The 72,089-nt window shown below is 37.8% G+C and overlaps 1 long non-coding RNA gene across 1 annotated transcript; it reads left to right on the forward strand.

Moving 5' to 3' along the window:
- The first annotated feature begins 15,276 nt into the window (after nucleotides 1–15,276).
- LOC115294422 lies at nucleotides 15,277–44,341 on the forward strand. The gene is made up of 3 exons (XR_003909887.1): nucleotides 15,277–15,295; nucleotides 30,739–30,798; nucleotides 44,320–44,341. It is a non-coding gene; the product is annotated as an uncharacterized LOC115294422 (long non-coding RNA).
- Nucleotides 44,342–72,089: the final 27,748 nt, after the last annotated feature.

Here is a 72,089-nt window from a genome sequence, read left to right on the forward strand (position 1 = left end):
CATTTGGTAAAAACATACTGAACTGTACATTTATGACTTTTATACATCAATAAAATAATTGATACAGAGATGAGGAAAAAAGTGAAGAGAGAAGTAAACATATAAGCCTATGCAAGCCCGATGGGACATTGAGAGAGCATCCTAGGTTCCTACTAACTCTCCTGTTCATGCTTTGGTTGCTCTGAAGCCTAGTGTTTTCTCTACTTTTGGTTTTATGAGATTCTTTTCCCACAATTTCCCTCTCCTCCACCCCAGCTTTTTTTTTTTTTTGTAATAAGCTTCCTAAACAATCTTGAAAATATTCCCTTAACATGGGAACTTTTTGAAGGAAAAATAGTAAAAAAAAAAATTTGCTAAGAAAAACTAAACTCACACACTACAAAATAGAGCTATATATATTTTAATTCCATCTCTTTAGTAACAAGAAGCTATAAACTCTTTGAGTAAGATTCTGGCCTACAAGTCCAGAATAACACAATTTGCAAGAAAATTTAGGGAAACAAGCATCAAAATGAAATTTTTGTAGAGCAATTTAATTGCTTTTTAAGAGAAGACTAACTAAAGTAAATTTAGTAAAAATTAATACATAATCAGAGCCTTTTCCATTCAGAGAATATTTTATAATGCAAAATAAGCAACTGGTCTATTGCCCAACCTCTAGAAAGAACCTCTGGAAATTAATTTCCAAAATAACATGATGGTGATTGGAAAAGAGATCAATTAGGTAGAGATGAAAGTGCATTAATATGAACACAGATTACTGTGTTCATGGAACAAGGTGATTAGCAATGACCATAAATGGTCCATAGTTCCTAAGAATGTTCAGAATCAAATAATCAACAATATTTGACTCTATTTGGTCCACATGTCTTTTTGAAATACTTTAATTCCAAAGAAGCTTACAATTGATCACGTTTGTCCAAGGAAGTTTAATTTCTATAGCTTCATACAGGTGACTAGTTGGAAGCCCCAGCTGATTCGCTTGGATGAGATAATTACAGCAATGAAATAACTCCAGCAAGAAACAAAGGCACGTGGAAAACACTGTGAGCTTGAAATTCTTGAACATCAGGGCTTTTACTTTGTAAAGGGATTAGACTGCTGAGTTGTAAGAGGCTTATTGCTGCTTGTTATTAATTTAACATTTCAAATTTAACATTCCAAAGCAACTATTCACAAGATTCTATTTAATTGAATATTAATGTGCAAATGTTTAAGGCACATTAAACAATAAAATATCTCCATTAACCCTTAAAAATTGCTGTAAAAAAAAAAGAATAAATATCATGCTTATTTTTTTTCAAATTCAAGTTTGAGAGACTAACTTTTAATGTCCACTCGGCATGATCACCATCGTAAGACCGAGCCGTGCCTCAGACGCTGTGCTGAGCACGGAGCCTGCTTGGGATTCTCTCTCCACCTCCCTCTCTGCTCCTCCTCCACTCATGTGTGCTCCTTCTTCCTCTTTCTCTCTCCCTCTCAAAACATTTTTAAAAAATTAAAGTTTGGGTCCTTTCTCTAAGGACATGGTGTTTGTAATGGACTGAACAGGAACGAGACCACAGGGTTCTTCCCCTCTAATGAAGTGTTCTTGTCAGAACTTTGTGTTGATAGGTATCAGCTAGATAGTGTACATTCCACTGAGATCCATTCTCTTTATAAGATGGTTTTTTCTCTGGGTATCCCACATACGTTACCACCAGTGAAGAAACAAAAAGCAAGTAAACTATTTATATTAACACATTTATTACTAGAATTTTTAACTTCATGTCAGTAAACTTATCTCATATATCTTTCCATCCAGAAGTAGGACAGATTACAGATTTTCTGTTCGATTTATTTTGGTCCCAACTGTGAAATCTCTGTGGAGATGCAGAATGACAGGACTCTAGGGCAACCTTACCCTGAGGATCATGGAGTGAGGGATATTGATTAGAAAGTGAGATATGGGTCATTTTCTTCGGTTTTGTAAACCACTAGGTCTCTACACTAAGCTTCCCATTTCTTTGTTTTTTAATGTTTATTTATTTATTTATTTATTTTGAGACACAGAGTATGAGCAGGGGAGGGGCAGAGAGAGAGAGAGAGAGAGAGAGAGAGGGAGGGAGGGAGGGAATCCCATGCAGGCTCTGTGCAGTCAGCACAGAGCTCCACATGGGGCTTGAACTCGTGAACTGTGAGATCATGACCTGAGCCAAAATTAAGAGTTGGACACTTAACTACTGAGCCACCCAGGTGTCCCTAAGCTTCCATTTTCAACTGTTACTTTGTCACTCATCTTGTGAGTTTCTCCTCTCCCTGCTTCTCACTGAGCACTTCCTTCCCTGGTCTGCAGTAGGTACACAAGGGCCGGGCACAAGGAAAAAGCTGTTAACTAACATCAGTAGCAAACTGAAACCCTCTCTTTAATGCAATTTTGAAACCAATGTCTTGCTAAAACTGACTACTGGGTGGACTTTGCCCCTCTCCCAAGGAGCTTCCCCAACACAAACAGTTCCATGTTCTCTTGGCGAAACATGGTCAACCTTATATTTCAGTTATTTATATCTGTCCCATCTCATTTACTTGATGGCACAGCCACTGATAGCAGAGTTTGGTTTTTGCTCGTTTTTATATCTAGCAGAGGGCCTAAGAGAGGGGCTTTAACACAAACCCAGCTTTAAGCCTACAGCTCAAGGTCTGATGAGGTAGACTGTGCCATGTCCAAACATTTATTTGCCATCACTGGTCACTTTTTCTCATCTCTTTTTCTGGCATCTGGCTCAGTATTTTTTACTGGTCAATCAAAGTGGCTTGAACTCTTACTATTTAATCCTTCCCAAGCGAAGAAGAGTCTTCTGGGAATTGGAGGTGGGGCTGGGGGCAGGGTGATTATTGGCCAGACGTAAAGCACGCATCCAGAAAATTTTAAAGGATCGGGGTGACCAGGAAATTGTAGGTATGCCATATTCAAGTGGATTTTCTAACCTCCTAAAATGTGTTTCTCTTGTTCCTAATCACAAAAGCCAGTGTAAACTATTTAATTCTGTAATTACAGGATGAAGAACTGAAAACAGCGTAGCCCTAGGCAAGAAGTGAGCATCCTCACACTGTAACCTCATTAGTGAGGATAAATGTGCCATCTCTGGGCAACCCATTATGTACCCTTTATTTACGTATTAATTAAAAAGAAGGCTTGGTGGTATAGCATGAATCTATATGACAGGAAAGCATACAATTCTCTAACTCCAAAAAATAGTGTTAAAAAAACGGCTTTAAGGTCTAATTAAAAAGGCCTATATTTTCGTACTACTCCACGCTGCACATATGTTCAAGGCTCCCAGGCTCCCAGGCTGCCTGTGAAACATGTTTTGTTTCATTCCAGGAAGATTACTGCTGTTAAAACACGGGTTTTGGATGGCGTTTGGAGAGCAGAGAGAGGAAGGGAGGTTTCTCGAGAAGAGAAGGGATTTCCATTGTTTCCAGAAAATTGCTAAAATATGTATACATACGTGTGTGTTTTCTGCACATTTCTCACACGTTTTCAAAGCTCTGCTTCCCACCTCTGATATTTCCCCCCAGTTTCTGCCTCGCCTGCTCACTGCTAACATAAACAGATGGGATCCCCCGAATGCAAGGAATGTGATCAGACAGTGACTCCACAGGAAAAATGGAGGGCTTCTTTGCAAATGGCAGATAAAAGTGTCTCTCAAACTCAGTTCAGAATGCAAAGGCAAAGCTTTTTATTCTGTGTGTGTGTGTGTGTGTGTGTGTGTGTGTGTGATATGACGGAAGCTGACTTAAAATGTAAAACTTGGCAATGTCTGGTTCCTATAATGATGCATAAAAGATTATGATTTTGGGATGCCCGGGTGGCTCAGTCAGTTAAGTCTCCGGCTTTCGTTCAGGTCATGATCTCACAGTTCATGGGTTCGAGCCCCACGTCGGGCTCTGTGCTGACAGCTTGGAGCCTGGAGCCTGCTTCAGATTCTGTGTCTCCCTCTCTCTCTGACCCTCCCCTGCTTGCGCTGTCTCTTTCTGTCTCTCAAAAATAAATAAAAAACATTAAAAAAAAAAGGTTATGACTTCAAGAGTTATATGCTTGAAGGAGGCTTTGATACTGTTTTCTACAGGACAATTTGAAAGAGATGGAAAGACAGTGTGTCTGAAACAGTATATACTGCGGTTACAGTGACACAGAGAGGACCCCCATGATACTGCCTGTTGCCCATGGATTCTCCTTGCACACTTTCAGCTCCTCATCATGAATCTGAAAAGGCTTTTACTTTCATATGGTGGCTTTGCAATGTGCATGATTTGAGAGATCAAGGAGAAGGGGTCTTCTCTCTTCCAATTTTTGTGAAAGAAACATTTCAAAATTAGATAAAGGGTGAAGTATTATCTCCTTATTCTTCCCAGACCCATTACTGCCTTCCGTCAACACAGGCAATTCTGACTGTGTCAGGATATGAACCATTTTGGCAAAAGAGACCTAAGTGCTTTTTAGGTTTAAATATTTAAATAAATGAATGGAAATCAGGAAGGCGTATTTTCCAAGTGGAGAAGATCGTTTCTAAGAAATGTTGATCTACTCAGAGCTACAGCCTCATCCGTTCAATTTAAGCATTCTCAAGTTTATGGTGTCCTTTGAGCAAAAACATGTTGCCTTAATGTGCGACTTGTGTAGGTAATGAGAAACTTAGCAGTGCAGAAAGGCTGGTTTGCATCCGTGACCTCATATTTAGGGATGGCATGGCCCACTCTCCCCATACTGATTCCATCTACCCTTGGGGAGAAGTAAAACCGGCATGGCCGGCCATCTTTGAGGTCCACATTTTCTGTGAACGAGCTTAGCTTTCCAGTTTACACATGCCCCAAAATGTTAGCTCGTAAGAAAAGCATGGATAATTATGTGTTGCAATTTCTGAAGGCCATTCTTCATGACATTTAATCTATCTTCTTGGTTTCCTCAGTACAATACTGCTTTCAGACCAGTTACATGCGAGATTAGCAAACAGAGATCATTCAGGAGCAGGAATTTTTGGTTCAAAAATAAATATATGGCTCGAAAGAAAGAGATTCTGTACTGCCCAGACCCCCACCCCCAGCCACACAGAAAATTACAGCTATTAGTGATCCTTAGCCAGGCTCAGCTCCAGCTCCTGTGCCCAACCTCCACTCCACTTCTGCCTAAGGTGCTTTAATTTGATCTTTGTTGTACATGCTGCTTGAAAGATGAAGCCCTCTGGTGATAGCAATAATCAAGATAAAAGAGAGAGAAAACCTGAAACCAGAGTGGGCTCTTATTGTCCCTGCACCTGTGCAAAGAAAAGAACCACGGTTCAAAGTGCACTATTAATCTTCCATATTTCCCTTCCTTTAAAATCCTCCCTCCTTCCCTCTCTGGAATTTCTTTGTAAGGAAAACACTCATGTCTTCTCAGGTACTGTTTTTAGGTAAACGAATTTTAATCGTAGTTGTTCCCAGAGAAATGATACGCTGCATCTGAGTAGTCATCACGCTGGGACCATTTAAACAGCCTTCTTGGGATCCAAGACATACATTGTTCTTTAAAAATATTAAAATTACTTGCTACAGATTTGATGTTATAACATAGAAGGCATAACCATAATCCCCTTCATTTCTAAGGTATGTGTTGCAATTCTGGAAATAAGAACTCTTAGTAAAAAGTAAGACATTGCCACACTGAAAGGCATGAGGACTACTATTGCCTTGTTACCATTTCTTTTCACTCCTGAAGACTCTGAAGCAACAGGCGGGCCTGATTTGCTTCTGTATCTATTACCACATAACTACGGGGAAGGACTCAACTCAGCCACACAGTCTGTTCTTTTCCTTATGTAAGCTGTTTTATTGCCATCATAATCACAGAGAGTGACCCTCTCTTCCATCTGTTGATTTTTTTCCTTTGCTGAAACAGTGCTTAGGTTTCAAAAATACTGATCTCAAAATCATTAACCTAGAAAGAACCTGGCCTTCATCCACTCCATTTGTGGGATGTTAAAGCAGTCTCAAGGGTTTGCTAAAATAAACTAACAGGCTGTAGAGGAGAGGAACACACCATCTGGCCAAGCCAGTGAGGCTGAGAATATACGGTCTAGGTAATTACTTTAGGTGAATCTATTACAACACACGGAAATGACAAAAAGTTTGGATATTTCTTTTTCTTCACCCTGTGAATCTTCGTACAGTCTGAATGATGGGCTAATCAGCTGGAAGAAAGAGGAATCCAGAGCTAATGTAAAGAAATATGTGAGCAGTGGGACCTTGGTGACTTATAATTCCTACAGACCTCTACCGTTCAGCGAAGATGGAAATTCTCATGGTTTGCGGACAGACTTGCTGGAGGGACTGCGCGGATGTACAGTTTCGAACACTGAATCATTCAGTGAGCTAAGGAGTCGAGGAGCGTGAAAGCAAACCTGTGCGGAAATCTATTTATGCTCCATTCATTTACATCTTGTAAGCATGGATGGCTTACTCTGTCTCCTATTTAAGAAAAAAGTTGCCCTGAGACTTAGATTTTGTCAATTAAGAAATCCTCCTTGAGAGAAAACAGCTGACAAACAGCCACCTTATTTCCATCTTTCAGAATGATGCCTCCATTTTCTCATCTCCCAACTACTTGTCGAGCCAAATTGCTGAGGGTCTGCGCCTGTCATTCAATTGCAACAGTAGCTTCTTTTTGCCAAAAGCAAATTCACACAATTTCACATCAAACTATTTGACTTCTCAGGACCATCTAACGTCCCCTCTTTCCCATGAAATTATCTTATCCTTGATTTTAGGGCACCACATCTGCTTGCTCCTTTCTGCCAGGGTTGTTGTTGTTGTTGTTGTTGTTGCTGCTGCTGTTGTTTTTTACAATCCCCTAAATATCTATTTTCACAGGACTCAGGTTATGGATCTTTCCAGAAGTTAATTACTTTCTTTTTTTTTGATAACATTAGAAATCAGCACTATGCAAGACAGAAGACGTTAAGTAAAAGTCTGGTTATTAATCTATCTTCCTCTTTTCCTTCTTCCTCCTTCCTCCTCCTCACTTCCCTTCCCTGCAATCTCCTCCCATCCTTTCTTCTTTCTTTCCATTTCTTTCATTTTTTCTTCCTTTTCTTTCTATCTATCCCCTTCCTTCCTTCCTTCCTTCCTTCTCTGTCTCTCTCTCTTTCTGTTTCCCTTTCTTTCTCTCATTCATTCATTGTTTGTTTCTGAGTATGCTTGACACACAATGTTACATTCAGGTGTAAAACACAGTGATTGAACTATATGTTATGTTATATTTGCCAGAAGAGTAGCTACCATCTAAAAGTAAAAATCCAGGCATCCTGAATTTAAAGCGACAGTATCAGTATGAATGTGTGATGGCTGTAACCACAGTCACCAACCCAACAACAATGAGTACCCAACGTGTGTTCTCTAAAAACCAAAATTTTCAACTAAAAAGGATTGGGTCTTCTAAGAGAAGTTGTTGATTTCAGGTCTAAAGCATGAAATGTGTCCAAATTACCCAGAAACCAAACTGAAGAGGCTTTTTGCAATATTAAATGAAATAATGGATCTAAGTGGTAATCATCTGTGATTGCTAAAATCGGAAAAACAAGACAACCAGACATTTTGTGTCTCTTCATGGAAATATGTACCTCTCTGGGTGAAATATTCTGGTTTCCTCCCTTCCCCAAGTCAAATCCGAGTCTGGTAAAAACCTATAGATCCAATTCCTAATTTACGGGCAACATTGAGGAAAGAGAAAGTAATGGGGCAAATGACACCATCGGGATGCAATCAGAAAAATACAGATTGGGAGACTCTCCCTACAGCCATCATTTAGTTTATCTACAAATAAATTTCAAGGGGCAAAAAGGAGAGGAAAGAGAAAGAAACATAAGAGAAAAATCAACAAATTATAATGTGTGGACATTATTCAGAACTTGATTTGTAAATAATTTATAGATAGGCAAAGAAATTGAAACACTGACTCAAATTTTAGAAATTTAAGAAATTTCTATTGTTTTAGTTGCGATAATGGCATTGTGGTTATATTTTTTCTCTCAACTTTTAAAACACCATACTGAAAAATTAATGATGGAAATTATATGTGATCTAGGATTTGCTTCAAAATAATCCAGTAGTGTTAGTGGCGGTGGTAGGGAGGAGGGAAGCAGGGAACGGTTGGATATTGTGGAAACAAGACTGGTGAGGGATTAATGTTTGTTGGAACTGGGTTAAGAATACATGGGAAGCACTGTATTAATGTCTACCTCTGTGAACATTTTAAACCCTAATAAAAAAAAAAGTTAAAAAAAACCCATACGCTGATGTTGACAGCATCTGCCTAGTCCCGCCTCTCATCTGCTCACAGGAGGTATATAACACTAGCCCTTAACATTTAAGGGCTTATAGGAAACTCAGAGTTAATGTATATAAAATACAACTCAAATGCCACAAGTCCCACTAAAATAATAAAATGACAAGAACAATAAAGGCTGTTTTCTACTAGTGTTTCCCATCTCAGTAATTTCTGCAGCTTACACCCAATAGCTCAACCTGGGTGGAAGTTTTGATTCTTTCCTCTTCCAAACCTCTTTATCCAGACTATTACCATGACTCCTTAGTTCTAACTCCAGGAATTATTAGAATAAATTCAAATTAATCTCCTCTGCCCCATTTACAATCTAGGCTACCATCATCTTTTTAAAAATTTTTATTTATTTTTGAAAGGGAGAGAGAGAGCAGGAGAGGAGCAGAGAGAGGGAGACAGAGGATCTGAAGTGGCCTCTGCACTGGGAGAAGAGAGCCTGACGCGGGGCTCGAACTCACGAGCTATGAGATCATGACCTCAGCCCAAGTCAGACACTTAACCAACTGAGCCACCCAGGCACCCCATAGGGTATCATCATCCTTCACACAGACTATTGCCACCTATATATTTATTGTGGTGAAAGCGAAGTAGAATAATAAAAATAACAAAAAAATGCTCTCATTCTTCATCCCTGGCTCTAAGACAGGACAAGCTCATTGTCTTGGCATTCTCCACGTGGGAGGTAGCAGGTGTTAGAGTCTACACTGTGATCTTTGTTAGCCTCTAATTTGTCCAGTGCGGGACCCATATCACGAACTGCTTGCTTTTCATAAGAGATGACCAAGACACTGAATCGAACGTCAAATGTAATCCTAGCAATCGAGATGGACACGTCTGTGGTTCCACAATTTGTCTAGGGTCTAGGGTTCCTACAGTGTCTCGTCCTCATTTTCATTAGAACAGACCCTCACCAGTACCTTCCCCTAAGGCCTTATATTCTGAGAAGCAAAAATTCTAATATTATTGTTCCAACTGTTTTGTCTCACTTAAAGAAAACTTCATTTAATTAACACTGGATGTGAATGTGGAAAATATTTATAGCCTGATTTTGTGAACCAGCAAAAAAGCATATTTAATTTCTTTGTTCAAAAAAAGCATAGTGAAAACCCAAGCCCATCTGACATGTTGGCATTTACAATCAGTATGATGATAATTTTGCCTTTTTTCAAGAAAAATAATCATAACTATTCATTAGGAAATTTCTTGTATAAAGAATTTAGTAAAATTATGAGCCATGAATCCATAAAGGGTCATCATGGAATAGTGAGAAGTCTTACAATTCTTAGAACACAGGATTGAAATCTGACTTGAACATCACTAGTTCCATGCACGTAGACAACTTATAGAAATATGCTCTGTCTCTATTACCTCATTTTGGAAAATGAAAATAATAATAAAACCAATCCACAGGTTTATAGTGGGGATTAAATTCATTAGTAAAAGTAGAACGGTTACAGCAGTGCCTGTCATCGAGTGAGCACTCAATAAGAACGAGCCATTATTAGTCACAGTACAACCCTAAAAGTATTTAAGAAATTTATTAGAGAGCAAACATGACAGTCCATAAACCATCTGTGTTATTGTCAAGGAGAAAATAATTGATTGGACCCAAGGTTTGATCCAGTACAGCAACTCATGTGTTACTAAGTTTCCAGACTGGAGGTTTTACATAATCGGAGGGGTCTGTGCTTCTTGTCAAAGCAGAACTTGGTATTGTCTACCTATCCCAACAGCAGATACAAAGGACCCCCTACCAGGAAGACATGACTTGGAGATCTCAGATAAAGATATCATAGTTTATATCCCTACAGGGACATGAATTCCCCTTTTAGGTCACTCTCATGATAGAGTGATACTTGCAGAAGCTTCTGATATACGGCAGGGGTAGAATACAATGGGGCATCTTTATTTTCCCATCCAGTTACATTTCTCAAAGCACAAATGCATAAGGAGCCTGAATAGCCATTTGCCAAGAGTTTTCAAAATACGTTCTGTACATTCTGTAGATCTACTGCCTCAACCTCCTCTTCAAACCTTACCCCTGCCAACAAAGATTTCCAAGTTTACTTAGCTTGGGAAAAATTGTGCCTTAGTGTGCAGGAAAGAGTCTGCAGCGCTCAAAAGCATATTAAATGAAGCAGGGACGGAAGTTGCTTCCATTTTAAGTTATCTGTTTATCTCTTGGCTCCCAGCTTCGTTTTGCAGTGCGGGGAACCACATTTATGAGGCTTTCTTGCCTAAGGGAAGAGCTGTTAGAAATTGGAGGATACTGAGAGGGGAGAATCCAGTCTGTTCTCACTTCCCCTCAGTGAGGTCTCCTTCCGGGGCTGTACTTACACAGTGATATCAGGCCCATTGGGGAAAAAAAATCCTTCCCTTCATGGTCTCAGCTAATAAACACAGCCCCGGAATGGGTCCGGCTCCTTCTGAGTGTCCTCGGATGTGGAAGTGCCACTGTGGTGATGGCACTTTCTGTTGTTCCTCATCTCTGTGATACTCCACAATCCGGGTATGTTTCTTCAGCTACAACAGTCTATAAATTCCTGTATTACAGTCCTGTTTTTTCTATTTTCCTATTACAACACTGGTAATACTATGAGTATTATTAGATGTATATGACTATGAAAAAGTTTTGTGTTGTAAAAGCTGTTTCCATCCTTAATGGGGAGAGTCTGAGCTGTTGGGAAGTGTCCAAGTCACTCAAAAGGCAAAGCAGATTTGGATAGGTCAGACATTTTGAAAAAAATATATACGTTTCAGTCATGCACACACACTTGCACACACATATACATATAAATATCTTCTGATTCTCTCCCTTGATGAAATTAAGAAGTGCTCAGTAGAGTACACCCCACTTTGTCCTATGTAGTCAGGACCTTTATCTCATTTCAAATAATGGCTTTTCCCAAAGGAAATGTCTCCTTTCAGGATATCATAATAAGCTAATGGACTGAGTGATCAATGTTGTGTGCGGTGGAACATTAGAAATGTGCCATAAAATATGGAAAACAATTTAGCTACTCTCTAATGCAGGCAATTCTTGTAAAAACTATACATGAAAAACATGTACTCGACCATTTTTTTCATGCCTTACGACAAGATTAGATGCAATAAAAACCTTGTCTTAGCAAATCAGCACGTTAGAGGATGCTGTCAGCAATAACTTTGCAGAGACATGTCCATTACCAAAGAGGGGCATTATCCTAAATTTACTCTCATTGAAGATTGATGTCTGCTATGAGCCACCATCTGTCTCTAGGTTCTGTGGTAGTACAATGCTGTCACTCCACACAGTGGGAGCAGTTTGCGGCTTCTTGTTTCCTTTCTACTTTTTATCGTTTCAAATTGGAAGATAGACAGGCAATTGTCAGAACAAAACAACAAAGTATGACTGACCGTGTGAAGTGTAGGGATCAAGTCCAAAGTACTTTTTTTTTTTTCACAAGATGAACAACGCATAACATGAATTGATTGAATGTGATTACCTTACAGTGATTTATCCTAGTGATCATCAGCTATTTTGTGACAAGAAACTATACTTCAGCACATTTGGTCAATTTCACAAATTCCTCAAACTAAATGCCTCAGTGACATTTTTACCGAGAAAATAAGAATGTTCCTGATTTGAGTGGTATTGGGTTTGTTTTGTTTTGTTTTAGGGGTGAAAGAATAGATGTTGTTTCTCCCAGGGCTGCTTATCCACTGAATAGCACAGCTCTCTCCAACTTTTTGATTCCTCACCAGGAATAAATGTTTGACCGCTGAGTTCCAATTAACATTTATTTATAAGCTATAAATAAATGACATACATAGATATGCTACTATACCACTACAGCATATATACACTGTAAAATTATATAATATAAATATAAAATGATGGAAAAGAATAAATGTACATAGGACTTTGATTATTTTGACCCACATTCCTTGAATCATTTCCCTGGACCACTGGATGAGAGCTCACAGCAGTCAGGCTATATTGAGAATTCAGTTTTGATGCAGAAGTTCCGCTTCGGGCTTGTGGACATAGGCTTGCCAGATAAAATACTGAAAAGCCAGTTAAATATTGATGGGATAGACATATACTAAACAATTATTCATTATGTTTTGCAATGCAAATTTAATTGGGCACCCAGAGTTGTTTACTAAATCCACTGATTCATTCAATTGTCTGAAGACCTGCCTAATACTTTCCCTGCCTCATCTTGTCTACCTCTCTCCCCAACTTCTTCACCAGGTCTGTGGTTACTGTCTATTAGCAAGGAACTGACAGGTATAAAGCCATGGACTCTGCTACGACTTCTTTAAATGATATGCAGTCCGTTCTGTGTTTTCAGGGTTATTCTAGATGGTACCTGTCTAAATAGGACACCACAAAGTCAGTCTTTGTATATCATTTAATTGGTTGTATGCACGTACATGTAGCGTTGACTGAGTAGGTTTGTTCATCAATCATTTATTCAATGCCTAGCATGTTTTAGGCACTGGGCCCAGTACTTGTGATATTAAGGAGCAAAAGACACGCTTCTATTTCCCTCACAGTAAATGCCAACACCCTGAAAATGATCTATGTGGCTTTACACTCTGGCCCTGTGGCAGCCATGAAAATGCACCTCCCAGCTCTCAGGATATAACATTCTTCTCCAAATATCTCCACGGCCCATCTCCTCACTTCTTCCAGGTCTTATTTGCAAATGCCTTTTGTGTGTGTGTATGGCATAGCAGGTGGGAGAGCTTTCAAATGACCAACAGTTATAATTATACCTCTTCCTTATTATCCCTCTTTGTTACTTTATTTTTCTCCTTAGCATTTACCATTAGCATACTCAATGGGTCACTCATACTCTATATCTTTCTACTCTATGGATACACAAATTCCAGGACGGTAAGATTTTTGTTTTGTTTTGTTTTGTTTGTTCCAGTGCCTGGAACAGAGTGAATGTGCAATAAAAACTTGTTGAATAAATGAATCTCTGCTCTCGGGGAGTCTGGGTGGCTCAGTCAGTTAAGTGTCCGACTTCAGCTCAGGTCGTGATCTCACGGTTCAGGAGTTGGAGCCTCATGTGGGGCTCTGTGCTGACAGCATTGAGCCTGGAGTCTACTTCAGATTCTATGTCACCCTCTCTCTCTGCCCCTCCCTCACTTGCAGTCTGTCTGTCTGTCTCTCTAAAAAATAAATAAACATTGCAAAATTCATGGGGGAGACATAAACCAGGGAGATAGCTTACTGTAACCTTTTAGAGATGGGAGGGTAGAAATATATGGTAAGGAAATGCTTGTGTGAATTGTGATGGTTCTTGGCTCAGGTAGCCCTATGCAGGCAGAACTGGGTGTCACGGTCAGCAAATGGTCACAAGGTAGCCAAAAGCAGACAGGAAGTGTCAAAAGCAGGAGAAAAATGAAAGGGGGAGGTGCAAGAACTAGAGGAGAGTTTTTCAAAAGAGGAAACAAGAACAAATTGCCTACTAAACAAATTAATGTAGAACTAGTCTTGGTTTCATGACTGCTGCAAGTATTAACAGCTAAAATAATAATGACACCTATTATCATTTACTTAATTTCTATGTTCCAGGTTTACTGCTTTATACACTTACCATATAAGATAAAAAAAATCATACAGATAAATCCAAATTTATAGGTGAGGAAATTGCAGCTTGGACAATCTCAAGAGCAAATCAGTGGTAAGGGACAGAAGTAGGATTCAGATCCTGAAACAGCCTGAGTAGTTTCCGTTACACTAAGCCTTTTTGGTAGATTCCTATAGCCATCTTATACGTACCTTGTTCATAGTACTCAGCACACTGTGTAACCTCTTTCTGGTTTGTTCTCTGGGTAAAAAATGATGAAGGCTTGAATTTAGTTCTATAAAAAGGCAGTTGGTATGATTCACCACAGGTCGCCAACCTTGATAAGAATAGCAAAGCATACCTCTGGAGCTCAACTTCCTGGCTTAACTCTAAAAACCAAATGAGCTTCCAGGATCTGTAGTCAGCAGTGTTTGGGCCACTTGCCTAAGATCCTTCCCTAAAACCATGAGCTCTAGATTAAAAAAAAAAAAAAGGTTGTGGGGGCGCCTGGATGGCTCAGTCAGTTAAGTATCTGACTTTAGCCTAGGTCATGATCTCACAGTTTGTTAGTTTGAGCCCTGCGTTGGGCTCTGTGCTGACAGCTCAGAGTCTGGAGCCTGCTTCCGATTCTGTGTCTTCCTGTCTCTGCCGCTCCTCCACTTATATTCTATCTCTCTCTCAGAAATAAATAAACAATTTTTTTAAAGTTGTGGACCTTAGAAAGCTTTTCTACATGTTCTTTTCTTAATCCTTTCTTCTTCACCTCATCCTTTACCTTGAAACTTGGAAGCCAAAGATATGTAGTATGTCTGACTGGCTATGATGGTGTTTCAGAAGGTCATATCTAATATCTAAGAGTTTTTCAATCTCCAGGCAATGTTCACTCCTTTGGAGGTGATAGAGCCCCTGTTGACAATACATGGTCAAGGGAAATACATGTTTCTCATAGCTGGTTTTATATACCTAAAGACATCTTAGGAATACATAGTTGTCTTAGCAACTAATTACTGGTATAGTGGACTAGACTGAAATCAGGAATTCTGAGCTCTTGTCCTGACTGTGCCTCTAATAAGCTGTGTAACCTCAAATAGTTTATATTTTCTGCTTCAGTCACCTTAATTCTAAAACAAGAGGCTATACTGAATTAATTCCAAAATCCTTTCCACAGTTGAGAAACTTCATAAACGTTTGTAATGAATCCTGCTTGTTGGCTATTTTTCCCATTTGCTTTTGGAAACTATATAATTCATGGTGTTAAGACATTATTAATGGCTTCATTTGCTGGTGAGAGATATATCGTGCTTTTCTCTTTTGTGTAACCTGCACTTTCATTGTAGGACAGCAACAGTGGACTTCTGTGGATGTCTTGGTGAGTATCATGAACTTTTATTTCCTTGCGGGCTTCTGCACTCTCACTGATGGAGGCTGAATGATATGGCAACATTGGAGAGATGGAATTTCTTCCCAGTTCTGGGTCAGAGGTACAAATATTCATGGGATCTGAGCCGTGCCACTACATGAATTAAAGTGAAGTAATGAATTTGCACTGTGTTCCATGGCTTTAAGTTAGACATGACCTTCGAATCACATTTAACAGAGCTCAATCAGAGGTCACAAATCACAAAGGTTTAAGTAATGTTCTTTCATCAAGGAAAACTGATGGAATCAAATTTAGTTTTATGTGGTGCTCCGAATTTAGAGAACTCCAGAATGTCACTGTGAGTTACATAAATCCATTAAACTATGAGAATGTTAGAGTTTGGAGTATCTCACAAAATTTTAATGTGCAAATATACACGGGAGTTTTATCTGTGTATGTTAAATAACACACAGCTATATTTAGATATAGCTCATCTTAGGACCTTTAAATTGCAAGAATTAAGTGATCAGACAGTGAATCACTGTGAAAGCACCAGGGAACTATTTTATTCAAGAGAACTGTAAGGAATTCCATTTAATGATGAATTACTTTCACATTACGAATAATTCCCTTTACTCCGTTTATTTTTTCCAAAAATGTGTGTTCTATGGCATGTTTATGAAGAGTGGGATTCATCTTCATATTTTTCTAGTTCTTTCTAACTCTTGCATTCTCTTCTTCATTCTCTGCTTCAACAGTAAGGGCCAGCAGCTCTTCCCACTATTCCTTGGAGTGTGTTTTGGTCTGTGGGACTTCTCAGAGCAAGATATCCACCCAACAAAGAAACCTTTATTTAAATACTGATTATTTAAAAAAAATACTATTACATAGTTTCATGGTAACAGCCTCTCTCTTTTTCTTGTCCCTTACCAAAGACCCCCCATCTCATCAAGAGTGAGAGGGGAGGGCCTACGAGTGCAAAAGGCATCAGATCCTTCACTTTGCAACAGGAGTACAGAGCGATACTCACAGTAAGACTGTAGTATTTGGGATTAAAAAATAGTGTATTATTAATATGTCCTGCTCATCACAGAAAACTTAATAGATTACAACATTTTAAATACTAGTATAGTATTCCACTCCCAGTCTGCATAGTTGAATTTGGGAAGGAGGGTTATTAGTTATTTAAATGTGACATAGGATAAAAATTTCCCTAGAAGATTCTTCCTAATGCAAAGAGATTAGACCAGATACATGCATTCATCCATTAGACAATATCAACTTTTTGTTCTAATTTTATGTATTAGTGTCTATCAAATCTTAACCTTTGCCTATTTTTGGAAATCTGTTAACTACTAGGCTTATTTCTAATTGATAAAACACTATGCTAACTAGTACCTTTGTAGCTTATAAAAAAAACTAATGCAAAACACAGATCAATTATAGAAATCTAGTAAAGTAACGACAGAAAAAAGATGGCAAAAGATTATGTGTTTGTTTGGAAAACAGCAGGGCTAAGAGGAAGCTTTATTTATTTTAATTTATGTGGTGTAAGGTAGACCTAAGAAAATTCATAACGGAATTGGTAGAGTAGAGGGAAGGCAATTAGAAATTCAAGTGAGAAAACAACAGCTGAATCAAGCCTCTTTACTAACTGGGATGGAGATGAAAGCACGGATCAAGTTTGACGGCTGGTATTGGGAAGAAGATCCAGAGGGCTAAGGCTAGATAGTGAAGAGAGGCATTTTGAGCTAATACTTGGGTTAAAGTCTCGTATTCTCCATCATAACCTAAGTGCTTAAGTAGGACCCATTGGCAGCAGCTACAGGACACAGATTTTAATGCATCCCAATAAAGCTCTCCCTAGCAATAGGATCTGTCCATGATAAAGAATGATCTCAGGAGGTACTGGATTCCAATTCTTGCCACACGTCTAGGAAACCTACCTGGCAGATGACTGCAGAGAAGATACAAGAATGGAATGAGGAAGGGACATGCCAAGCTGCATGAATAGAAGCTTGCAACTACCAGCAGAGACCCTAAGAAGGCCCAGTTAAGGGGGCCCATCTTCTCGGGATGACTTACCAACCGTTTGGAGAAAGGAGCCAGAAAGTAAGTAGAATGAGGTATTTTAGCTAGAGGAATGACAAAGTGGGGACAGTGGCAATTGTTAGGGAAAACTCTAAAACTAGAAGGAAAATGATGGCCTAGAAGGACCAGTTGGAAGGGTTAGAAGACCAGACAACTCAAGGATGTCAAGATCAATAAAAATTATCTCTCTGAAGGATCTTTCTCCTCCCTGAAACTTGCGAGTCCTACTCCCAACCAGTTACTTTCTAACCTATTTAACCAGGTGTTATCTGAGAACTTTAGGTGGTAAATTTATCCCAAACTAGCCTGAAATGGCTCTCTGGTCATAAACCGAGTCAGTTACATTTTACTTTTAGGAACAAGGCTTTAGGAGCAATGATCTCATAGTAATATTATTAATAGTGTCGATTAGTTAAAAAATTACTATTCCTTCCCATCAACAAAAAGCTTTGCTACATTTTTTCATAGGTTCTTCAATGAGAGTTTCTCATACTCTGTGAGTCAAAAATTTCAAAAAAAGAAAAGAAAACTCACCAATCTAAAGTTATTGCTAAAATAAGGGGACTGTTATATAACACCTAAGTTGTAAATACATTTTAAACCACTTCTGAGTGTAAGCTCCTTCCCAACTGCCCTGCTACCTAATTTTTCCCCGTAAGACAAACGTATTAAGTTGGAATTAGAAGAAATGGGTAGAAATGAACTTGTATTGATTGGTTCTTTCATCGTTGAAAACCATTAAAAAAATATTTTGCATTTCAACCGAAGGCAACCATGAAACAATTAAGTGTGTTCAGGAGGCAGTTCCAAGAACGCTTCACCAAAGCAAAAAGTACATCAAAGATTTTCACCAGGAGACTGTACTCCTGAAAACAGTTGCCTGCTGAGTTTGAGGTGGTTTGTGAAAAAAAACCTCAAGATAAAAGACTCTTGTCCCCTTACATCCATCATTAGTAAGTATTTACGTAGATATCCACCTAAGTGAGCTAGACTTTTACTCCTACGGAGATAAAATGTGGTATTATAAAGAACCCAATCGGTCTGATTTTGCAAATAAAAGCCATGGTCCATAAGACCCAAAGCTGTAGATAAATCATGGGCCCTATAATAAATGACCCTCGCATTCATAGGCTTATAGATACAATTGTCACTTTTAAAACAAATGGTTTAGTGGCTGAATGAGATAAGAGGAAACCCAATTTCTGTAATAGCAATGTACTAGTGTGTCAGCACAACTCAACCCACGATTTATAAAAAATGAAAGTAGGGAGGGGGGAAGGTGCTAATACGTTTTGAAGAGCTGCAGAGATAAGCATACATTTGAATCACAAGGTGCCAGGATCTTACCAAGACTACAACATCATGGTCTTTCCCCCAGAAAATATTCTGCTTGAATAAGAAGATGAACATTTTATAGAAAAAATGGACAGTTGACTCAGGGGCACTTAGTTGTCACCCTGTTGAGCATCTTTGTTTCTTCTTTTCAAAGCCATTAATCCAGTAAAAATAAGAGCTTACTACTTACCTGATCAACTCAATAACAGGAAACTTTCTCTCTCCCATTAATGGGGGATTTGGAGGGAAGATGAAGACACAGAAAGGGAAGGGGTGGTGAATCTAGGTAGCTTTTGTTCTGACCACATTTATTAGATGTCACCAAGGGTCCACCTTGGTAAATATTATTTATACCCAATCCCTGCCACAGTTATTTAAAAGAAGGCACTTCCTACAGTAAGAGTTGACTCTAATATTCTGTCCAGGGGAAGCACACTTTACTTCTTCAGCTGGATTATAAATGCTTCAAGGTTCAACACCTAATTATGCATTTCCCCTCATGGTCTAATAGAGTCATGTTCATAAAAATAAAATTGCTTGAAAAACTCTTGTAAACAAGATTGGGAAGCCTGCCAAGCAAAACTCATCCTCCAGATCACTGCTATTTCTTAGGTGTCATGTTTTAGCGAAAGTAAAAGCAAACAGTCAGCCTTTTATTTTTGAATAATTCAGATGAATTCTTCAGTGTCTCAGAAGGGATGCTTTACTAAACCCACACGTAACCTAGGAACCAGATTTTTAAATGCTCGATATCTTGCTAATATAGTCCCTTGTCTACTGGACAGAGTCACAAGGGAAAAACACCATACGGATCATTATCTCTGACAGGGTAGAACTGCACACTTCCTACTGAGAAGATTCTTTCTAGCCTCTCTTTATGCTATACTTTCAAAGCCAGCTCTTTGCGGTCCATTAGGAAATGTGGCTTCAGAAATCTTGGTGTTTACCCTGAGGGTACAAGACCTTGCAGGTAGGCCCAGGGAGCCCAGAGCACAGGGAAATCAGACTGGTGTTTAGTACTGAGGAAGTGTCTCCTCATCGGCACTTAGCACAGAAGGCACAGTTCTTTCTAATATGTGAGGTACTTTTGTGCACATATAGACTTAATCTTCTCCAGAATAGTTATTTTTACAAGTCTCTCGGAATTTTTTCTGTATAAAGGACAGGATACACTGCAATCTTATTCCTGGATTGAATCAACCACATTATCCAGATTCAGCATGCATGAGAGCACTTCCCTACGCTGTTTTCAGATGTGTAAGTTTTGTGTACGTTCTTCCTATAGTATGTACAGAATATCATTCTATGATTAACTTAGTTTGAGATAATTCACATAAAACAATCTTGACTACCTCTTTGAGACCAGGTTTTTTTGGGGTAATGATATTGTTCTGAACTTGAAATCTGATGAAGTCTAAACAATTTTTTAAAACTTTACTAATCACTGACTTACACAATTTAAATGGTTAATTTATTAGTATATAGAGTATATCTCAGTAAAATTGTTTTTTAAAAAAATCATCTGGCATTATTTCTTCTTTGAGTTTGACATGAATGAGGTTTTCCAAAATTTTATGCTGGGCTAAAATCCATGCCTGTTTGTAGATGTTCAGGAAGCACTTCCTATAAATGAGTTTCCTTTCACATACTCCAACCCATCCCATTTGGGGAATTCCACTGAACAACCCCCAGAAAAACCGAGAAGTTTAGGAGCTATCTGCAGCAACTCAGATACCATGGAGAATAAATTACAAGTTTTCAGATGAACCTGATATAGCTTTAGCGGTGAGCAGTCTTTCTCTATCTTAACTGAGAGCCCCACAAAAGAAAATGAGGGAAAAAATTAGGATTTTAAAGGAAAGACTATGTATCACGCTGGATCCTAAGATATACAATTACTTATACAAGAGCGAACCTAGATTTCAGGGAGACTGCACTGAGTTGGTAGGCCCAGCGATGGTCCACAAAGAGACATCTGAACATGGTCATGAGTGTATTCTGCCATAGGCAATAAGTGATTAATGATAGGTCCCAAATTTGGGCTCAAAGCAGTAGTCTGGGCATTCCGGAGAGAAACTCAAAGACTAACAAGATAGGCTACTGACATAGAGATAAGAGCTCAAGAATAAAAAATGGGAAGCCATGCCAAATGGATTAAATACCACTTAGAGGCTGACTACAAGGCACACTGACCAGCTTCTAATACTGACACAGAAGGTTAAACTGAGCTAAGTCACAGGCTGACCTGAAGTTGATTTGCCTGAGAGACTTACCTAGACTCCTTAAATTTTCCCTGATTTGTTCCAGAATCCTGGCTGGGGATTCAGGTGAGGGGCTAAGTGGCCCCAGCTGTAGGGAATAGAGAGACAGAGCCCTGGGGCCCACCACATCATTACAGGGTCTGTGGCTGCGATGTGCAAGCACTCATTCACAGACTCGTAAAAATATTTAGGCTGATTGAGACCTGCTTGCTTCCCCACCCTCCTTGCAACTTGACTCTTGTCTGCCCTCCCTTCTCACACATGCAACGTGGAGTTTGGAGCCAACACTTTCTAAGGTTGATTTGTCTACAGTCAAATTTGGGTTGGGTAACCCTTGTTTGTAACATCCACATGAATATGATCACTATGTTCAGATCACTGAACGTATTTATATCTAAAACCCAAACTTAAAAATTAACAAAGCTAAAATGGGGAGCAAATAGTTTGTCAATTTATAGACTAAATTTTAAAAGATCATCAATCTCTCTCACTCTCTCTCCCCACAAACGTAAGCAAAATGCTGATAATGAACTTCAACCCAGTACTACTTTTTTGTTGTTGTTTGTTTATTTTTGAGAGACAGAGACAGAGCATGAGTGGGGGAGGGACAGAGGGAGGGAGATAGGAATCTGAAGCAGACTCCAGGCTCTGAGCTGTTAGCACAGGGACTCAAACCCATGAACCCTGAGATCATGAACTAAGCCGAAGTCGGTTGCTTAGCCGACTGAGCCACCCCCACACCCTGACCCACTACTACTTTTAAATCAGCCCTCTCCATGCATATAAACCCACAAAATCTCAGGCTTGCAAATAGTCACATTAATAAGATGAATTCAAAAGTTTCCCATCTCACCAAAATAAGAAAAACACAGAGAAAACAAAAATCACCACAGATTGAAAATGCGACTTATTTATAACCTGTGAGTCCCCAAAACCAGAATGAAAATATGTAGGATGAGCGTCCAAAAACAATTCTGCAAGTCAATACAATAAATCAGGCCCAGATGTCACAGACACAATAAATCAATGGAAACTGCCAAACCACTTTTCTCAGCCTACTGGATTTAATTAAAACCACCACTCAGTGCATGAGAGGCCTTCTTATACAGAAGATACTATCGCTCAGGCTCAACCATCTACCCAAGCCCGATTAGGAGATGCAGTTTGTTAAATTTTCATCTACAGGCCTGTTGAACATGGCCTTAGCTAAACATGGGTTAGGCCACATATGCAGCAATGCACAGAGTCCCTTTATGTTTTCTTTATTTTTAAGATAGAGACAGAGCACGAGAGGGGGAAGGGGAGAGAGCGAAGGAGACACAGAGTCTGAAGCAGGATCAAGGCTCTGTGCTGACAGCACGCGCGGGCTCAAACCCACGAACGTGAGATCATGACCTGATGCAATCAGATGCTTAACAGACTGAGCCACCCAGCGCCCCTGCAGCCCCCTTTAGATACTTTTTCTCAGCCTCCCTCCCAACGTGCTCATTAAGAATGCCATCAATCAGCTTTTGCCACTGGAACAAAGTAAGGCCAGATAAACGCTGCAGAAATATTGACTCTCTGGTCCTTGTTTTTGTGTTAAAAATACACCACAGTCACTGAAAACAGAAAAGCATATTTAATCAAGTGTAGACGACAAGGGGTGACTTAGTGCTTGGTTTTTCAGATTCTTCAGTGACTCTTCTGAAAACAACCTAACTGTAGCTCATTGTCTACAAAGATCTGTTCCCAAACCACCAGTAAATGCCACTCAGGAGGAGGAAAGAATGAGGGTGGGGGTTGAGGGGTGGGGGGAATGAAGCACTCACAAGTGATTATGAATTCACGAGGCTGATAAAGGGCACCGGTTTCCAGGCATCTTCGAGGACTGGAGGTTAGGAATCTCATTGGCCCTTAAATAAAAAAGATCCCTTGAGTTTAGCACAGAAAAGACACAGAGACACCCAACCAAGAGGTTGGTTTAACTTGAAGGATCACATTATTTATCATGAACAATCTCTAAACTCAGCAGAAGCCTTCCTGGCACTTTCCTTGTGTATACTTGGCTCTATTTTATAAAGACAGAACAGACTATGTTTGGCAGGTTTGCCTTGAGTTATTGACATGTTTTAAATTATGCTGTTTTATGTCCATTCTTAATAGAACAGAAATCTGCTACAAACGATCTTTATTAACAGACCGCCTCAGGTGCTGCGACTCTGATTTAACAATGTCTCCAAACAGACACGCAGGGAGCTTTTGCTAATAGGCTTTTCCAGCCCTTTGGCTTCTGTGAGACGTAAGTGGATTACGGAAGTTTGTTTGTCAGGCCATCTTTTTACATCACTGTCTGGATAATTGCCACAAAGGCTTGTTGCTTTGGCCTAATTAACAAAATGTACAAAATCCTGAACACAGAACTTTTATTGATTACCCATCTCCATGGGAAGCTTTTGAACCCCCATGACTTCTGGCCCGAGACAGATGCTACTCATGATGTTACACACTGGACCGGAGCCTTTTAAAATAACAAGAAGTCATCTTGCCACTTTGGGCTATTCAAAAAGTGCCACAAGAAACCACAAATAGTGGTTATAGTTTAAAAGTCAGTATCCTCATGATGAGATAAATTTTTAAATTTGTAAATTTCACCATTTACTATAAAACAATACTATCTGTACCTTTTTTTTTCATCGAAACTAATTCTTGAAGAGGTAGTTTCAATTATAAAAACTATGTGGTTAAGAAGCAAAGTTTTATCTGAATGAGGAAAAATATGTGGATAAAATATAATTTGAAGGGAAAGACAGAAACATGGAGTAGACCTGAGTTAATTTACTGTTCAATCAGTTTTCATTAATTTATTAATTATTTCAACAAATACTCCAGGCCTTATGTTCCAGAGGACAGTTCTAGGCACTTGGACCAAACTGGAGGCAAGAAGACAGTATCTTTCTTCTTATGGAGCTTTTAGTATCAGGGCTACAGATTTTTTAAAAGCCCAGGTATAGAGGCTCAACAACTATTTGCACCTTAGATTACACTTAACTTTTCTTTTAAAAAAGTAAAATGCCCATGAGATTAAAAAAAAAATTCTGTTTAATGACATGGGAAGCAAAATTGGCACTGGGAAATTAAGCCATGTACATTATTTTATGTAATATTCAGTAGGCACATATTGAGTAAGAAGCTACAAACATTTTTGGGAGTTTGAAAAGACAAATCACCCGGTCTTAAGGAAGTTTAATTTAATTTTTTTTACCGTCTATTTTTTTGGGAGAGAGAGAATGAGTGGGAGAGGGGAAGAGAGAGAGGGAGACACAGAATCCAAAGCAGGCTCCAAGCTCTGAGCTGTCAGCACAGAGTCCGATGTGGGGCTTGAACCCATGAACCGTGAGATCATGCCCTGAGCCGAAGTCGGATGTTCAAATGACTGAGCCACCCAGGTGCTTCAAGGAAGTTCAATTTAAAATGGAAAGCAGGACAAATAAAAATTTCTTAATGAAGTTATACATAAAGATAGGTTAGAAAGGTTTGACTAAATTTATGGTTTTGTTTTTGAAATCAGCCAAGTAACTAGGTAATGACTGTGAAGCAACCAACAGATTAAATTCAAACATTTGAATGAGCTTTGGCTGGGAACTCAGCTAGAAAAACATACATAAGGTTGAATTAATTTAGAAAGCTTCAAGACCCTGCGAGTCAATTACATTTTTTTTTTCTTTTTGTATTCCCAGTACGACAGGGGCAGCATTGCCCTTTATTATTTTTTTTAATCTGTAGATGATGTCTTGTCTGATCTTGGGGATGCATGCTGAATTTTGGAGAAAAATTTACCATTGGACAAGTTTACATGTGAAATTATAAGCATACACACGAGGGCATTTGTCAACATGAAAGTGAATTTAACAAAAATGAGATAGATGAGCACTTGTCATACCTCAGCCTCTCTGCTCAATGCTAAGTATTAAGATGTGTGTCATAGAAGCTATCTTCAAATATATGTGTATATATCTGTGTATATATGTATACATACATGTATGTATGTACACACACACACACACATAAATATATATAAATGAAACCAAAACATCACAGTATAGCAGGACCAAAAGGTTAGGTAGGTCAAGATCAATGTGCTAAATACAATATGATAGCCTGAACATTCTTCAGGTGAGGCTAGATAATGCCAGGAGAAGGCAACCTCCACCGTAGCAGCAGCTCCTTCCAGAAGCCACTGGGAAATTGAAATAAAGCAGAGATTGTCTTTTAGATCAACAGCAGTAATAATAGTGACATCGATAATTAATAGAAACCATAATTTATTAAAATCTTACCTTGCTCCCCATTTACTTTGTTCGTGGGTTACATTCATGAATGTCATTAATCTTAACACTACAAAAGCGGGTATTACTGTCATCTCTATTTCACACGTGAGGATACAGAGAGCAGCGAACGGCTACGGATCACAACGCGAAGAAGAGGCAGTGTACTATTTAAACCTAGCACCCACTCTGGAGCCCCTTCCCTCATCGGCTGCACTAGCCTTGCCAGGGCTTTGACTGACACACAGGCGTTTCTGGTGACGGGGGCGTGGGGGGAGGCCACGGCGCACCGCTCTGCCCGGCCAGTTGTTTTCCCTGTGTCTCACAAGAGATCATGTTTAAGGTAAACTGGCTATCACGTGCCTAGACACCAGTGATTTACAATTACTTCTTTATTAAGAAAATGTTCAGTGTGTGAGTGGTCTCTCTCTGAAAAAATGCCAACCAAGAGGCCTTGTCAGTTTTTTGGCAGAGGCACATCTAAACACATAAAAACAAGTTTAAACACTATCATTTATGCATAATTTTTTCTTGGCATCATCTCTCACTTGCCACAATTTGCAGCCAGAAAACACTTATTTCTACTTTTCTTACTCTAGAAATAATCCAGCCTTAAGTGGATCTAATTCCTCCCCAGAAAAGAAACAGCCCTGTCAGGACTCGGTTGTGTGTGCTGTGTTTGAGACGTCAAGGTTCCCATTTACGGCACAGCTGCCCGGACTCTGAAAGCTGGTGCTAAGCCAGAGCCCTGCACCCACTGAGGTCTGTAGTCTCGGATGATGAACACACAGCTGCCTGCGGCGAGGGCCACAGGCGCAAGAGATGGCCACGTCTCAACCAGAGCCAGGCAGCGCCAACACAAATCATTCATCCAGCCGCTTACATGTTAAATATCACCAAACGGGTCCAAAATGGGGGGCTGCCTCAATGGAAGGCAGTGATAGGTGGAGGAAGAGGTAGAAGCAATTGAAGGGAACAGGAGAGAGCAAGTGGCTCTAAGTCCTTCATAAAGTCCAGGTACAGAGCTGATTTACTGCCACGCAGCCCTCTTCCTGCAAATAGTGCATAAAGCCTATGACCTGAGCACTTGCCCACGGGACCACAATAACATTTATCTAGCATAAATTAATGTGTTTCAACCACTAATTCAATTTGGCCGTCTCATTCTTTGGGTTTTGGCAAAGCTTCGCCTTGCGATAAAGTCATTGGTGACTCACACGAATGGCAGTGTTTGCTAAGGAGTCACACACCACTAGGAACAAAGCGTGCTATTAGTCGAGCAGTCATAAAAATATACCTCCAGAGCACATTTGGAGCTGTGCTAATTGAAACTTCCTCTTTAGAGGAGCCTGATCAAAACCAGCTGTAGGAGTCAAGCAGGAGCAGATTTCAACATTGCATTAAAAGCCCAGAGGATTCAGAAAGAGCTGCGGGTCTCAAAAAAGACGGCATTCCGGCCTGAACACGCGCTCTAATTGGCTCCCTACACGACAGGCTGCAGAGCGAGCTTGTGACCAGAACCTGGCGAGCGCTGGAAAGAAACTTCTCCGCGAGCAAGTCTTGGAAAAAGAAACCCGTCGTGCAGTTCTCATAAAATCCCAGATCTGCCAACCTTCTCAAGGAACATGTGGGAAAACCCACAAAAGCCTAGTAAATTTAAGAAAGTGAAGTGGGATATTGTTCTGAAAAGGGAAAAACAAGGGCTTACGTATCTTCATTAGCAGGATAGCCTTTTTAAAGAACATCCCATTGGTATTAAAAGCAAAACATCCAACGCACAGAGGAGCAAATGAACAAAATCCAAATAAAAAGCAAAAACCTGGATGAAACACAAAAACACAGACTCTACTGAAAGATGAAAATGAGAGCTATCTCGTCCTCTCTGGCTCTATGTGAGTTTCTCATTTCAAGACATAAGGAGGGCATGCTACCAATGTGTGTAGAAGCAAAATCCGTCCAGAGGCTGGCAGAAGACGTGGAATAATCACGCATTTTCAATTTGCTTTACTTGAGGACAGGTGAGCCGTTTGTAAAGGAAGCAGTCACTGATGCATAAATATAAATAGTATATTCCACCCATCAAATATGTGAATTTTATTCAATTTAGATGAGTGGAGTACCCGGAAATATTAAAAGCAAGTTTTATTTTATAACACCTTTAAGTAGCATATAAATTAGAAAGGACGGCTGGTCTTTTTAATTTATTTACTCATCAATTTAATGGAGTGTCTAGTTTGGGAGCTATGTCACAGTGATTTGTAAGGATAAAGGGTGGGGAGGTTTATTTATGTAGATGTGGGAAGGATCATTATGTTTTATGCCACAAAAGGATGAGAGTTAACTATATGTAATACATGAAATATAATGATTTTTCTAGGCGACATAATTACCCCACCATTATTAACTATGAAAGTTGAAAATTTGCTTATTTTCACCCTCTTTTTGGAATGCATTAAGTGGCTAAGCTCTTATTTCTTTTTATCACATATAAAACATATTACACTGACTCACTGGGTATAAAAACAAAATAAAAACCTTACCAAAGTAGAAATCAGTTATCTAAGTATGTCCCTGTTCCTTTTTTGTGCATAAAAATTTGTATCCAGAGTTTAACACTCACTGATATAAAATGTGCCCTCCAGTATATATGATATGGTTTTTTGAGTTTGTGTAGATATGAGCAGAAGGTAGTTCTAATGCTTTTTTATTATTCATATGACTTGTCAGATACTGAATCATTCCCATTGCATAACGCAATTCACAGTTGGAATGCTGTGCCCTTGATTTTATTTATCTTGTTTGTCCAAGTACTATAGACATTAGGGAAGCTTCAATTTAGTGCTCTTAAAACTGATGAAGGAGGCTGAAGAACTTGGAAATTTTTCTAAAGAGAAATTAAGGTTAAGTGATGAAAGAAAAAAATAACCTGTAAAGAAGCCGAACACAACATTCTGATTTAAAATGGGATCTGGAAAGAGTTATTGACCCAGCTTATCCCAACTTTCTCATTAAAATATTTTCTTTAAAAGTCAGAAAGGATAAATCTTCGTATGTTGTCACCACCAGTGAACTTGGAGTTAACTAATACCAGAATCAAGGAGTTTCCAATTACCTAAGAATTAAGACAACACAATATAAAATGATTTACAGGTTCCATACAATTAGAAACGGTGGAAATCAGTCCCTCAAAAGTAATTCAAAGCCACTCATTTTTTTTCCTCTTTCTGCGCCCATGGCTCAGAAAAAATTGTCTGCAGTAACACCAAACCAGGCAACTGTTCTTGGAACCGAAGGCACTACATTCTGAGGCAGCACCATGCCATCCCTTGCTCCCTGCACACTAGTCATGACTTACGACCGCAAACAGAAAGAGAAGATCCCCTGAAACTTGCAGAAATGCAGGCAGAAAAGTGGGGGGTGGGGGTTGTGGTGTGGGTTCAGGAATTCAAACACGTGAAGGCCGGGTCAGGACCAAGCATAGAATTCATCTCAGATCAGTGGGACTACAGTAGACAAAAGGTTGCTAACGTCTGGGAATTAGGCTAGGGGTTGAACAGGCTCTTCTCTCTGTGTGGAGGAAGAGACCAGGAGCCACGAGAATGTGCACAGAGAAATCTCTCTTCACTCTTTTAAATTTTAAAAATTCATGATGAAGCATATCAAAAATCTTACATTCTGTAAGAAAAAATTACCATTCTGAACATTCAAAAGAAGAGCAGATCTCAGAGATGATTAGCTGCAAGTATTAAAATGTTAATTTAGACTATTATTTGGTAGCCTCAGGTGACAAAGGTCATGAGTCCATCATTCTTCCTGGACTGCACATCTACAGCTATATTTCTCAGATTCCCTTGGAGATGTGTGATCAAGACTAAGGTTTCCTCACTGAAAGGTGAGCAGACATCTCACACACACCCCTCTTTTCCCCCTAGTGATTAGAAATAGTCATAAATAAGAAAGACAGAAATAAAGGTCCAGGGAGGGACCACCTAGGGTTAGGAGACCCAAGTATCTGTGCTAGGACTCTGAAAGCTAGACTCCAGGAGTAAGACTGATTTGGATACAGACAAGCTGTTGCAGAGACAGACACCAGCTTCAAGTCACTTTAATGCAATTTCAGTGATTGAAATGATCCCGGATCTCTAGTACCAGTAATTGTCTACTAAAACCAGATGTAAAAATTACATCATATTCATCCTTAATTGGCTGATTTTTCTCAAGTGAAGTTCATTGAGGAAAGTGTACATTCCGTTAAATTCTCTCTTTTTAGTATATAGTTCTATAGTTTCTGATAAACACACTTGAGTAACCGCCTCCATGATAAGGATATAAAAGTTCCCTCATGTCTCTTTGTGATCGATTCTCTCCACCAACCCCTTGACCACAGCAACCAATTTGATTTTTGTCACTGTGGTTTTGTCTTTTCTGCAATGTTGTGTAAATGGAATCATGCTGCCTTTGACCTTGGGTGTTTTCACGTAGTATAATGCAGTTGAAATTTATCTCTGTATTTACAGAAATCAACTACCTTTTTTTCAACTTATTGCTAAGTAGAACTCCATTGTGTGAATGGAATCATAGTTTTTCATTCATCAGTTCACCGGCATTTTAATGGTTTCCAATTTCTGGCATTTCAAAATAAAGCTAATATATGTATCTTATATACCCATTTATACATAAAAATATCTCAAAATTTTGTGTGGATATATATTTTTATTTCTCCTGGATAAATTCCCAGAAGTGGAATTCTATATGGTAGGTATATATTTACTTTTAAAAATGTATTGTTTTAAGTTTATTTACTTATTTTGAGAGAGAGAGAAAAAGTGTGAGCAGGGAAGGGGTAGAAAGAGGAGAGAGTGAGAATACCAGGCAGGCTCCACACTGCCAGCATAGAGCCCACCAAGGCTCAGACCCATAAACCATGAGATCATGACCTGAGCCAAGGCTGGGCACCCAACTGACTGAGCCACCCAGGTGACACTATATTTACTTTTTAAAGAAGCTACTCATTAGTCTCCCAAAGTGCCTATAACCATTCTTTCCCTCCAACAATGTATGAGAAATCCAGTTACTTCATGTACTCACTGCAGTTGGTGTAATCAAATTTTTCTGTTTTATTGTTTTTTAATTTAAAAAATTACTCTAAATATACATTGATATATATTTGGTTTTAATTGTTGACTTCCTCATGACTAATGAGGTTGAATTTCTCTTCATAAGCTTATTTCCCATTACTTTATCTTCTTTGGTGTTCAAATCTTTTGTCCATATTTTTAATAGACATTTTCCGGTTGAGCTGTGAGAATTCCTCATAAATTCTGGATACAGGTTCTTTATTAGATACACATTTTGTAATTATTTTACCTTATTCCATGGCTTGCCTTTTCAGCACATTTCAAAGAGTAGAAATGTTTAATTTTGATCAAGACCAATCTATCACTTTTCTCTTATACAGTTTGTGCTTTTTGTGCCCTACGACATCTTCACCTAACTCAAGGACACTAAGACTTCCACTGTGAGTTTGTTTTTTTAAGTGATATAGTCTTAGGTTTTATATTCAGGTCTATTCAACTGAAGTCAGCTTTTGTTTATGGTGTGAGGTATGGGTTGATATTCATTTATTTGCATATGTCTGTCTCAGTTGTTCTAATAATTATTGAAAGGAGTCCTTTCTCCATCAAATTGCCTTGAAAACTTTATTAAAAATCAAGTGAACATACGTGTGTGAGCTATCTGTTTCATTCATCTGTATGTCTGTCCCTTCCCCTTACCTCGCTGGCATGAGTGCTAAGGTCTACAGTTAGGTACTTCGAGTCTCCCACCTGATTTTTTTTTTTCCAATTTGGAGGCAGCTCTTCTAGCTTCCTTACTTTTTCCATATAAATTTGATAATCAGCTCTTTTAGTTTCACACACACATAGTTTCTTGGTATTATTATAATTGGGATTCCACCAAATGTGAAGAACATTTTTGGGGAGAATTAACTACCTACCAGCTTGACTTCCCTTATCTATGAACACAATTTTGTACTTCCCAACATAGAAATCTTACACACATTTGTTTGATTTGCCACAAAGTATTCATATTTTTGGTGTTATTGTAAAAGCACTATTTGATTTAAATTCAGTTTCTAATTTTTCATTGCTGGTATACTGATAATTGATTTTGTATATTGGTTTTGTCCCCAATGATCTTGCTAAATTCACCCATTAGTTCTAGTAGCTGTATTAACAGAGGTTTTGTGATCATGTTATTTGTGACTAGATGACTTTTATTTCTTTTTCTTGTTTATTGTGCTAGCTACAACCTCCTGTGAACAGAAATGCTAAGAGTAGACATTCATGTCCTGTTACCAATCTTAAGGGAAAAGAATTCAGCCTTTCACCATTAAGTGTGATGTCATCTGTGTTCTCTTTAGCATTGTTTGTTTTAATCAATGTCCTTTATCTTATTGAAGACAGTTCTGTCCATTTCCAGATTACTGGAAGATTTTTTAAAAAAATAATTAATGAATGTCAAATTTTTATCCAATACTTTTTGTGCATCTCATGAGAAGATCATGTAATTTTTTTCTTTTTCAGTCTGTTGATAGCGCAAAATTCACAGATTATATTTTAATGTTGAGCCAACTTTGCATTTCTGGGATAAATCCCTCTTGGTTACGATGTATTTTCCCATATTGCCAGGTTTGATTTGCCAATATTTTGTTGAGAAATAAATGTTTAAAAATAATTGCTCCTATGCAACATCTGATATTTGGTAAAAAGTAACTATGCCCACAAAGGGTAATTCAACTTGAATGAAGACGAAGAAAAATGACAGACAGTGTAAACAGACTCAAAAGGACTGGCCTAGTTTTAAATATCTATCCATAATGTATTCAATGTAAATGAAAAAATTCAGAAGTAAGGAGAGAGCTGAAAGTGGTGAATCCAGAACATTTCCTCCCACCAGCTCCTTACCTAGTAGGCCTTTCATGCTATCCTGTTAATATCCCGCCAGAGCAGACAGGGCTAGCCTATTTACACGTGGATGTGATGGCCAAAGACCATTCCAAGGCAATGTCGAAAAGAGGCAATGCATCTCTGACAAATCTTGGACTTGTGGTTGACTTCTACCCCAGGCTGCTCACTCTATCACACCCTGTCTCCATTATCATAACCAACACATACAAACCAGTTAACAAATAGATGTCAGCCACCCCAAGAGAGGGTCTCAAGACTCTCAGGTTGGGGATATCACTCAGTTTCTGTTTTCGTTCCATTCTGAACTGGTGTTGGTGGAGGTAGACAGCTGTCCCTTTTAGCACATACTTTGTTAGCACCGGTACTTTCTACACATAGGGACTGGAATACTTTTTGTGTACTTTCTCTGAAAGACAGTGGAAGATACTAGATGTTTTATTATAATGATTCCTCTTCTCCACCACTCCCAAATCACTATCTTTTACACTTGCAAATTAATCGCTGAGAGTTACTTTTCCTTTTAGTGAGATTCAAATTAAATATGCTTGATTGTAACAGCTCTATTTGAATGTTTATTTTTTTATTCATTTTTACATCTTGGAAAATTAAAAAAAGGTCTAATACTTAGTCGTGACAGAGGGAATAGGTGCTGCATTTATAAAATTCCAAAAGATGTATAATAAATAAGGCACATTATTATCTATTAATAATAGATAAAATAAAAGTAAAAACAGAAAGAAATAATAAGAAAAATAGTGTACATTAATAACCACATGACCATTCACTAATTGAGCAGTCTGGATAATCAATAACCTACCAACCAAAAAATTAGTAGCGGTGTGAAGAGCAGTTATAATACCAAGTATGATATCAGATATAGCACATAACAGCATCCTAGGTGTTTACAGATGTGCCAGTACCGATATCAGACAAAATGGAATTTAGGGTCGGTGACAGTGAAGAAACTGTGCCTCCCAGATTTCCTTTTAAGGAGACGTGCTGCCAGGGCAAAGAGGCAGATAAGCGAATGACATCCTGCAGCCGCTGCGTCTTCAGATGGCTCCCAGCAGCCTGAGTGTGATGAAGGTAGTAGACGAAGCCTATTTCTGCCCAGGTGGGACTTGTGGAGACCACGCAGGATGTCACATTGAGCTGTTTCATCAATGGCACTATGCATATCAGGGAGGATGAGCACAAGGCGGCGGGCAGACTCGAGGCCGATGCACACGCAGAAGCTACAGTCCTCCTACTACGGCTCTGAATTTCTCATCCTTTTACAATTCTATTTTTACCTCATACTTTGAGGCCCTGTGGCTTTATTACTAATTATCTAGATGATCTTCTAAGTGGATTATTTCTTTGCTTAGTTGGCAGTGCCTCCCTTTTGCATTTTTAATGTCTTGACTCTGTTAGTACAGGCTCTCTGAGAAGTATGTAGCAAAACAAAATGAAACATGCAAGGCAGTTACTGAGGGAAATCTTGTGAAAGAATAAAAGAGGGAAAAGAAGAATAAGCATGGATGTCTTTAGAATATGATACTGGTCTGTCTCCTGGGAAAGGGGATAGAGAAGGAAGGAGGCTTAACTAGAAAGAGATTCCGACAAAGTAATGTTCTGAGCAAGTCTCAACCAAGTCTAAAGGGAGTCCTTGACAAAAGGTTGACAGTTAGGATAATTCCATGCTGAACAGGAATAACTTGTCTCTAGCACTCCCATTGTGCGACATCATTGGCTGGTCGTAGTTTAAGTGGATCCAAATGTGGCATCTGAAGGCTGCCAGGCAACCATGTTTTCCGTGCCAGCTTCTTTTGAAAGAAGATATGAGCCATATACTTCCTTGAGTGCCATAGCCTGCCCTACCCCTCAGAGCCCTATGGCTCTGCTTCATGAATGCTGAAAGGACAGCAACTGCATGTCTACCTGGACCATCCTTTTCTGAGACGGAAACTCAGAAGGGGAAGTTAGTGAGACAAACTATGAACTTAGGCCCAGAGGATTTACACAATGATGTTAACAAACCATTTAAAGGATATATAATTTTTTTATTATTTAAAATTTTTTTTGTCTTTGTTATTTTGAGAAACAGAAACAGAGAGCGAGTGGGGGAGGAGCAGAGAGAGAGAGGAAGACACAGAATCTGAAGCAGCCTCCAGGCACAGAGCCCGCGGGGCTCGAAACCACAGACTGTGAGATCATGACCTGAGCCCAAGTGAGACGCTTAACAGACTGAGCCACCCAGGCGCCCCATAAAGGACATATAATTTTTATCCGACACAGATTATTTCAGTGACCAGAATAAAAAGAGAAAAAATACCACTAGTACTAATAAGCATTAAGTTCAGGTGTGTATGACTAAAAAAATTTAAATAATAGAAGATTATAAAAGATAAAACTTTATCACACACGCACACACACACACACACACACACACACACACTTTTTATGGCTGATGTGCTAAGACAACTTTATAGCATCTTCAAGAATCCAGGTTCTAATCTTTCTCACCCACCATCTTTAGTAAGCGAGTTTCCATTTTCAAGTTCATGTTATGATTCAGTACAGCTGACAGAGCTCTAACGATCATGTCTGGTGTGCCAAATGGAAGAAAAGTAAAACAACAATAGTTCCTTTTCTTTTAAGAACACTTCTTGAAAATTTTGTGGCAACACTCTGTTTAGATCTCCCTACCTAGAACCAGAGCAATCATATACATATGTACACATAATTCCAAGAGGAGTGTTTTCACGCAGTAATGTGGCAGCCCTACCAGAATTTATTACATGGTCATATCTACAGAAAAGTGAAAAAGAGATATGCTAGAGTATCATCAGACATCTCTTATCAAGAAAAAAAAGGAAAATAAAATTGGAAGAGAGAGAGGTAGGTAATTAAGTCTCTGCAGAACTAATAAAATCCTTTTCTGAAACCAGTATCTTTGATACAAAATCAAAACTGAACACAACGGTGTAAGAAACGAAAATTACAGGCACATTATCCTAATGAAAATGCATATGGGGTGCCTATGTAGCTCAGTCAGTTAAGCATCTGACTCTTAATGTCAGCTCAGGTTAGATGTCGTGGTTTTGAGATCTAGCCCCGTGTTAGCAGCAGAGAACCTGCCTGAGATTCTCTTTCTCTCCCTCTCTCTGTACCCCTCCCCTGCTTGTACGTTCTCTCTCTCTCTCTCTCTCTCTTTCTCAAAACAGATAAACATTAAAAAAAGAACATGCATATAAATATTAGAAAAATAAATCTGTCATAGCATAAAAAGTTTTATTATTTTTTTTAAGAGAGACTTTTTTTTTAATGCTTTTTATTTATTTTTGAGAGACAGAGAGGGACAGCTGGAACAGGGGAGGGTCAGAGAGAGAGGGAGATACAGAATCTGAAACAGGCTCCAGGCTCTGAGCTAGCTGTCAGCACAGAGCCCGACGCAGGGCTCGAACCCACGAACCCTGAGATCATGACCTGAGCCGAAGCCGGACGCTTAACCGACCGAGCCACCCAGGTGCCCCTAAAAAGTTTTAAATAATACAGTTTAACCAATCAAGATTTGTCCCAGTGATTCAAGTAAAATTCATGAAACTCATCATAGTAAATGACTAAATGAGATGAAGTGATAATTTCAATAGGCTCAGATTTTTTTTGTAAAAATAAAAACTGATTAATCTTCATAAAATATTCACAAACTGTAAGTACAGAATTATCAAAGAGTATCTACTAAAAACCTGCAAAACACATCATACTTAATGGTTAAACTTGAAAAGCATTCTCATTAAAAGACAGACAAATAGTATATATCAATTGACACTATTCAACATTTTTGTGAAGTCCCTAGCCAATGCAAAAATATTTTTAAAAAGTATGAGACTTTGTAAGAGAAAAAGTCTGATCAATTATCGTTAATATGATTATTTTATTGGGGTGCCTGGACATCTCAGTTTGTTAAGTGTCTCACTTTGGGTCAAGTCATGATATTGAGGTTTGTTAAGTTTGAGCCCCATGTCAGGCTCTGTGATGACACCTCAGAGCCTGAAGCCTGGTTTGAATTCTATGTCTCCCTCTCTCTCTCTGCCCCTCCCCCAATCACACCATTTCTCTCTCTCTCTCAAAAATAAATGAAAACATTAAAAAAAATGATTACATATAAAACCCAAGAAAAAGATGCTCTAGAGATAAACTGTCAGAACTAAAATGAGATTTTGGTAATTCTGCTGGAATCTAAGACCAACATTCAAAAATCATAATCATCCCTTTAGGGGTGCCTGGATGGCTCAGTTGGTTAAGCGTCTTGATTTTGGCTCAGGTCATGATCTCACAGGTTCATGAGTTTGAGCCCTGCTTTGGGCCCTGTGCTGATAGCACGGAGCTGGCTTGGGATTCGGTCTCCTCTCTCTGCCCCTCCCCCACTTTCTCTCTCTCCCTCTCAAAGTAAATAAAAATAAACTTTAAAAAACTCATCCCTTGGGGCGCCTGGGTGGCTCAGTCGGTTAAGCATCCGGCTTTGGCTCAGGTCATGATCTCACGGTTAGTGGGTTCGAGCCCCGTGTCGGGCTCTGTGCTGACAGCTCAGAGCCTGGAGCCTGCTTCAGATTCTGTGTCTCCCTCTCTCTCTCTGACCCTCCTCTGCTCATGCTATCTCTGTCTCTCAAAAATAAATTAAAAACACTAAAAAAAAATCATCCCTTTATAATCCATTAATACCTAATCTAATAATGTAACAAAGACACGATGCCCTTTATAATAGCAATAAATATATAAACATAAAATAAATAAATCTAATTAAAGATGAATAATTGTAAGGAAAAATATAATACAGTACTAAAGAAATAATTTTTTGAAAGCCTGAATTAATGATATACAACATGTTCATGATAGGAGTCCAATATTTAAAGATGAATACTTTTCCCAAAATTCATCTCTAAGTTTAAAAAACATTTTCATTTTTAAAAATTTATTTAGTTTGAGAAAGAGAGAGTATGAGTAGGAGAGGGGGAGGAACAGAGAGAGAAGGAGAGAGAACCCCAAGCAGGCTCTGCACTGTCAGCTTAGAGCCCCATATGGGGCTTAAAGCCATGAACCTTGAGATCCTGACCTGAGCTGAAATCAAGAGTAGGACACTTAACCAACTGAGCCACCCAGTCACTCCAAAAGCATTTTCAAAGAAAACCCTATATATTTCTTTTTTAGTAACATGGAAAGCCAATTTCAAAAATTTAGGTGGAAAAGGAAAAAGCCAAGAAAACTAAGGCCATTTTGTAGAACATTAAGAAACATTAATTTCCCTAGGAGATATTAAGACTTATCGAAAAATCATAGCAGTTATAATGATTTTTTGATAAGTTCCCATGTAAGTCAGCTAGCCTGGGGTACTGTGGTATGGAAGCTCTACAAAACAAATGTATTGTGATAGAAAGTAAGCTTCCCTCATTTCCGATTGCTCCTGTGATGGGCGTCACACCCATCGAGAACGTCGGCTATAAAGGATTCCTGCCCCAGCACATGCACACGAGGAAGCACGGACACGATTTTTACTACAGGCATTAAAATGAACAAAGAACATGTATCACAATGGAAAAGTCATCTAAACCTAATGTTGAGTAAAAATTTAAGCTGCAGCGCATGAGATATATACTATGTTATCATTTATATGAGATTTCAACATGGAGAAATACTGTTATCTGTTGTAAATTTACAAACATTGGGCAGAAGTATAAACACCCACAGGGAGAGCGCCTATACCAACTGCAGAATGTCGGTCACCTCTGCAGAGAAAGAGACAGGAGAATGGGGGAGAGGGTTGGGAGGGCTCCAAAGGTGCTTCATAACGCTTCTTCGGAGTTGTATTGCTTTTAGAAAATTTTACAGCAAATATGGCAAAATGGTGATGTTTGTTCCATTTGAGTGGGAGATCATCAAGTATGTCAAATTATTTTATGTTTTAAGTTCCCACTCCCCACCAAAAAAAGAGGATGGGGGAGAGTAAGGCAATCCTATATTTTACTATTATATTCTAGAGCAAGACGAATATAGGAGCACAGTTTCCTTCCCACCAAGGAATTCACTTTTTAATTATAGGCAATAGCTGGCAAAATCAGGGAGCTATTTGGAGGATACAATTTGTTGCATCTCCCTCCTTTACTCCTTTGTACGGACTCCAGCAAATCCACAATTCATGTGCTTGCATTCTCTGCAGCTGTGTGCTAATTCTAGACTAAACCCCTCAAATTAGCAATGGATAATAATACACTAATTCAAACTGGAACACAAAGCAATTTTTCCAGAAGCAATGTGAAAAAAACCTCACTGATTATTATCTGTGTATACTATAACAATTTTAGAGGTTCGTTACTGAGGCTTAAAAGAAAATACACTAAGATAAACATACTCACAGTTGCTTCTGGAGTAGGGCTGATTTTACTTCTCAGCTTTGGACTATGTACGGTCTCACTATTTCTAGATCTTCCTCTTCTTCTTCCCAAGAAGTTCCATAACAAATATATCAAATACAATAATCACCACCAAAGCCAAATAAAATATCTAACATATTTAGAAAGAACTTCGTTACATTTGTACTACAAAATTACCTTCTCTGGCTACTTTCTCTTTGTAAAGCTACTTGAAAATTGCATAATCCCAGGTAGATGAAATAATATTGCCTTCTTTTTAAAATCAAGTAACTCTAAATTGTATTATTCCTCAATTAGGGAACAATTAATAAAGATAAGTGAGAGGACACTGTTTTTCTTAGTCTTCCCATCCAAGTACTAACCAGGCCTGACCCTGCTTAGCTTCCGAGATCAGACAAGATCGGGCACGTTCAGGGTGGTATGGCTGTAGACTGTTTTTCTTAGTCTTGACTGGTTGTATAACTCTGGAAGTCCTTCAATATTTAGAACTATTTAGGGCTTATAACTTCATTAAACCAAAATAAAATGATAGGAAAATTAGCAATATAAATGTTATAATTAACTGCCTAATCATTATGACACATCAGACTTAAAAGAATTAGAGATAACAGAGTTTATGCCAGAGATTATGTTTCATAGAATGGTTTTGAGGTCCACTCAACTGCACATCAAGAAACCTACTGACTGGTGTGTTCCCTAACAGCACTTAAATGATGAGTACGCGAGGCACCTTTTTATTTTCCAAGCTTGCATAATCTGCAAGATAAAAAATGTTACTATGCCATTTCCACTCTTCTCTTTTCCTGTTTAAAAGCCGTTTAGGAAATTCTGACATTGTTCATTATAAACTGATATTCAGAAACTATTCTAGAAAGAAAGGAGAGGAGAAGGGAGGGGAAGGAGAAAAGGTAGGTGGGACCACACACGAAGCTACTAAAAAAGTCCGGGTTAAAAAAGACTATAGTTAGCACCACCGAGTCAGCAGTGGAGACCAGAGAAGGGAAAACTGTGGGAGAGGATGAAGATAGCCAACAAGTGTACTTTATGAACATGGCTGTGTGTGTTGGGAGAGCATGAGGGGAGGAAAAAGACAAGTATACAATTATTGCCAGATTTATTTATTTATTTATTTATTTATTTATTTATTTATTTTGCCTACAGTGAGTGGGTAGTTATTTACCAAATGGAAATGATGAGAAAGAAAAGTCTGGGTAAATTGTAGAGAGTACGATTTTGGCTACGTTCATTCTTTTAAGCAGTCAGGAAGGAATGACAACAAAGCAGTTGGATATTTATATTTGGAGTCACAGGGAAAGGTAAGACTGGAACTCTAGATTTGGGCATCATGAGTATAAGGTGGTATTTAAAGATGTGTTGTTTATTAGGTGAGTCCGAGAGACCCTGTAGATGGTCAAAAGCTCAATACCTTTGAGGACCATTATGTGGCTCATGTATTGTCGACAAGAGAATTGCTAAACTGGAAAGGAATACGACGCTTATTGGTGTGGCTTACCCCTTTAGCAAGAGTCAGTGTCTAAATATTCTACCCTATTGCGGATGGTTAGAAAAGCATGACTTTTTGATACAATAATATATATGGCTTCTCAATACAGATAGATTTTTTTTCCAGTGGATTTTAAATTTTCCTGAATCCCATAAGACCAAAGATTGGTAGTCTCTATTTTCAAATCAATTTTCAGCAATAATTTAGACAGATTTTGTACTATTCCTTTTTTTCTTTTTTCTTTTTTTTTTTTTTAGCTTGCAGCAGACTCTGTTCCTTTTGAAACTAGAAGGTTATTCTTCTCTTGTCAAGTGTGCAATAGGTACCGCCACGCATTAGTGAACCACTAAACCTAACCCATTGTATCTTTTTGTCATATTGGCATTAATGGCAAATGTGAGCAAGAACCATGAGGAGGACAGGCTTTGGGGACAATTTGGATTAATATGCTGAATTGTCTAAAATAAAGAGAGACTCCATGTGTACTTCTCATTTCCTGAGCTGTGCAACAATTATAGTTATTCCACTCAAATGTCTGTAGCAATGAGATCAGTGACAAAAATAGTGCTTGAAAAACAAGAGAAGAAATGGCAAACATGTTATTTATTTGCTTAAATCTATTATAATGGGGCTGACAGTGTTAGTCTCATTAACAGAGGGACCTTTCTTTCCACAAGCCAGCTGGAATAATAAAGGCGGCCATGTGACATTTAAAATGCAATTGCTCTGCTATCTGTAGATTCTGTTTCTGAGGCTTACTGATCACAGAGGAAAGTGATCTGAGTAGAATGCAAACCATCTTGTTCATCATCTGCATTCTCAACAAAGATAGCATTAGGGTTAAACGCTGTAATATGGCAACAAGGATATGCTGAAAAATTATTCACGTCGAAGTGCTTGAACATTTATTTGAAGCATTTATTCAATTGTTCTTTTGCCGTGTGACAGTCCAAGAGTTGGTAGAAATACATCTGTTGCGTTTTTCTTAAATAGGCAAAAGGAAATTATAATTAGGGGGATACTGCCTTATGCATATAAATATACGGCATCTTTTGAAACAAGTTGCTCCAAACAAGTGAGAAGCATGCAGATTTCTCCCTTTGAATGGTTAGTAAATGCAAGCTTGTTTTGGTGCCTTTGTTTTAATGACAAAATAATAATCTTGACTAGAAGCATGTCTTTAGAGTTTAGGCATTGCATGGACAAAGGGAGTTTGAAGATAAGTGCAAGAATCTGAGCTATGCAAAATTCTTTGCATTAAGCATTTGTTTGAAACCTCAGACAGGCAAATACTACTCAGTGATTTTCAATCTCCCCTTAAATGTTCAAACATGGATTCCAAAATGAAAGGTTTCAGGAGACGATCCTCAAGCCTTCCATTTTCGTGGTCAGATGAAAAATAGGAAATTCAGAAGCAAATAATGGGCTATATAATATATCACTTGGGTGGCCAAGCTTCTCTATACCTCAAAGGTTCAGGCTGGAATTTTAATGGGTTCCAATTTTACTTGACCCAATTCATCCATTTCTACTAGATATGCTTATCCTTTACATGCTAAAACCATAGAATGAACTGTAAATCATCAGATTATAAAATTTTATTCTGACATTTTTAGGAACTACATTTATTCCACTTTCTGCCTATGTAATGAGGTCTTGCTACTTCCTTTTTTATTGTAGAGGTGAAGAGCTATGCAATTTTGGTTCATTTGCATAGCACCTAAGTGAGATTATAAGTCTAGTTTTTTATTTGACAATATTCAAGTCTAATACTATCTGATGGTGGGGACTATATGGTTTTTCAGTCTCTCTCTCTCTCTCTCTCTCTCTCTCTCTCTCTCTCTCACACACACACACACACACACAATAATTACAGTCAGTATTGCTGAAACACAGAGTTAGATAAAATATCTCAAAGGTAGGGGAAAAAAGAAACAAAAATTATTAAGAAATGAGCAGAAAAAGACTACCTAAAAATATAAAAGGTGAGGCATTTAGGTGGCTCAGTCAGTTAAGCATCCAACTACAGCGCAAGTCATGATCGCATGGTTTGTGGGTTTGAGCCCCATGTCGGGCTCTGTGCTGACAGCTCAGAGCTCAGATCCTGCTGCTTCAGATTCTGTGTTTTCCTCTCTCTCTGCCTCTCCCCAACTTGTATTTTCTCTCTCTCTCTCTCCCTCTAAGTCAGATAAATAGCCTTTAAAAAAATAAAAGGGAATATTTAAAAACACGTGTCTCTCTTATCCTATTTCCATGTCAACAGTAAGTGTAACTACCAGAGATCTTTAGGAAGTCTGGCACATCTCATCACCTCCTATGGACCAATTTCATTAGTCCTAGTCCAGCAAAAGATACACATTTGACATTCATAATAAAAAGCAGGAAATCAACGGTGTCTGTTGGATGGCATGATGAAGGAAGTCTTTATGATAGAGGTGACAGAGAACTGGGCTTGATTTTACCAGACTTTGCTAAGGAAGAGTGTCTTCTAGTCTTAGGGTTGTTGGGGAGTACAGTGTGTACTGGGCAGCGGGGTATACTGCTCAGGGCTCATTTAGAATAATAGTAGATGTGAAAGAAGTCTAGAAAAAGAATTTGACGGCAGGCAGATTGTGGAGAGGCCATAATGGTCTCAGGAGTATTAGCTAGACAGTGTGGATTTGGTGGGAGATGAGATTTTAGGTCTCCATTGAGATCAATTTGAATACTGAATTTAAATACAGAGATTTATGAGAACTCTGAAGAGCATTCTGAATATAAAGGAGATGGTTATACTATGTGTTAGCACATAGTGCTGTTCTTGCTGATTTTAAAGAACAAGCTGAGGAAAAGTTAGAATACTATTATTTTTCTATTCAGATTTAAATTGTAAGGCTGTGGATTAAATAACCTCTTGAGAATCTTTCCATCTCAATGATCTATGAATAGCTATTTTTCTGATCTGGCTCTTGAGTATGTGAAATGTGTCTGATACAGCAGAGATTAAATGTCCTATGAACATTTCTCTATTAAAAATCTGCACGTATAAAGAAAGGATACAATATAGAACTGCTACTACAACAAATGACCAGCTAAGATTCAAGAGCTTTAGTTTTAAGAGCAATGAAGGGTTATGTTATATTCTATTTTGTTTTAACTTTAGCAGTGGATTCTTAATGCACTGAATTCTTCCATTGCCTGAGTATAAAATTCAATGATGTCCATGATATTCTGAATGTAAGGCAAAGATACAGGGGAAATCCAAAATATAACAAAACTTGGAAAGAAAACAGAAACAAGGCCATTTTCATGAGTGAAGACACAGAGCAGTAGGTCACCAAATATAAAGTATAATAACTAATTTAGCTGAGCGTATCAAAACAGAGGGTTGATTAGACTAAATCATTACAAAATACACTGATATTTTTGTAAATAGGACATAAAAGTTATAAAATCACAGATTCATTTCTCAGATTTTAGCACACATACATCTTAGAAAGCAAAAATTTTAAAAAAAGCAGTTTGTGTCCTTCCAAATGAATTTGGAACAAAGTTATTAAAGTAATACCTCTCAGTACAGGTCTAACTAAACGGCTAAGAGTTTTTAGATATTATGCAGCTTACTGCTGAGAAGTTGATTAGGTAATTGCTGAGTAGATCTAATTCTATTGTTGATTGAAATAATAAAACTGTTTCCTGAGCTGGTCATTGCGATCATCCTTAACCTAAATTGATTGCAGGATACATTAATTACAGAGTGGTTTGCATTCCAAATCTCCAGCACGGCCACATACACATTATAGAAACAGGTGATTGTAGAGATAGGTTTCTATGATTCATAGAAAACTTGCTTTACCTTGAAATAAATGTTGGCATAATATTTGGGAATATGGGTGGGCTTTGGAGTCCTGCACAACAGCCATGGATGTGAAACTAAGTGAGTTAGTGAACATTACACATTTAGCTCAGCACCCACTACAGATTAAGAGTAAGTATTATCAGTTATTAGTCCTCATATTTTCCTTAAGGAAAGTTATGTGACAAACAAATGCTTTGTAAACAGAACTACTAGTTTAATTATAGAAAATAGGATTTTAAGAAAGATTATGGTTAGTGGCCAAACTCTGGGAAACCTGGTTAACTCCTTGACATTTACTTTCCTTCCAACCCTTCTGTAGGATACAAATATGCAAATCAACACAGGTGAAGATCAAAGAATTTAGCGGACATAGCTAACCAGTTCAAGTACCCACCATCAGCAAACATTTCTCCTCCCTCTTCATGCAGTGAGCACTTGGTTAGCTATTGTTGCTTTATTCACAGTGAGGTACTAGTAAATAATGGGTTACGGTATGGACCCTGGAATTAGTTTACTTGGACATGAACGTTGTCTTTTTTGTTTACCAGAAAATCACCTGATGCTTCTGGGCTTTAATTTCTGTTTCTTTAAAATAGAGATAACAATGTCCTGCCCATTCCCGCATTCCCGCTGAAGCTGCAGTCCCGGTGGTCGAGCGCCAGCCTTGTTGCTCACCGCTACCTCCTCCCCGCACCTGTGGCAGGTGTCCTGGCGTCCAGAGACATGGTGGCCTGAGCGCAGCCACCATCAGTGACCCTGGCCATGGACCTGCTGCAGCCTGGCCACCCCGCAGCAACCTCAAAAAACAAGCCAAAGTACACATGGTGGAGAGTCCCAAAGATCACTATGAATAGGGAAATAAATAACCAAAGGCACATCAAGAGAGGCCAAGGGACACCATTAAAAGAACACTTCCTGAACGGATAGGCCCTGGACAATCAATGAGCCTCCTTTAATAGAGCAATACTCACAGGTACAGAGTGCATAACAAGCTTTTAAATCTGACAAGAGACAGAAAGCTAGCCAAAATGATGAAATGGAAGAACTCACCTCTAAAGAAATTCCAGAAAGAAGTCACAGCTACAGAATTGCTCAAAACAGATACAAGCAACATAACTGAGCAAGAATGTAGAACAATTGCCACAAAATTAATTGCTGGGCTTGAAAAAGATATGGAAGACATCAGAGAAGCTTTTGCTACAAAGATACAAACCTTAAAAATAGTTGTGATGAATTAAAAAATGCTATAAATGAGGTGCGTAATAAAATGGAGGCGGCCACTGCATGGATTGAAGAAGTAGAGAGGAGAACAGGTGAATTTGAAGACACAATTATAGAAATTATAGAAAAAGAGAAAGCCGAGAAAAAGAGAGATAAATTGATCCAGGAGCATGAAAGGAGCATTTGAGAACTGAGTGATACAATCAAACAGAACAATACCCATATCATAGGAATTCCTGAAGAAGAAGAAAGAGAGAAAGGTGCTGAAGGTGCACATGAACAAATTATAACCAAGAACTTCCTCAATCTCAGGAAGAAAATAGACATTGAAATCCAAGAGGCACAAAGAACTCCCAACAGACGTACCTTGAATCGATCTTCTGCATGACAAATCATAGTGAAACTGGCAAAATATAAGGATAAAGAGAGAAGTCTGAAAGCAGCTAGGGATAAAAGGGCTCTAACATACAAAGGGAAACCTATCAGAGTAGTTACAAACCTATCTACTAGACCTTGGGAGGCCAAAAAGGAATGGCAGGAAATCTTCAATGTGATGAACAGAAAAAAATATCCAGCCAAGAATCCTTTATCCAGCAAGCCTGTCATTTGGAATAGAAGGAGAGATAAAAGTTTTCCCAAATAAGCAAAAATTGAAAGAATTCATCACCACCAAACCAGCCCTACAAGAAATCCTAACAGGGACTCTAGGAAGGAAATGTTACAAGGAACACAAGGTACTAGCAACACCACTAGACGCATGAACCCTACAGAGAACACAATGAGTCTAAACCCATATTTTTCAACAACACTGAATGTAAATGGACTAAATGCTCCAAACAAAAGACATAGGGTAGCAGAATGGATAAGAAACAAAATTCATCTATTTCCTGTCTACAAGAGACTAATTTTAGACCTGAAGATACTTTCAGATTGAAAGTAAGGGGATGGAGAAATATTTATCATGCGAATGGAAGTCAAAAGAAAGCTGGAGTAGCCATACTTATATAAGACAAACTGGACTTTAAAGTAAAGGCAGTCACAAGAGATGAAGAAGGGCATTATATAATAATTAGAGGGTCTCTCCATCAGGAAGAGCTAACAATTACAAACATCTATGCACTGAATTTGGAAGCACCCAAATACATAAAACAGTTCATCACAAACAGAAACAATCTTACTGATAAGAATGTGCTAACTACAGGGGACTTTAATACTCCACTTACAGCATGGATAGATCAACTAGACAGAAAATCACTAAGGAAAAAATGGACCTGAACAACACATTGGAACAAATGGATTTGACAGATTTATTTAGAACTCTACATCCTGAGGTATGAAATTCACTTTCTTCTCAAGCGCACATGGTACAGTTTCCAAGATAGACCACATAGTGCGTTATAAATCAGCCCTCACTGAATATAAAAGAATTGAGATTATATCATGCACACTTTCAGATCACAATGCTATGAAACTTGAAATCAATCACAGGAAAAAGTGGAAAATCTCCAAAAATGTGGAGGTTAAAGACCACCCTACTAAAGAATGATTGGGCCAATCAGGCAATTACAGAAGAAATTTAAAAATATATGGAAACAAAGGAAAATGAAAATACAACCATCCAAACTCTCTGAGATGCAGCAAAGACAGTACTAAGAGGAAAGTATATTGCAATCCAGGCCTATTTTCAGAAACTAAAAAAAGTGCAAATACAAAATCTAACAGTGCACCTAAAAGAACTAGAAGGAGAGCAGCAAGAGCACCCCAAACCTAGCAGAAGAAAGAAATAATAAAGATAAGGGCAGAAATAAACAATATAGAGTCCAAAAAAAAAAAAAAACAAAAAACAACCAGTTGAACAGATCAATGAAACCAACAGTTGGTTTTTTGAAAAAATAAACAAAATTGATAAACCTCTAGCCAGACTTCTCAAAAAGAAAAGAGAGAACACCCAAACAGACAAAATCATGAATGAAAAATGGATCTATTAAAACCAATCCCTAAAAAATACAAGAAATCATCAAGGAATACTATTAAATATTATATGCCAACAAACTGGACAACCTAGAAGAAATGGACACATTTCTAACCACACATGCACTACCAAAATTCAAATGGGAAAAGATAGAAAATTTGAACAGACCCATAACCAGCAAAGAAATTGAATCAGTTATCAAAAATCTCCCAATGAATAAGAGCCCTGGGCCAGATGGATTTCCAGGGGAATTCTACCAGACATTTAAAACAGAGTTAATACCCATGCTTCTCAAGGTATTCCAAAAAATAGAAATAGAAGGAAAACTTCCAGACTCATTCTATGAAATCAGCATCACTTTGATTCCCAAACTGGACAGGGACCCAACAAAAAAAGAGAACTCTGGGCCAATATTCTCGATGAATACAGGTGCAAAATACTCAACAAAATATTAGCAAATCAAATTCAACAGCATATAAAAAGAATTATCCACCATGATCAAGTAGGATTCATTCTTGGGTTACAGGGCTGGTTCAGTATTCACAAATTAGTCAATGTGATATATCACATTAACAAAAGAAAAGATAAAAACCTTATGATCCTGTTGATAGATGCAGAAATAGCATTTGACATCCTTTCTTAATAAAGAGCCTTGAGAAAGTCGGATAGAAGGAACTTACTTAAACATCACAAAAGCCATTATGAAAAGCCCACAGCTAATGTTATCATCAAGGGGGAAAAACTGAGAGCTTTCCCCCTGAGATCAGGAACACAACAGGGTTTTTCCACTCTCACCAGCGTTGTTTAACATCGTGCTGGAAGTCCTGACAACAAAAGGAAATAAAAGGCATCAGGATCGGCAAAGACAAAGTCAAACTTTCACTTTTCGCAGATGACATGATGCTGTACATGGAAAACCAAACAGACTCTACTAGAAGCCCACTAGAACTGATCAATGAATTCAGTAAAGTTGCAGAAATTGGTTGCATTTTTATATACCAATAATGAAGCAACAGAAAGAGAAATCAAGAAACAGATCCCATTCACAATTACATGAAAAAACCCTAAAATACCTAAGAATAAACCTACCCAAAGATGTAAAAGATCTATATGATGAAGACTACAGAAAACTTATGAAAGAAATTGAAGAATACACAAAGAAATGGAAAAATATTCCATGTTCATGGACTGGAATAATAAACATTGTTAAAATGTCATTATTACCCAAAGCAATCTACACATTCAATGCAATCCCAATCAAAATGCACCAGCATTCTTCTCAAAGCTAGAAAAAACTATCCTAAAATTTGTATGGAACCACAAAATACCCTGAATAGCCAATATAATATTGAAGAAGAAAACAAAAACAGGAGGCATCACAATCCCAGACTTTAGCCTCTACTACAAAGCTGTCATCATCAAGACAATATGATATTGGCACAAAGACAGACACATAAACCAATGGAATGGAATAGAGAGCCCAGAATAGGACCCACAAATTTGTGGCCAATTAATCTTTGACAAAGCAGGAAAGAGTATCCAATGGAAAAAAAAACAGCCTCTTTAACAGGTTTTGCTGGGAGAACTGGACAGCAACATGCAGAAGAATGAAACTAGACCACTTTCTTACACCATACACAAAAATAAACTCAAAATGGATGAAGGACCTGAATGTGAGACAGGAAACCATCAAAACCCTCGAGGAGAAAGCAGGAAACAACCTCCTTGACCTCAACCGCAGCAATTTCCTACTTGACACAGCCCCCAAAACAAGGGAATCAAGGTTAAAAATGAACTAATGAGACCTCATCAAGATAAAAAGCTTCTTCAATGCAAAGGAAACAATCAAGAAAACTAATGGGCAACTGAAAGAATGAAAAAAGTTTGTTGCAAATGACATATCAGATAAATTGCTAGTATCCAAAATCTATAAGAAACTCACCAAACTCCACACCTGAAAGACAAATAATCCAGTGAAGAAATGGGCAGAAGACATGAATAGACATTTCTCCAAAGAGGACATCAAGATGGCCAGCAGACACATAAAACAATGCTCAGCGTCACTCATCATCTGGGAAATACAAATCAAAACCACACTTAGTACCACCTCACACCAGTCAGAGTGGCTAAAATGAACAAATCAGAAGACTATAGATGCTGGCGAGGATGTAGAGAAATGGGCACCCTCCTACACTGTTGGTGGGAATGTAAACTGGTACAACCACTCTGGAAAACAGTGTGGAGTTTCCTCAAAAAATTAACAATAGAGCTCCCCTATGACTCAGCAATAGCACTGCTAGGGATTTACCTAAAGGATACAGAAGTGCTGATGCATAGGGGCACATGTACCCCAATGTTCATAGCAGCACTTCCAACAATAGCCAAATCATGGAAAGAATGTAAGTGTCCATCAACTGATGAACAGATCAGGAAGCTGTGGTTTATATATACAATGGAGTACTACATGGCAATGAGAAAGAATGAAATCTGGCCCATAGCAATATGGACGGAACTTGAGGGTGTCATGCTAAGTGAAGTAAGTCAGGCAGAGAAGGACAGATACCAATGTTTTCACTCATAGGTATAACAGGAGAAACTTAGCAGAGAACCATGGGGGAGGGGGAGAGGAAAACATAGTTGGGGAGAGGGAGGGAGGCAAACCATGAGAGACTTGAATACTGAAAACAACCATGAGAGACTTGAATACTGAAAACAAACTGAGAGCTGAAGAGGGAGGGAGAAAGAGGAAGGGGGTTGATGGTCATGGCGGGGGGCACCAGTGAGGAAGAGCATTGGGTGTTATACGAAAACCAACTAGACAATAAACTATAAGAGAAAATAAATAAATAAATAAATAAAATAGAGATACCAAGAGTGCCTAAAGGGTACATTATTGATAAAATAATGCAACTAGAAGAATCACAATAGCACCTTTCTCATAATAATCACTGATAAAATGTTAAGCAATTTTTACTATTACTATAATTTGTCTTCAGAAAATATATATTTGGGACACCTGGGTCACTCAGTCAGCTAAGTGTCCGACCTCAGTTCACGTCATGATCTTATAGTTTGTGAGTTTGAGCCCTGCATCAAGTTCTGGGCTGACATCTCAGAGCCTGGAGCCTGCTTTAGATTCTGTGTCCCTCTCTCTCTCTGTCCCTCCCCTCCTTGTGTGCTCCCCCTCTCTCAAAAGCAAATAAGTAAACATTAAAAATTTGAAAAAATATGTTTGCTTGGATGTGATGAGATTATGAGTCCATTCATATTCATGAATATGAGTATTTCTCACTCCACCAACTAGATTGTTATTAAGGCAAAAGACAGCTAGGAGACAAGCAAAATCTGTCCAATTTTCATTCCTGTAACTCTTTAGAAGTGCTCATGTCAAAAGAATGTTTAAAAATTGAAGCATGAAATACAAGTATCTTGAGAGGTGTGGTATTTATGGAAGTCTCATGAAGGCCAGAAATAAATGACCAAACAAAAGATGTGAAATATGTGACCAAATATCCATAATTGAAAGAAAACAAAGCAGGAGTGCTGGGTGGCTCAGTCGGTTAAGCATCCGGCTTTGGCTCAGGTCATGATCCCACGGTTTGTGGGTTTGAGCCCCGCGCTGGTCTCTGTGCTGACAGCTAGCTCAGAGCCTGGAGACTGTTTTGAATTCTGTGTCTTCCTTTCTCTCTGACCCTCACCTGTTGGTGCTATCTTTCTCTGTCTCTCAAAAAATAAATAAAAAATACTTTTTAAAAAAACAAAAAACCCCTCCAACTTTCTATGACTAAATTTAAAAAACTGCCTTTTATTCATATTTTAAGAGTTAGAATAATGTGTACTTCAAAACATATTTTTCTAATCTTCCTTTGGTTAATGTGACTTTGGGGGCAGTTGCTTTGCCATATAGATGTCTATGAATATAAGGATGATGAGAAGTCTTCATCTGTAACAGGATTTGTTTGTTTCAAGTACAATTTCAACATCTCTCTTCTATTCTTGGAAAATACTTTGATGAAGACTTCTGGGGAAGATGGCAGAGTAGGAGGAACCTAAGTTCTCCTTCTCCTAAGGATACAACTCGATAACAGCCACATGAGGGTAAGTAACCCAGAAAATGACCTGAAGATTGGCAGAACAAACTCTCCACAGCTAAATACAGAGAAGAGGCCACATTAAAGATGATAGAAAGGGCAGAAAAGCATTTGGGAGGTAAATGGACCACAGGACTGTGCATGTCAGGGAGGATGCTGCAGGCACAGAGATGGGAAAGAAATGGACTCTCACATCATGCACCCCAAATGGAAAGCCTGTATGGAGAAGATGAATACCCCTAATATTTGGCATTGAAAACAAGAAGGGCAAAATTTCAAGAGTTCTTACAATCAGTAGGGTTTAAAGCCTGGAACTTTACAAATCAGAAGGCTTGTGGAGAACCAGAAGGGTGAGCAGAAACTGAGTTCTCATTCTTAAGGAAATGGCGCAACAAAAGCCCTGTGGAGATACATCATAGAAGTAGAAGTTGGAAAAACATCTGGGTCATGTGGAAGGGAGATTTGTTTACTAAATTCAGAGCATGTACTGGAGCTGGCAGGTGCCATTTATCTCCCCTTCCCCCAAGCATAAGCACATGGACAACTGCAGGAAAACTCACGATGCCAACAATAGCTACTTAACTTGCTAATAGGGCACCTGCCCATGAAATCTGTGGATATGCATGCTCAAGCAGACTGCCAGAAACCCTGCTAACCCCCTCCAACCTGCCTGTGGTCCAATGGCTGCCATTCTCTTCCCACCAGTGTAGACCCTGCTGGCACCATGAGCCACGTCCCCACGTTCTGCTGCAGTTCAGGGCTACTGTATCTCTGGAACATGCCTGGTCTGACTCAACCCAAGCACAAGGTGGGGCTATAATGGCTCACCAACACCACAAGGATAAATACTCTGCACAAACGGAAAAGACAGCCATTGTAGATGACTGCAATTAAGACAAAAGCAGCTCGTCACAACAGCAGGACATATTCAACACATGAGAGAAATCATGAAATGCTAGGTTCTGGTGAGCGGGGGACAGTGCACTGCAGGGAACTGTAGGATCTTCCTTCATAAGGCCACTTTTGAGAGCAGGTGACATAGCTGATTTTCCTAACACACAGAAACAGACACAGAGAGCTGGACAAAATGAGGTGACAGAGAAATATGTTCTAAATGAAAGAAAAGGACAAAATCCCAGCCATAGATCTAGACAAAATGTAGATAGTAATATGCCTGATAGAAAATTTCAAGTAATGATTATAAAGATACTGGAATTGAGAAAAAAGTGGAAGACTTCAGTGAGACCATTAACATAGATATAGATAACATAAAAAAGAACCAATCAGAGATGAAGTACTCAATAAATGAAATGAAAACTACACTAGATGGAAAAAATAGTAGACTACAGGAGCCAGAAGAATGGATCAGTGACCTGGAGGACAGACTAATAGAAAGCAGCAAACTGAATAGGAGAGAGAAAAATAATAATAAATGAGAATATATGTAGGGAATTCAGTGACACCATTAGGTGTAATATTTGCATTATAGGAATCCCAGAATAGAAGAGAGAAAAGGGCAAAAACTTTATTAGAAAAAATAGGTGAAATTTCCCCTAAGCTATGGATGGAAACAGAAATCCAGACCCAAGAGGCACAGAGAGACCCCAAGAAAATCAACTCAAGGAAATCCACACCAAAACATGTAGTAACTAAAATGACAAAAAAAGAGTGATAATAAGAGAATTTTTAATGCAACAAAAGGGTACAGTTACATATAAGGGAAACTTGATAAGGCTATGAGCAGATTTCTCAGCAGAAACTTTACAGGCTAGAAGAGAGTGGAATGATAGATTCAAAGTGCTGAAAGAAAAAAAAAATTGCAGCCAAAATACTCTACCTAGCAGAGCTATCATTCTGAATAAAAGGAGAGAAAAAGAGTTTACTAATCAACAAAAGTTTTAAAAATTCAGCCCTATAAGAAACGTAAAAGGGAACTCTTTGAGGAAAAAGACCATAAGTAGGAGAAAGAAAAGAAACACAGAAGCAGTAAAAATAAATATATTTATAAAAATTAGTCAAGGGATTCATAAAATAAAAGGATGTAAAATATGACACCATATATCTAAAATATGGTGTTGGTGGCACAGGAGTAAAGAATGGATTCAAACTTAAATGACTGTCAATTCAATATAAACTGCTATATGCAGAAGATGTTATATACAAACCTAATGATAACCACAAATCAAAAACAAGTAATAGATATGCAAAATAATAAAGAGAAATGAATTGAATCCAAATATATCACTAAACAAAGCCAACAAACCATGAGAGAGGAAAACAAGAGAAGACAGGAACAGAGAACAGCTTCAAAAACAACCTTAAAACAAGTAACAAAATGGCAATAGGTATATGCCTACCAATAACTGCTGTGAATGTAAATTGACTAAATACTCCAATCAAAAGACATAGGGTGATGGAATAGGTAAAAAGCCAAGACCCAACTATATGCTCTCTACAAGAGACTTATTTCAGACCTGAAGATATATGCAGATTGAAAGTGAAAGGAAACAAACCTATTTATCATGCAAATTGGAATGAAAAAAAAAAGACTGGGTAGCAATACTTATATCAAACAAAACAGACTTTAAAGTAGACTGTAGTGAGACAATGAAACTACATAATCATAAAGAAAAGAATCCAACAGGAAGATATAACAGGAGCACCCAAATACATAAAGTGGGTAATAACAAACATAAAGGAAATAATTGATTGCAATATAATAATAGTAGGGGACTTTCACACCCACTTGCATCAATGAACAGATATCCAAACACAAAATCAATAAGGAAACAGTGGATTTGAATGACACATCAAACCAGATGCACCTAACAGAAAAATTATAAACAATCCAACCAAAACCAGCATAATTCACATCCGTCTTATGTGCAAATGGAATAGTCTCCAGAATAGATCACATGTTATGTCACAAAACAAGTCTCAACAGGTTAAAAAAAGATGTAAGTTATACTCAAAAGAGCTAGAAAGAAAGAATAACAAACAAAAGTAAAAATTACTAGAAGAAACGAAATAACAAAGATTAGAGCAAAAATAAATTAAATGGAAAAAAAAGTCAATAGAACGGATCAATGAAACTAGGAGCTGTTTCTTTGAAAAAATTAAAATTAATAAACTTTAGCCAAGCCCATCAAAAAATAAAAATAAAAAGGAGAGAGGGAGAGAGAGAGAGAATGAGGAAGAGGACTCAAATGACTCAAATGCAATCACAAATGAAAGGAAAATTAACAACCAACACCAGAAAATACAAAGGATTATAAAAGAATATTATGAAAACTATATGCCAAAAGATTGGACAACCTAGAAGAAAAGGATAAATTCCTAGAAGCATATACCTGTCCAAAACTGAAGCAGGAAGGGATAGAAAATTTGAATGCATTGATTACCAACAATGAAATTGAATCTGTAAAAATGAAAACAAAAACAAACTCTCAACAAACAAGAGTGAAAGATCAAACAGCTTTACAGGCAAATTCTACCAAACATTAAAAAAAAAGAATTAATACCTATTGTTTCCAAACTATTCCAAAAATAGAAGAGAGAAGAAAGCTTCCCAATTCACTCCATGAGGCCAGGATTACCCTGATACCAAAACCAGATAAAGACACTACATACAAAGAGAGCTACCGACCAGTATCTCTGATAAACACAGAAGCAAAAATCCTCAACAAAGTATTAGCAAAACCAAATCCCAAATACCTTAATAAATCATTCACCAAGCTCAAGTGGGATTTATTCCTGGGATGCAAGTGTGATCTAGTATTTGCAAATCAAGCAACATGATGTATCACATCAATAAGAGACAGGATAACAATCATATGATCATTTCAATATACACAGAAAAGTAATTTGACAAAGTACAACATGCACTCATGATAAAAATCTTCAACAAAATAGGTCCAGAGGAAACATACCTCAATCGAATAAAGGCTATATATGAAAACCCACAGCTAAAACCATTGTATCAATGGTGAAATGATGAGAGTTTTTCCCTAAGATTGGGAACAAGACAAGGAAATCCATTCTGAACCTTTTTATTCAACATAGTACTGAAAGTCTTTGTCACAGCACCAGACAAGAAAAATAAAAGGCATCCAATTTGGTAAGGAAGAAGTAAAACTTTCAGTATTTTTGGAAGACATGATACCAAAAAAAGATTCCACCAAAAAAAACTACTAGAATGGATAAATGAATCAGTAAAGTCATAGGGCAAAAAAATCAACATACAGAAATCCATTACATTTCTATACATTAACAATGATGTAGCAGAAACAGAAATTAAAAAACAATGTCATTTATAATTGCATAAAAAACTGTAGGGATAAACTTAACCAAAAAAGCATAAGACCTATACTACAAAAATTATAAAATATTAATGAAAGAAACTGAAGACAACACAAACAAATGGAAAAATATTCCATGCTCATGGATTCCTAGAGTATTGTTCAAATGTCAAAACCACACAAAGCCCTCTATAGATTTAATGCAATTTCTATCAAAACACCAACAGTGTTTTTCACAGAACAAGAGTAAACAGTTCTAAAATTTGTATGGAACCAAGAAAGACCCCAAATAGCTGTAACAATCTGGAAAAAGAAAACCAATACTGGAGATATCACAAACCCAAATTTCAAGATGTACCCATAGCTGTAGTAATCAAACAGTAAGATATTAGCACAAAAAGACACATAGACCAATAGAACAGAGTAGAGATTACAGAAATAAGCCCATAACTATATATCATCAATCAATCTTCAACAAAGAAGGCAAGAATATGCAATGGGCAAATACAGTATCTTCAACAAATGGTATTGGGAAAACTGGACAGCTACATGCAAAAGAATGAAACTGGACCAATTTCTTACACTATACACAAAAATAAACTCAAAATGGATTAAAGACCTAAATGTGAGACCTCAAACCATAAAAATCCTAGAAGAGAGCATAGGCAATAATTTATCTGACATCAACCATAGAAACATTTTTTCTACCTGTCACCTGAGGCAAGGAAACTAGATACAAAAATAAACTACTGAGACTAGATTAAAAAAAAAAAGCTTCTCATAAAAAATAAAATAAAAAAAAGCTTCTGTACAGCTAAGGAAACAATCACCAAAACTAAAAGACAACCTACCAAATAGTAGAAGACATTTGCAAATGACATCCAATAAAGAGTTAATATCTTATGCAATATCTTAAGAACTTATACAACTCAACACTGAGAAAACAAATAATCCAATTTAAAAATGGGCAGACGACATGAACACATCTCTCCGAATAAGACATACAGATGGCCAAGAGACATATGAAAAGATGCTCAACATCAGTCATTATAAGAGAAATGCAAATCAAACCCAAAATGAGATAGCACCTCACACCTGTCAAAATGGATAATATAAAAAACTCAAGAAACAACAGGTGTTGGCAAGGATGTGGAGAAAAAGGAATCTTCTTACATTGTTGTTGGGAATGTTAATTGGTGCAGCCACTGTGGAAAACAGTATGGAGTTACCTCAAAAAATTACACACAGAACTACTCTATAGTTCAATAAGTTCACTACTGAGTACTGACCCAAAGAATATGAAAATATGAAGTGATATATACATTCCTATGTTTACTGCAGCGTTACCTAAAATAGCCAAATTATGAAACCCCAAGTATTCACTGGGAGATGAATGGATGAAGAAGAGGGGGCATTTACATACAATGGAATGTTACTCAACCATAAAAAGGAATGAAATATTGCCTTTTACAACAACATGGATAGATCTAGAATGTATAATGCTCAGTGAAATAAGTCAGTCAGAAAAAGACAAATGCCATATGATTTCATTCATATGTGGATTTTAAGAAACAAGCAAATGAACCAAGGAAAAAAATAGACAAACCAAAAAACATTCTTAACTCTAGGAAACAAACTGACAGTTACTTGAAGGGAAGTTGGGGCAGGGGGGTTATGGGTAAAACCAGTGAAGAGGATTAAGAGTACACTAATCACAGTGACCAGTGAGTACTGTGCAGAATTGTTGACTCAAACTTGAAATTAATATAACACTACATGTGAACTGTACTGGAATTAGAATTTAAAAATAGAAAATACTTTGATGAAAATACAAGAAAGAACACAATTTTGTCCTAAATGGCCAGAATAAAATCTTCCTCAGTAGCATGCTTCAAAATTTCTCAAGTTATTTTCTTATTTGACAACTAAATCAAACAACCAATAGTCTCACTTTCTCCCATCTAAACAATTTTACAGAGACTACCTTGCAAATGTCCCAAGAGATAGGCCTACTCACAGTGAAAAATGTACTCAGCAGGAAATTCACTTAATGATAATGATTATTCTTCTATGTAATGGACATTTCATTGTCAGTAAAGTGTAATATTATGCTGTTGAAAGCTTTACATATGCAGCCAGCTCCAAAGACATTCTTAGCTTAACCTGCATATCTCACTTTCGAGTTTTACCATTTGTCTTTTTGCCTATCAGTGAAATCATTTCATGCTTGGTATGTGGACTGCTTTATGCGAGTGTCATTTGCTTTTATTGGGGAGGAAAACCTCCACAGTCTGTGCGGATACATGGATTCATGAATATACTTTACACGGTGTCCTAGGATAGAAGGCGGCAGCCACGTGTGAGTGCATAGCTAGAGATTATTTTTCTACTTTCAGTAAAGGCTTGCTATACATCTACTTCTCACAATAGCAACATTTAACTTGGTCGGGATTTTCAGTCAGTTGAGGTCAAAGACAAGACACAATAGTGTCTTTGGATGGTTCTCTTAACACAAACAAAATATCTGTGTAGGTTTCAGGTTCTACAATGCCACAATCAGTTGTGGATTTAGCATTTGTGGCCTCTTTTCTCCTTAAAACATAAATACTTTTTGAACCTAAAATTATGTCACCTCTAGTTTCAGATGATGTTCCTCCAAAGTAGGGATTTCTGATTTCATCAATGGTTAGGGGCACCAAAATGGGGGAGAAGGCCAACAAACAATGAAGATGTATTAAAGACTCCCGAACTCTGAAAACAAACTGAGAATTTCCCCTAAAGCATTAAGCAGATGAAGTTGACTTAAAATAATATTAATAAATGGATCATTTATTCCTGCATAAAAATCGACCAAGGAAATATAGGCAATATATTAATACGCAAATAATGCTGCACAAATCCATATATTTTTTTAATTTTTTAAAAATGTTTTATTTATTTTTGATACAGAGAGAGACAGAGCATGAGAGGGGGAGGGTCAGAGAGAGAAAGAGACATGGAATCTGAAGACAGGCTCCAGGCTCTGAGCTAGCTGTCAGCACAGAGCCTGACATGGGGCTCAAACCCACGAACATGAGATCTGACCTGAGCCGAAGTCGAAGGCTTAACCGACTGAGCCACCCAGGTGCCCCAAAATCCATATTTTTATAGGAATCCCATCTAATCTCATGGGAAGGTACCTATATTCAAAGCACAAATATGTTATATGTCCTCACTAAAACGCATATTCTGCTATAACCTAGATATACCTACATTTCGTATTCATGTAATTACATTTGAAATCTCTTTAATATTTAGTGTGCCTATCATGATAGATAGATAAAGAGATGGATGTAGATGGCATATATATGGACTATATATGGTCAGATACAAAAAACATGTCATGAAGCATGTAATATTTTTTGAAGACATTTTACTATCAGCTATACCCCAGGACTTAGCTAAGAGGAGGGTAGGTTTCAGATGCAATGGTTCCCATTGCCACCATTTGGAACACTGAGTAACCCAGAAGGGTATACGACTTATTGAAATTGTATATACGGATAGGTTCCATTTTCTAAGACAGAACTACCCAACTGCAGTTCACCATACAATTACTTTAAAGATATAATGCATTGCTAGAATGCTAAAGAAGCTGAGATATGCCACTGATTGTGGCATTGTAGAATCTGAAACCTACATAGATATTTTGGATACCTTTGGATTAAAAGTCAGAGTAAAATAATGATCTGAGAGATCAATTTATTTCTGTGAGAAATGGCCCAAAGTACTATTATTTTGGTAACATCAAATAATATTACCAATATATGCTGACATAAGATAATTCACATCATAGAGGTTAGATCTAACCAATAAGAGTAGAAAGTAAATGTTTCCCAATTAAATGTTAATATATGGATCGACTATCATCTGTCATGTGTTTTCTTGTCCAATTTCCTGGCATTTGGGGGCTCAATAATAAATCTGTAAAGGCATATTTGACTACACTAAATAAAAATATAGTTAGTATTATTCTTAAGTTTATTCTCAAAAAGTGACTATTGTTTTTTATGAAATGCTATATTATAAAGAATTCAACCAATACAATTAAGAAATAAGTCCTCAGGGGCACCTGGGTGGCTCAGTCAGTTAAGTGTCTGACTTCAGCTCAGGTCATGATCTCAAGGTTTGTGAGTATGAGCCTCATGTTGGGCTCTGTTCTCACAGCTCAGAGCCTGAAGCCTGCTTTGGATTCTGTGTCTGCTCTTTCTGCCCTCCCATGTTCGTGCTCTGTCTCTTTCTATCCCTCAATAATAAAAAAACCTTAAAATTAAAAAAAAATAATAAATTAAATAAATCCTCAAACTACACCACCCAGAAGTTACTAGTAGTCCAGAATAAACTTCATCTAGTCATCTCTGTGCATTTAAACATGAAATGCTAGGAAGGTAGGGATAGGAAGACAAACAGGGTTATATAAAAATGACACCAAGCCAAAAACGTTACCATGCTTTATTTGGTAATTCTTATAAAAACATAATTTATATAAAACAAAATTTGCCAACTTTGTTCAATTGTATGAGCTTTGGCAAATATATAGAGTGGTGTAAATGCTACCACAGTCATGATATGGATCATGTTTTGTAGCCTAAAAATATTCTCCCATGCTATTTGCTGCCAGTTCTATCCACTGGCCATCACTGATCTATTTTCTGCCACTACACTTTCACTTTTACATAAATTCATAAAAGAGGTATCATGCAGCATTTTGGCTTTGTATCTGAGTGTCTTACTCAACAATATGCATTTGATAATCACCCATGTTGTTATGTGAATCCATAGCTCATTGCTTTGTATTGTGGAATATTGTTCTATAGTATAGGGGTACCACACATCCATACATCACACAACAGGTGATGGACAGTTTGTTTTCAGTTGCTGGAATTTTTATCAGTTTTAAATTATTGTAAATAAAGCTGCATTTGAGAAGACTGTGTGTATGTGAGTATTGAGGGCATTGGTAATACTGAACAGCACAACAGTTGTATTGCTGAGTTAAATGGCATGTGTGTATTTAATTTTATAAGACACTGTCAACATTGTTTTTCCAAGTGACTGTAAAATTTGGCATTCCAACCAGTAGTGTGTGAATTCTGTTAGCACCACATCTTCAATAATACTTAAATTTTGTTATTAATGAGCGTATAGTGTTCCTTGCTGTGGTTTACTGTGCATTTATTTCCCCAGTGACTAAGTTTTTAGCATCTTCACAGGTGCTTACTTATCATTTGTATATCATTTGTATACTTGTTTTGAGTTGACTATTTTGTTGTTGCTCTGGTTGGGTTGTGTAGCCGTATTCTAGGATGGCCGTAACCGCTCTCTGAGGTCTGTCGGGGAGAACTCTTCCTTACCTCTCCTTACCTTCTAATGGTTGGCTTATAGTTGTAGCACTTTGGTCTCTGCCTCTGTCATTCCTCCTGGCAACCCTGTTTGTTTTCTGTATTTAAGAGTCTCTTATGGTTTTTCTCCCTCTCTGGTTTTATATTCTTTTTGCCTCTCTTCCTTATGTTCATCTGTTTTATCTTAAATTCTACATATGAGTGAAATCATATATTTGTCTTATTCTGACTGACATTCCGTCTAGCATAATACACTCTACTACTATCCACGTTGTTGCAGATGGCAAGATTTCATTATTTTTGATCCCTGAGTAATATTCCATTGAATATATATACCACCTCTTCTTAATCCATTCATCAGTTGATGGACATTTGGGCTTTTTCCATACTTTGGCTATTGCCAATAGTGCTGTTATAAATATTGGGGTGCATGAGTCCCTTTGAAAAAGCATTTTTGTATCCTTTGGATAAATACCTAGTAGTGCAATTGCTGGACCATAGCATAGTTGTATTTTTAATTTTTTGAGGAACCTCCAAACTGTTTCCAGAGTGGCTGCACAAGTTTCCATTCCCACCAGCAGTGCAAAAGTGTTCCCCTTTCTCTGCATCCTCGCCAACATCTGTTGTTGCCTGAGTTGTTAATATTAGCCATTCTGACAGATGTGAGGTAGTATCTCCTTGTGGTTTTGATTTGTATTTCCCTGATGTGTGATGTTGACCATTTTTTCATAGGTCTGTTAGCCATCTGGATGTCTTCTTTAGAAAAGTGTCTGTTCATGTCTATTTCCTATTTCTTTACTGGATAATTTGTTTTTGGGGTGTTTAGTGCAATAAGTTCTTTATAGATTTTGGGCCATTTGCTAATATCTTTTCCCATTCTGTCAGCTGCCTTTTAGTTTTGCTGACTGTTTCCTTCACTGTTCAAAAGTTTTTTTCTTCATGAGGCCCAATAGTTCATTTTTATTTTTGTTTCCTGTGCCTCTGGAGACCTGTCAAGTAAGAAGTTGCTGCAGCTGAGATCAAAGAGGTTGCTGCTTGTTTTGCCCTCTATGATTTTGATGGCTTCCTGTCTTACATTTAGATCTTTCATCCATTTTGATTTTATTTTTGTGTATGTTGTCCAGCTTCATTCTTCTGAGTGTTGCTGTCCAGTTTTCCCAACCTCACATGCTAAAGGGACTCTTTTTTCCATTGAATATTCTTTCCTGCTTTGTCAAAGATTAGTTGGCCATATGTTTCTGGGTCCATTTCTGGGTTCTCTATTCTGTTTCATCGATCTATCTGTTCTTGTGCTATCTTGATGATTATAGTTTTGTAAAACATCTTTAAGTCTGGAATTATGATGCCTCCAGCTGTGGTTTTCTTTTTCAGGATTGCTTTGGCTATTCAGGGTCTTTTCTGGTGCTATACAAATTTTAGAACTCTTTGGTCTAGCTCTGTGAAGAATGCTGGTGTTATTTTGATAGGTATTGCATTGAATATGTAGATTGCTTTGGGTAGTTTAGACATTTTAACAGTATTTGTTCTTCCAATCCAGGAGCATGGCATGTTTTACCATTTTTTTGTGTGTCTTTTTCAATTTCTTTCATAAGCTTTCTATAGTTTTCAGTGTACAGATTTTTCACCTCTTCAGTGAGGTTTATTCCTAGGCATTTTACAGTTTTTGGTGGATTCATGAATGGAATCAATTCCTTAACTACTCTTTCTGCTGTTTCATTATTGGTGTAAAGTAATGCAACCAATTTTTGTACATCAATTTTATATCTTGCTGCTTTGCTGAATTGATGTATGAGTTCTAGCAATATTTTGGTGGAGTCTTTGGGATTTCCACATATAGTATCATGTCATCTGCAAAGAGTGAAAGTTTGACTTCCTCCTTGCCAATTTTGGTGCCTTTTATTTCTTTGTGTTGTCTGATTGCTGAGGCTAGAACTTCCAACTCTATGTTGAATAACAGTGGTAAGAGTGGACATCCTTGCTGTGTTCCTGACCTTAGGGGGAAAGTTCTCAGTTTTTCCTCACTGAGGATGATATTAGTGGTGGGTCTTTTGTATACATATGGCCTTTATGATCTTGAGGTACGATCCTCCTATCCCTAATTTTTTGAGGGTTTTTATCAAGAAAGGATGCTATATTTTGTCAAATGCTTTTTCTGCACCAAAAGGATCACATAGTTCTTATCCTTTCTTTTATTAATGTGATTTAATAACATTGGTTGATTTTCAGATATTGAACCAGCCCTGCACCTCAGGAATAAATCTCATCTGATTGTGGTGTACTTCTTTTAATGTATTGTTGGATCTGGTTGGCTAGTTATTGTTGAGAATTTTGCATCCATGTTCGTCAGGGAAACTGGTCTATAGTTCTACTTTTTAGTGGGGTCTTTCTCTGAATTTTGGAATTAAGGTAATGCTGGTTTCATAGAATGAATTTGGAAGTTTTCCTTCCCTTTCTATTTTTTGGGGACGGCTTCAAAAGAAGAGGTGTTCACTCTTCTTTAAATGTTTGGTAGAATTTTCCTGAAAAGCCATTTGGCTTTGGACTCTTGTTTGTTGGGAGACTTTTGGTTACTGATTCAATTTAGTTACTGCTTATGGGTGTGTTCGAATTTTCTATTTCTACCTGTTTCAGTTTTGTAGTTTATTATGTTTCTAGGAATTTGTCCATTTCTTAAAGATTGCCCAATTTGTTGGCATAATTGCTCATAATATTCTCTTATTATTGTTTGTATTTCTGCGGTGTTGGTTGTGATCTCTCATCTTTCATTCGTGATTTTATATTTTTGGGTCGTATCCTTTTTCTTTTTGATCAATCTGGCTAGGGGTTTATAATTTTCTTAATTCTTTCAAAGAACTGGCTCATTGATCTGCTCCACTGTTTTTGTAGTTATTGTTGTTTTGTTGTTTTATCGTTAATTTCTGCTCTAAATTTTAGTATTTCCCTTCTTCTGTTGGTTTTGGGCTTTACTTGCTGTTCTTTTTCCAGCTCTTTTAGGTATAATGTTAGGTTGTGTATTTGAGACCTTTCTTCCTTCTTTAGGAAGGCCTGGATTGCTATATACTTCCCTCTTATGGCTACCTTTGCTACATCCCAGAGGTTTTGGGTTGTTGTGCTTTCATTTTCCTTGGCTTCCATGTACTTTTTAATTTCCTCATAATTTCTTAATTATTCATTCTTTAGTAGGATGTTCTTTTATCTCCAAGTATTCATGGTCTTTCCAAATTTTTTCTTGTGGTTGATTTCAAGTTTCATAGAGTTGTAGTTTGAAAATATGCAAGGTACGATCTCCATCTTTTTGTACTTGTTGAGAACTGATTTGTGACCTAGTATGTAATCTATTCTGGAGAATGTTCCATGTGCACCCAAGAAGAATGTGTATTCTCCTATTTTAGGATGAAATGTTTTGAATATTCCTCTTAAGTCCATCTGGTCCACTGTGTCATTCAGGGCCACTGTTAGTTGATTTTCTGCTTGGATGATCTGTCCATTGCTCCAAGTAGGGTGTTGAAATCCCCTACTATTATAGTATTATTATCAATGAGTTTCTTTACATTTGTGACAAACTGATTTATATATTTGGGCTTTCCCATCTTGGGGAACATAAATATTTATAATTGCTAGGTCTTCTTGGTGATAGACCCCTTAATTATGATATAATGCCCTTCTTCATCTCTTGTTACGGTCTTTATTTTAAAATCTAGTTTGTCTGATATTAGTATAGCTACATTAGCTTTCTTTTGACAACCATTAGCATAATAGATGGTTCTCCATCCCCTTACTTTCAATCTATAAGTGCCTTTAGCCCTAACATGAATCTCTTGTGAGCAGTATATAGATGGGCTTTGTTCCCTAAATAAACTTTTTAAAATGCTTATTTATCTTTGAAAGAGACAGAGTGAAACAAAGCATCAGTGAGGGAGAGACAAAGAGAGAGAGGGAGACATAGAATCTGAAGCAGGCTCCAGGCTCTAAGCTGTCAGCACAGAAAGAAAGAAGAAAAACTTAAAAATTAAAAAAAATATTTAATAAAATAGAATAAAATGAAATAGAATTAAAATTTTTAAAATAAAAATAAAGTAAAATAAAAATAAAATTTTCTCTTTCTATATCCAAGAATGAGGAAGAAAAGAACAAAAGAAAGAAAATACTTTAAGCAAAAATAGAAGCAAATAAAATGAACAAACAAATGAGCCAGTGAACAGAATGAAACCCAAATGAAGTTACATTCAGTTTCTCCTAAAACTGAAAACACAAAGCTTTCTAAAATTTTTACATGTTTATTTATTTTTGAGAGATACACACACAGAGTGTGAGTGGGGGAGGGTCAGAGAGAGAGAGGGAGACACAGCATTTGAAGCAGGCTCTATGCTCTGAGCTATTAACTCTGATGCAGGGCACAAATCCACTAACTGTGAGATTATGACCTGAGCTGAAGTCGGCTGCTTAAACGACTGAGCCATCCAGGCACCCCAAGCATGAAGCCTTCTATAGTTTGTACACTAAGCAGGAGGACTGACTTGTGCCAGTCTTCTAGGGAATGTGCTTGCAGGCAGGACTTGGTATAATGGCTTTGTTCTCTACTAGGTGGCATTAGTTAGCTTACTTGGGTGGATCGGTGTGCATATGCACATGCGCAGGATGGGTGAAAATGGCTTCATCCAGCTCCCTACTCTCCAGCACACAAACTTCATGCGCTCATTGACCCATGTTCAAGCACCCCTCTTTATCTCAATCCTCCATCCACTCTCTGCCTCTACCCTGTCCATATCCTTGCTATCCATATGCCAGGTGGCACCTCCCTCCAGAGTTTTATCTCAGATGGGATTGTGTTTCAAAGTCCCATGATTCAGAGAAACCAGAGGTTTGGACGTTGGCCAACTCTCTGGGGGAGGGTCTTGCTGAGCAATGGCTGGGCGCTGGCTTGCCCTAGAAAATGTTCATGCAGTGGCAGAGGTTGAGATTATAGCAAACCACAACACCGCTGGCACCAGGTTCCACGTCACTCTGGCGTCTTTGTCCCAGTACCAACAAACATGGCTGGTCTCCAGGGTCCACTGGGACATTTGCCTGTAGGGAAGCCATATGGCCTCCACAAAATGTACACCAAGCTTAGGAACCACTTCTTCCCATGTGGCACACAGAGCCCTTAGGTCCCACTGTCTGTTCCGAGGGATTCACACTACTTCCTCACCAGAGCTCTGCCAGGCACTGCGCTCTGAAACTTCAGACTCTGTACTTTACTATTTATAGGATCCTGGTTGTATTGAAATCCTCTCCTTTCTTCTAATCAATGGTTTTGGTGAACAGATTTCTTATTCAGTCCCCTGTGAGTGTTTTCACTCTTTCTCTCTCTCTCTCTAGCTGCTTTCGAGGGAGTGCTTTCCTTGCACAGTCCTACTGCACTGTACTCTCCCCCTTTCCCTTTCTCTGTCCTCTTCCCACAAAAAGAGATCCCTACCCTCTGCAACTTTTCTCTACCCAAGTTCACCTTTCCACACCATGTACTTGAGTTCTGTGGCTCAAGGAATGCAGATTGTTGTGTTAATCAATTTCCTAGGGGTTCAAAATGGTTTGGTATTGATCTGGCTTCATTTCAGGGATGAGACAAGCTCCCGGTTTCCATTCTGCTCCATCATCTTGAGTTATCTCTCCTATAGTAAGTCTTGAAATCAAACGGTAAGAATCATCCAAGTTTTGTTCTTCTTCTCAAAATTATTTTGACCATTCTAGAACCTTTGAATTTCTAAATAAATTTTACAATCAGCTTGTCAGGTTCTACACACACACACACACACACACACACACACACACACATACACACACACTTTGTGAATTTTAGTTGGGATTGTAGTGAATCTATAGATCACTGTTGGAGATTAGATGCTGTAACAACACTGAGTTTTATAACTGAAGACCAATATATATTTCTCCATTTATTTAGATCTTTCATCTCTTTCAGAAAGGTTTAGCTTTTAAGGTAAAAGTCTTGCACATTTTTGTTAAACTTATTCCCAAATATTTTATGCTCTTTGGTTATATCCACAGAAGTGCCTTTGGTTTAAAATTTCAATTTTCAATTAAATTTCCCAATCCATGAACATGGTATCCATCTCTACTCAGTTAGGTCTCCTCTAAATTTTTTTGGCACTCTTTTGTAACTGTCTACTACAGGTATTACATATATTTTGTTAAATTTGTCCCTTGATATTTCATAGTTTTGATGCTATTATAAACTTTATTGATATTTAATTTTTATTTTCCTTTACTATTGATGTTAGTTTTCTATTACTGATGTAACATACTACTGTAACACTGGTGACTTAAGACAACATTTATTGTATTTTATATCTATATGTTGGAAGCCCAACACATGTCTCACAGGGTATCAGTTAGGATGCCTTGTTTTTTGGAAGTTCTAGGAAGGAGTCCATTTTCTTGCCTTTTTCAGCTTTAAGAGGTTGCTTGCATTCTTTTCTTGTCTCCCCTCATCATCAAAGCTAGTAATGTTGAATCTCTTTAACTTTTCTTTGAGAAAAGACTCTCCACTTTTAAGGATTTAGATCTTAATTCCACTTAGAGAGGGATTAGGCTCACCCAGATAATTCAGGATAATATTCCATTACTTCTGCAATGTTGCTTTTGTCATATAAGGTGACATATTCACAAGTTCCAAGAATTAGGGTGTAGACATCATGGAGGGGTACTATTCTGCCTTCCACAGAATAAGATGGAGATGTAATTGATTTTTTAATGGTGAATTGTATCCTAAGATGTTGCTAAACCCATCTCTTAGTTCCACAGCTTTTTTCCTTTTATGGATTCCTTAGGATTTTCTACATAGACAATCATACCATCCTCATAAATAATTTTACTCCTTGCTCTCAAATATGTATAGCTTCTATTTTGTTTTCTGGTCTTGTAACACAGGCTAGGATTTCTAGTATAACGGTGAGTAGAAATGCTAAGAATAGACATTCTAGCCTCATTTCCATTTTTAAGAATAAAGATTTCAGTCCTTCAATACCAAGCATGATCATAGCCCTAAGTCTATAGATTCCCATAATCAGTTTAGGAAATCCTCTTCTACTTATAGTTTGTTGGTATTTATACCCTGAATAGATGTTGACTTTTGTGTACATTTCCTTGTTTAAAAAATAAGGATATCTAAACTCACCTTAGAAAAGAGACTATAGTAAGATAATATATTTAAAAGTGTCTAACTTCTTTGTAAGGCAAATAGGGCATAGATGCATATACTATTCGTGCCATATGGTGTAAAGTAAAATCATATTTGTTATTAAAAATGTAGATAGAGAGACAGCAAGGCACACATATTTTCCTAGTTCTTATCCTAAATAAAGGATTGTTGCAGAGGGAAAAATATACTGGCCTCACCAGGTGAAAGGCTCTAAGAGAGACGCTCAGCCTCTATTTATAATCTTCACACAGTATAATAGAAGGGAAGTGCAGTGTAGGGTATACCTAAATAATGGTGTAACAGTGGGGTATCTCGGGTAAGAAAGTATCCTTGTTCAAAGGGAACATGCTCATAGTTCAATCGTTGTTATCATTGTTATCTTTTGATCTAACCCAAATAGCTATGCCAGCCCTTGACTAAGCTACTGAAAAAGATGTAAAAACTAAATACATCCTCCCAGGACACTCAAATTTGTCTCTGACATTTATACTATGCACTCCATACTAATCCCTTTTTCCCTCTTGACCTACTCCCAGAAGGCCAGGATCTCAAAGTCTACAAATCTTTCTTCATTTTCCCAGAACAAAAGGCAGGAACACATAGCCAAGAAGCAGTGAATGTATGTATAATCACTTTCCTCATATTATTAGTGTAATGCCTACATAAAGCTAAGTAAACAGAGCCATCCTAAAAACCAAAGTTATTTGATTGGCACATTTTGTACAATAACAAATGAATATGGTAATTCACAGCAATTAATAAAAATATCTCTATCCTTTTTTGGTCATGTCCCACACATGGAGCTCATTATTTCATTTTCCCAGTAAAAAGAATGGAACAATGAAGGCCAGGATTCCATGAAGTTGTTAACTTGAGTTTAAGTTAATTAGGCATTTAGTGTTTATAATTTGACAGATGTCCTTTATCCTTACTCCCTTAATTTGACCTCTTATAGTTTCTTTTCACATGAAGCACTCCTTTCAAATGAAAACATCTCAGGCAGAGAAGAGATAAGCAGGGTGGGAAATGGAACACTATTTCAGTGTCTCCTGATGCCAATATTCTAAGTTTGCAGCCACTGTGACAATGAAAGTTCATACAGGCTCTGATGGTATGTGTTAATTTTATGTGTCAACTTGACTGGCCAAAGGGCTACACAGACAACCGGTAAAACATTATTTCTGAGTGTGCCTATAAGGATGATGCCAGAAGAAGTTAGCAATTGAATCAGTAGACTGTGTGAAGAAGATTTTCCTCACCAATTTAGATGGGCATCAATCCAATCCATTAAGGTCCCCAATAGAACAAAAAGGTTGAGGAAGGGGAAATTTGTTCTCTGCATGAGCTGCGACATAGGTCTCATGCCCTTGGACATTGATGCTTCTGGTTCTCAATCTTCAGACTATATGCAGCACTACACCATCGGTCCTCCCAATTTTCAGGCATTTGGACTCCGATAGGAAGTTATATCATTATTTGCCCTGGTTCTTAGGCCTTTGAACTAGCACTGAAATATATGGCCAGCTTGCCTGGTTTATCAGCTTTTCTGCTTCTCCATCTTGTAGAGGACAGATTGTGGGACTTTTGGGCCTTCCTAATTGTATAGAATATGTAAAGAATTTGGTCAATTCTTTATTATAAATATCCTCATATATATCTCTATCTCTATCTATCTATCTATCTATCTATCTATCTATTGAAAGAGATTCTATCTATCTATCTATCTATCTATCTATCTATCTATCTATCTGAGATTTCCCATTGGTTGTGTTTCTCTGGGGAATCCTAACAAATACACAGGCAAAATGAACATTACTATTTAGGAGTACCAATTAAACAAGAGAACCATCCCAAATTATAATTCTCTAGGTGTGTATCTCCTGAAAGCTTCGGCTGGGTAAAAACTTGTTTCTAAACAGATTGAATTTAAACACTTTCCTTATGAATTCTGTTTGATCAAGGATTATGGAAACACTGCAGTTTTTTTCCTTCCTTCCTTCCAGCAGTTTTTTATTTTGACTTTAAGGAGAGTGTATGTTGTTCTAGTGGCTGTCTTTATGCCCATGCCCTGGTATAATACCTCCGTTCCCTCTGTTAATTTTAACTAAAGCTGACAAATCTAGCATTAATAATTAACAAGGCATCAGTCACAGAGCATTTTTAAATGTGTGATAATTGTTAGAAGTTTTTCTGAAGGGAAGCCAACTTTGGAAATGTTCTTTATCCGTTTTAGAAGATAATCACTGAGTCATAATTACTATCTTGCTTTCATGATAGATTTTATAAGATGTTTATACATTCCAACAAACTATGTTAAAGATTATACCATTCTCCCCTTTTTACATTTAACAGCCTAAAAATATTTCTTAGAAAAAGAACAACCTAGGCGTGCCCGGGTGGCTGAGTTAGTTAGGCGTCTGCCTTCAGGTCAGGTCATGACCTCACCATTTGTGAGTTCAAGCCCCACATCAGGCTCTCTCAGGTCATTGAGGAGCCTGCTTTGAATCCTCTGCCCCCTCCTTCTCTGCCCCTGCCCAGCTCGTGAGTTCTCTCTCTCTTTCAAAAATAATAAATAAACTGAAAAAAAAAGAAAAAGAACAATCTAATTTCAGGTATTCCTTCCCAGGCCAAAAGAAATATCCCTGCCTGCCCACACGTAACTCAAGTGATTGTATTTACTGCGGCAGAGTCACTCTCTCAAATAGTATATCATACTTGTTTCATAAGGTAGTATAAAATAATTTTCTATATTCAAAGCATCGCTTTCTTTTGACAATCTTGAACCATCGCTGTAAAATAGAATTTTGTCATCTTACTGAATTAAATCATAATTGAGAGCACAACAATTCTAATTTCAGAGTCCTTTTATGGTGAATCTAATTAATAGCATTTAAAGGTCCTGAGGCTTGTATTATGCTTTTATTATCACAATACTGCCAGAGAGCAATAGTAAGCCCCAAAGCTTTTGAAATATGACAGAGATTTCTACTGACCTCAAACTGCCTTAACAGTTGTAATTTCATACACAAGGTATTGCTTTAATGCTCTTTGCCGGTCCTTTTGCTATCATTTACATACCATGGTCTCATCTAGATACATTTGTCCTACGACACCCACTAAATCAGACAGCCACACTGCCATGGAAGAAAGAAGGCAGTACGTCTGAAGATAAAAACGCATGCCAACCTGAGACTGGTAATAGAAGGTGGAATTTCATGTTCCGGGCACTGAGGTCTTAGGCTAAAGAACTGTTTGGTGATGATGGCAGAGGCAATGAGGAGAAAGGTCTTGCACAACAAGGCCAGAAAATTCTGAATGTTACATTACTTTTCTACTCTGCCAAGCCAATGTACCTCCTCGGAGTGCCTCTGGCAGTCCAGCCCTAATTTTGCCTGTTCACTGCCATCCTGACTAGTCATCAAGGGACTCAGGAGCAGCTGGATGAAACTAAAAGTAACTAACTGAGGAGGATAACCAGGAAATTCTCAGTGACATTCTCTCATACTGTGGTTTAAAGTAGCATTTCCCAAATTGATATCGCAGAATATATTCCTAAGTGAACTGTCATGAAGGGAGCTGTTTCTGAAAACATGGCCAAATATATTTGAGAACCATAACATGTTGTAAAATAATAAGAAATATATACACTGGTCTCTGTTCCTGGTTCCTAACACAGAGTTCCCAAAACCCTTGTAAATAGAGACACTAGGAAAATCTTCTGATTTAATATTTAGCCTTTGATGTTGGTTACTGACGCAGAGATCCTAAAACTTTTATAATTTCCTGAGTAATGTGAGCATCTGACACTGAGCTCCTAAGTCCCTTGGAATTTCCTGGGTGAAAGGAACGTCTTTTATTCTAATGAGATCACTTGGATGAGGGCTAGTTGCCAGCAAGACCAAAGGAGGATAAAAACCTTGGAACTTTC

The sequence above is a fragment of the Suricata suricatta genome, chromosome 6 (genome assembly GCF_006229205.1).
Source record: "Suricata suricatta isolate VVHF042 chromosome 6, meerkat_22Aug2017_6uvM2_HiC, whole genome shotgun sequence".
Taxonomy (NCBI): domain Eukaryota; kingdom Metazoa; phylum Chordata; class Mammalia; order Carnivora; family Herpestidae; genus Suricata; species Suricata suricatta.